Source organism: Amborella trichopoda, chromosome 5 (genome assembly GCF_054954075.1).
Source record: "Amborella trichopoda isolate Santa Cruz 75 chromosome 5, AtrichopodaSantaCruz75HAP2 v2.0, whole genome shotgun sequence".
Taxonomy (NCBI): Eukaryota; Viridiplantae; Streptophyta; class Magnoliopsida; order Amborellales; family Amborellaceae; genus Amborella; species Amborella trichopoda.
In genome coordinates, this window is record NC_142340.1 from 5364400 (window position 1) to 5426749 (window position 62350).

At 34.6% G+C, this 62350-nt stretch overlaps 3 protein-coding genes across 4 annotated transcripts; 2 read left to right on the forward strand and 1 right to left on the reverse strand.

The window, feature by feature from the left end:
* Positions 1-22973: 22973 nt before the first annotated feature.
* Positions 22974-39117, reverse strand: LOC18443487 (phosphatidylglycerophosphate phosphatase PTPMT2). 2 transcript variants are annotated; one of them, XM_006853676.4, is made up of 7 exons: positions 38935-39117; positions 38088-38710; positions 36659-36781; positions 30195-30288; positions 24624-24706; positions 24288-24377; positions 22974-23653 (listed from the first exon to the last, which is right to left on the reverse strand). In XM_006853676.4, exons 2-7 carry the CDS (start codon positions 38223-38225, stop codon positions 23261-23263), a joined length of 921 nt encoding a protein of 306 aa, XP_006853738.2. In that variant the 5' UTR covers positions 38226-38710; positions 38935-39117; the 3' UTR covers positions 22974-23260. The 2 variants fall into 2 exon arrangements, 1 of the variants encoding a protein (XP_006853738.2); XR_016055737.1 differs by lacking the exon at positions 24624-24706.
* Positions 39118-55200: 16083 nt separating this feature from the next.
* LOC18443488 (leucine-rich repeat extensin-like protein 2) lies at positions 55201-56865 on the forward strand. Its single transcript, XM_006853677.4, has one exon. It carries the CDS (start codon positions 55513-55515, stop codon positions 56785-56787), a length of 1275 nt encoding a protein of 424 aa, XP_006853739.2. The 5' UTR covers positions 55201-55512; the 3' UTR covers positions 56788-56865.
* A 3086-nt stretch (positions 56866-59951) lies between these two features.
* On the forward strand, positions 59952-60623 carry LOC105421364 (uncharacterized). The gene is made up of 2 exons (XM_011628510.2): positions 59952-60004; positions 60191-60623. The coding sequence occupies exons 1-2, from the start codon at positions 59952-59954 to the stop codon at positions 60621-60623; spliced, it is 486 nt and encodes a 161-aa protein (XP_011626812.2).
* Positions 60624-62350: the final 1727 nt, after the last annotated feature.

Genomic DNA, 62350 nt, shown 5'->3' on the forward strand with positions numbered 1-62350 from the left:
GTACCCACGTCAATTTCCAAAGAAACATGGATGTTTCCTTTCCACAAGATAAATAGAAAAATGAAACTCCTATTTTTTTCCCAAAAATTAATCCATTCTTACTACTTCCTTATCAAAACTTGCCCTCACATCGATCTTCAAAACTTTCCCCTCACATTGATCTTAAACATATTCTAAAAAAACCCATCTAAAAATTAACGTCCCCTCAAAGATATTTCCTAATAACAAGGGAACCTCCCACACTAACACCATCAGTTCTTTTCTTAAATAGATTCCTACCTAGAAAAATATGAATACTTTCTTCCTAAAATATAATTTTATAAAAAAAAATCTATATTAATCTTATTTCTAAAAGTTGATTCTGATAAATAAAAATAAAAAGTCTATCCAATCCTTAAAAATAAAATTAATAAAAATAAAATTAAATCTTGGGGTCCAAGATAACGAATTAAACAGAATTCCTAGTTTGCAAATTTTATATCTCCCTTTTTCATTATAGATTCCAACTTAGGTAACCAAAAAAAAAGAAAGTAGGGTTTTTTTTTCTTCTTTTTTTCTCTGTAAAAGAACAAGAGATAATAAGAAATTAACATGATTATTTATAGGAAAAATTACGTACATATCCGTTATAGTTTGCGTTATTACGAAACTATTAAATAGTTTTCATTATTACCTATCTATCTGTTTTTTTATGTCATAACAAAAAAAAATTAAAAATACGTTTTTACTCTTTTTCGGTTGTGGAACAACCGAATTCAATAGATTTTCAGTTGTTCAACAACCAAAATCCTCTACAATGGATTTAAACCTAGGGTAGAGAGAGAATAGATAAACATAGTGAATAGTTTAAACTCAATATAAGGTATAGAGAGATAATGGATAAACATAGGAGTGAGAATGAATAAAGATAGGGGGGAGTTTAAAAGGTAAAGAAGAGTTTAAACCCACCCCATGTAAGGTATAGAGAGAGAATGGATAAACATTGAGTGGGTTTAAACTCTTCTTTACCCTTTAAACTCTCCCTTATGCTTATCTATTATGTTTATCCATTCTCTCTGTACCTTAGATTGAGTGGATTTAAACTCTTCTCTATATGTATCCATTCTCTCATTTTAAACTCTTCCTTATATTTATTCATTCTCTCTCTACAATGAGAAATCTATCATAAACATCGAGAAGAGTTTAAAGGGCAAAACGAGTAAAGCACATCGAGCAGAGTTTAAAAGGAAAATACGAGTAAAGAGTTGTGAAGAAGGGTATAGTGGAAAATCCGTTGAATTCGGTTGTTCAACAACCGAAAAAGAGAAAATCCATAGCGAATTCTGTAGAAATGAAAAGCAATCCACGAAAATAAGAAAGAAGAAACAAACACAAAATAAATAGACAACCAACCACAATGCAAAGATATAGGGAGATTAGAGCTTCTTTACTGACAATGGAGAATAGGGTTACAATTCGCTCTCTTCCTCACGCCTCTCTGTTTTTTATTTAATTACAGAGAGATTTGCTTTTTTCCCTTAACCATTAACCATGGATGAACCCCAAATCGCAATAATATATATCGACTCTTAGATAGATGGTACAAATTACTGAAATACCCTTGTATGGATATATATCAAATCCTAGATATAACGAATCCCATGTACGGATATATCTGAATTTTTCCTCCGGGTTTCAAGCTCTATGGGCCTTCGACCCTTCGGGCTTTTAACGGCCCTCCGGAGTCGTCTTTTTTACTCCACCTTGGCAAATCTATTTCCTCAGAATACAAGACAACAATCCTCAACAATCTCCACCTTGGCTTGAATTCTGTTGAGCCACCCTGAAGATGTCTTCATCCCCATACCTCCATAAAGGTACACGACTACACCCCCACTTGCCATGGGGTGCTTCCCTCACTCTCAACAATGAGAGATATTAAGCAAGTCCAAGCAAAGCTTGAACTTCTCTGTGGTGACCAGCTTTGTAAGCATATCTGCAGGGTTGTCATTCATATGAATTTTCTTCAAGTGAATGATTCTTTCTGACACAAACTCCCCGATCTTGTGATATCTCACATCAATGTGTTTTGTCCTTGTATGAAACACTTAATTCTTTGCAAGATTTATGGCACTCTTGACTATCACACATGCAACACAATACCTTCTTGCTCCCACCCCAACTCACGTGCCAAACCAGTCGACCAGATCGCCTCCTTTGTAGCCTCAACTGCTGTCATGTACTCTGCCTCTGTTGTAGACAATGTAATCGTGGGTTGAAGCATTGTTTTTCATGAAATAGGTCCACCTGCTCATCCATAGTAGGAACACTGCCATTCAAATAACTTGAAGCGACTCGCCAATGGAGTGCTAATTGATTTGGCCGTTTCTATGTTGAAACGCTCCAACACCATTTCAACATACCTTTTTTGAGTTACCCAGAGTTTACCTGCACTTCTATCTCCATGAATCTCCATACCAAAGATCTTGTTAGCGGCCCCTAGATCCTTCATATCAAACTCAGAATTTAACATAGACTTAAGAGAAGTTATGTCACATGCATTCTTGGTAGCAGTAAGCATGTCATCAACATAAAGCATTAAGAGAATAAGGGAATTATCATCAAGAACTTTAAAATAAACACAACAATCATACTAACTTCTTTAATAGCTAATCTGCATCATGAAAGAGTCAAAACACTTGTACCACTATCTGGGAGATTGCTTAAGACTATAAAACGATCTCTTAAGCAAGCAAACTTGATCTTCCTTTCCATGCACTTTGAAGCCTTTAGGTTGCTCCATAAATATTATTTCCTCCTAATCACCACGAAGAAACGTTGTCTTCATGTCAAGTTGTTCTAGCTCCAAATCAAACATGACTACTAAAACAAGTAATAGCCTTATTGAAGTGTGTTTGATAACTTAAGAGAATATTTCATTGTAGTCCACTCTCTCCTTCTGAGCGTAACCCTTTGTTACGAGCCTAGCCTTGAATCTCTAACATTCTTTTTCTGTTACTACCTCTTTCTTCCGAAAGATCCACTTGCACCCAATCACTTTCCTTCCCTTGAGCCTCTTAACAAGCTCCCAAGTCTTGTTCTTTTTCAGAGAATTCATCTCCTCCATCATGACTGTCATCTATTTATCACTTTGTATATCACTTAGAGCATATTCAAAGGAGTAGATTTTCCCAAGTCGTATCTCACAGGAGCTTTGTGAACACGCTTCTTTTTGCCTTTTGCCAACCTATATGGTTCACCATGTGATTGTTGTTGTTCTGGTATGCTGCTAGATGATTTTTCCTCTTCTGGTGTTTCAGACTCTTCTAGCTCCACCTAAACTGTCGTTTTTTCTCCATCACTTTCATCTACTTGCACTTTGTCATCTTGCATGTTGATTGACTTCACCATGTGAGATTCATTAAACACAACATCCCTGCTAAGCACAACCTTATGTGAAGCTTGAATCCTTTCACTCCCTTCTCAAAATCGAGAAAGATGCATTGCTTAGACTTAGAGTCTAATTTGGAACGTTTCACACTTTGCACATGGACATAGGCTGGACATCTAAAGATTGTCAATATACAGTAATCTACCGGCTTTCATGTTCACATCTCCTCTGGAATTTTGTAATGAATCGCTGTAAATGGTGACCTATTAACGATGAAACAGGTCATGTCAACTGCATCTACCCAGAAGCTTTTCTTCAAATCTTCATTCAATCTCATACTACGAGCTCTTTTCAAAAGAGTCATGTTCATCCTCTCAACCACACCATTTTGTTGAGGAGTTTCTGGTGTGGTAAAGTGACGTACAATCCCCTCTTCTTTACAGAATTCTTGAAATTCTCTAGGCTTGTACTCTCATCCATTATCTGATCTCAAGCATTTTAGTTTCTTTCATGTCTTCCTTTTTACATCTGTTTTCTATTGTTTAAACTTTATGAATGCTTCACTTTTATGTTTCATGAAGTAGACCCAAACCTTTATTGAATAATCGTCAATGAAGGTAATGAAGTATTCTGCCCCACCCTTGGATTTGATCGGTGAAGGCCCCCATACATATGTGTGTACATAGTCTAGTATATCCTTGTTCGTATGAATTACAGTTTTGAATCTAATCTTGCATTGTTTATCGAAAACACAGTACTTACAGAAATCCAGTTTACACACCCTTCAACAATTTTCTTTTATGAAGTTCCATCATACCTCGTTTACTCATATGCCCTAAACGCATATGCCACAGATTTGTGTCATCTATGTTGGACTCAACATCTGTGGTTACAGAAAGTTCCACCTATAACTGTATTTCCTATCAACCTATATAGGTTCTCAGTCATCTGACCTTTCAGACAACCATAGATCCCTTACTAACTTTGAGAACTCCACTTGTTGCTGTATACTTGCAACCATTCAAATCAAGAGCCCCTAGCGATATTAAGTTTTTCTTTAATTGTGGGATATGCCTCACATATGATGAGGTTCGTACCATCCCATCAAACATCTTGATTTTGATAGTTCCTATTCCAATGGTCTTACATACCGCATCGTTCCCCATTAGAACAGACCCACCACTATATGATTTGTAGGTTTTGAACCAGTTTCTATTTGAACACATATAAAAAGAACAACCAGAATCTAAAATCCAAGAATCAGTAAATTGATTCTTACCTAAAGATATAGAGAGAAGATCTCCATCAGAGCTATCGACCACGCCAGCTTCATCAGATGTTTTTCCTATTTCTATCATCTTTATATCCTCATTTCTTTTCGGGCAGTCTCTCTTCATATGACCTTCCTTTTTGCAGTAATAGCAAATAAACTTGTCATTCCCATTCGATTTTAACCGACTTCTGCTTCCAGACCTCCTTTGATTTAATCTGCTCCTTTCATGACTCTCTTTGTGTTTTCTAAAGAAACCTTCTCCTTGAGATTTAATACTGTTAGTCTTCTTCATTGTCTCGTTTGACATGAGAGTAGCAATGACTTCATCCGTCTCAAGAGTCTCTTTCCCGTACAGTGGAGTCGTAACTAAGTGATCGTATGATCCTAGAAGCGAAGCCAACAGAAGTAGGGCATTGTCTTCATCCTTGATTTCAACCTCAAGCCCTATGGGCCTTTGGCTCTTCGGGCTTTTAACGGTCCTCCAGAGTTGTATTTTTTACTCCACCTTGGCAGATCTATTTCCTCAGAATATAAGACATTAATCCTCAACAAATTCAGTTGTTGAACAACCGAAAAAGAGAAAATCCATAGAGAGAATACAGAGTACCTACGAAAAAATTTCAGTTCTTCAAGAACAACAACCAAAAAATTTAAATTTTTGATTTTTCAAAAACCAAAATTGGCAAGATTTTGGTTGTCAAACAACCAAAAATCTATTGAATTCGGCTATTCAACAAATGAAAGAGGGTAAAATTATCTTTTTTAAAAAAAAAAAATCGTTATGACATGAAAAAAATAGACAAATAGGTAATAACGGAAACTATTCGGTAATTTTGTAATAGCGCAAACTATAACGAAGACGTACGTAATTTTCCCTTATTATCACAAGTTTTTGGAGATAGAAACATACTTTCTTTCAAAATTTATGAATTCTAATGAAATCTAATAACAATGATCAAATCTTAAACTTTTCGAGGGTATTTTGGTCAATTTTTTTATGTAAAATAATTTTTTGATACTTTTCGTAGATTCACCAATTTTTTATGAACACAAGCTCCAAATTTCAGGTCATTTCAACTTGGAAAAAAAAAAAATTGAAACGCTATCGGACAATCGTGACCGTGCGATGAACTTTGAGCGGTGATGAGGGTAAGTGAAATCACTGTTCATTTTCGCTTATAGGCGTTTTGTAGTATCTTCCTTAATAGTATTATCTACTTATGGCAAACATCTCTAATACCATTATATAAAGATAACTACCCAAAGAAACAAAGGTTTTAATAAACCAACAAAAACTAAGATAAAAACCTTGAGAAAATAGATAAAGAAATTATCGATATCTTTTTTGAACATAAGAAATTATCAATAGTTTAGACTATCAAAAGAAAAAGAAAAGCAAATAACCATGGCTTAAAAAGATTTAGAAAGAGAGAGAAGCTGGAAGCTCTCAAAATTTTTAGAGAGCGAAACTATTTCAAAAATTATGTTTTAGTGAAAGAAACTATCTCAACATTTTTTAAAGAGAAACTATATCAAATCTAATTTTTAGGGGGATAAACTATTTCAAAATTTTTAAATAGAGAAACTATCTCCAAATTTCATGATCTCCCCCAGTTTTCAAATGTGTTTACCAAACATAGGAAATTGCCATCGTGACTAATTTTCTTGTAAATTATTTGTATATTTAAATATTTAAATATTTCCTGCCAAACTTTCATACATACTAAACTACCCCAAAGAGTAAGGAAATAATTGTAAAAGACAAAAACAATAAATAAGGTTTCCAAAACACTTGTCGGTATTGAAATATGAGAGAAATAAAGTATTTTATATTTATACTCAACAAATTTTGGACACTAATATACCCTTGTTATTATACATTGAGCATTTTTTATATTTTTGGCTATTAACCGACCTCAATTAATTAGCAGAAGGCTAAAATAATGATGATGATGATGAGAAAAAAAAACCCTCCGTCTAGATGAAACTGTAATTCAAAAAAGCTTAGTACCAGTTTGGATGTGCCCAAAATTGCAATATTTTTGAATTGCAATTCAAATATAATGTGAAACACATTTGAACCATTTTGGATAACCTCAAGATTTTGTTAGATTTTTACATTGAAATAAAAAATACTTCAGTGTCAAGGCAAAAGTTACTGTATAAAAAATTCAAGTCGGACTTGAATTTTATTTTGATGAAAGTGCAACTCTTTCTCCCCCGTACAAACCTCAACCCAATGACCCAACAACTCCGTGAAACCTTAGAAACCCAAAATCTACTCTCTCTAAATAAACATAGTATTTTTATTTTCTCTCTCTAAAAAAACCAGACAAGCTCAAGCTCTATCCATGGGGCCCTAGGGGGCATCTTTGTAAAGCCATGACACTTTCTCTCTACACAAAAGGCGAGACTTTTCTCTCATACCGCACCCATGAGAAGCCCCTTATCTTCATGAATAAGCAGAAGCTTGGGTTGCAAAAAACGAGAGAAGCTCAAGTCCCATATATGGTAGCCTTAGCGGGCGTATTTGTAAAGCCAAGGCCCTTTCTCTCTCTATAAAAAGTGAGCCTTTTCTCTCATGCCACACCCATGGGCTCAAGTTGTAAAAAACCAAAGAATCTCAAGCCCCATCCATGGTAGCGCTAGGCGGCGTCTTTGTAAGGTAAAGTCATTTTTTCTCTCTACAAAGGACGAAACTTTTTTCTCATACCACATCCATGGGAAACCCCTTCTCTTCATGAATAAGGAGAAGCTAAAGAGAAGCTCAAGTTCAGGTTTGCTTATTCTATGGAAGCAAATTGTGTACTGCTATGAGAGATACAAGAACATCTTTTGGATTGACAAGAGAATTTTAGAAGGGTAGAATACGACTTTGCTTTTAGAATGTTAACTCCATCCAAACAGTCTAACTCAATAATAAAAAAGCGATGGCAATGTTTCTTAATTAAGGATGAAGAAGCTTATAATTTTTTTCAATGTGAAGGTTTTATACAAACTGCACCCATATTTAAAATATGCTTCTTAGTTTTTCCTACACCTATGCTCGTTTTTCCTTCTTCTTTTGCTTTTTTTTTTTTTTTCCAAAGTGCCCCAGGTGGGCATGAGCTTCAGCCTACTCCTTGGATATGCCATTCCTGAGCTCTAGGTTGCGTTGGCATTTGGAGTGCCAACCCACTCAGTTGAGCCATGTGACAAATTTAGAGTGCAAGTCCACACTCCAAATGCTGATACGACATAAGTTTTAGGTCAAGTCGTGGCCACATTTTGAAAAAACTATAAAGAAATAGAAAGAAAAAAAACATGAGCGTAAAATGCAAAAGTTAATTGAATATTTTAAATACCTAGAGGTAATATTTGCTAGATTATCCTAAATAAAACATATAGAAGATTATTTAAATAAATAAATAACAAAACTAAAACGACACCAAATTTACCTAAAAAGTAAAAATGATGACTGAAAATATTTTTATTAAGAAAGATTGTACAATAGCACAACTACCTCCAAGCTAGACAGATCTCACCCTAAATTCGAGAAGAGAGAAAGGACACTCTGGCTTACGAGAAAAGGTATTTTACTTTGATTAAGAAATGTCTATACTCCATTAGAGGTGAAGATGGTTCTTTTATTATTGCATTTGTAAAACCCCTTGGAGTTGCATCAAATAATTATGCAGAATTTCATGCTTTGTAAGTTGGAGTGGATCTCGCCATTGAGTTTCTCTATAAATTGAAAGTGAGTATTCTTTACTTGTCAATGTTATTCGAGATAGATGCAAACCCATGTCATCTTTACATTGTTGCTACCAATTGCAGATAGAGAGTTACTGCACGTGAGTGGTACATTTCATATATGTATCGTGAGGTTAATATGGTGGCCGATACAGTTACTAAAAAAGCCACGGTTTATCTTGACGCCACTATCTGACGACTAGACCTCTTGATTGTATTTCTCTTCTTTTACTCTATGATGTTATGCAATTGCCCCATCAAAGAGTTGTGAATTTATGAGTTGTATTTATTATTATTATTATTATTTAATAAAAACGGGTAGGGGGCCTCTTCCCCACTGACTTACCAAAATAAAATAAAATAACTATACTATATTATTAAGCCAGAGTTAAGGGGAGGACAAATGTTGTAAAAATACAAAAAAACCCTAATATTATAGAGACTATAGCATAAATATTTATCCTAATTTCCTTTTTTATTCTAATTATACTGAATTCATAAATCCAATAGATATGAGGGAGGGGAGGGGGGGGGGGGGGGGTTTGGTTTATGGAGAGATAGAGGAAGTGGATATGGAGAGATAGAGGAAGTGGATATGTAGGGAGAGGGAAATAGATGGGGCTATGGAATCCATTTTTTTCTATCTAAATTTTTTGATATATTTTTTTCTTTAATTACCGTTCGTATTCTTGCTTTCATCTTCTCATTATATGTTATTTTATTTAGTATATTACTTTTTGTGTCTCTTTTATCTTTTTTTTATAATATTATTTTATTATTTCATTTATGACTTTTATTTATTTATTTATTAAAGTTTAAAAAATTACATTGCATGTTGACAAGGTTTCATATAGATAATATTAACTATGTTTTTTTTTTACTAAATTTACTAGGAGATAGAAAAAGTGATGGATATTTCAAGTTATAAACATTAACCGACTAGGCCTTAACTAAAGGACCCGGTTTCTATGCAGCCAAGCTCACATATGTAGAAATGCAAGCCTTTTAATAAATCTATTTTTTACATGGAATTTAAGATTTAATTTTTAAGGACATGCAATATCTAACATGGAGATTATGAATATGAATAAATAACTGAAATTTAAAAATTAAAAATAATAATTCTAGTTAAAAAACATTTAGACCATTAGTTTCCATTGTTTTTAGATGGAACATCTACTTGTATCCATCTTTAAAATGAATGTTTACACTTTCTGGACCGCATATGTAGAAATGCAGTTCAGCGTGCATGAAACAATTTTCCTTATCTAAATGACACAAGTTTGTTTTTTGACAAGAAGATGTCACAATTGTTATTATGATACAACTTGTTGCTATCTGATGCAAGTACTAACTACTTTGGGGTAAGTATGGTGATTGGTGAACTCCCATGAGAGCAAATTATACACTTATTCCCTCGGCTAAATGGTCTCTAGAAAACTTGGTTGACATGAAATATTAGGATCTACTTCAAAATTACGAGATAAACATTTCTCAAAAGGAAAATATTAATTAGAGTTCTTAAATACTTAGGTCTGGCCCTCAAAAAAATTGCACAAGCTTTGTTGAGTTTTAGGATATCATATTTTCGTATATAATTTTTTCTCTTAGAAGTTAGAAATTGGTCGATCTTATATTCTCAAAGTTTGGGTTCTTAGGACTACTCTTAGATAGGAGTGAATGCCAAATATGCTCTCTGACGGTCATATAATCTTTTGACTAGTTATTCACTCCCTTAGTAAAAGTAATGTGGGAAAATATCATTTAAAAGTGCATATAACATGTTTCGACAGGAGTATATTGTACAACATACTCCTAAGTCAAAAGAGCTACTTGTAGAATTTTTTTTTTTTTTCCTAAAATTTTACGATCCTTCTAAGTATCACCGGATGATTATTTTCGAGATATTGTACAACATATCCATAAGGAAAAAGAGCTATAAGGAGAATTTTTTCTTGTTTTATCGAAAACTTTAGGATCCATCTATCCCCAGAAAATTGTATTCGAGAAAAATAAATAAATGATTTTGAAATCTTGAACACCTTGATCATGCTCTCCAGAAATTGGAAAGTTCTTGTACAATCTTGGAATGTAATTTCCTTTTAGATACATAGAGAGTGTGCTTCGGAATTTTTTTTACTTTTGAGGTTGGTCGTTAAGTTCTATATGTTACATCCCCAAAATTTGGGGCCTAAAAAATATTTCAAGCTTGAGTTTTGCGCTAAGAACAAAGAGAGGCATCATTGTCATGGCTTATTTTAGTTCCTTGATTAAGGGACTCAAGCAAAATGATAGTTTTACATTGATTGTGTCGGATGGTTATTTCATTTCTTTGAGGAAAAGAGAAGTTTAAATTATTTGTAAACATGTATTTCAAACTTTTTAGTGGCGGGTTGAAGGATTCATGCAGTGATTTAAAAGAGGGATTAGTGACTTAGATTGGGCAACACAAAAAACGGTTTGGATCGGTGAAGCAACGGTTCGGTTCACCGTTTTATACACAGAAAAAAAAGTGATCCGGCAAAAAAACATGTGCAAAAATAGTAAACCTGTCAAAAACTGATCTGGATCGGTGAATTGGTGTTTTTATTGTAGCAAAACGGCATTTTTACTGTAGTGAAATGTCGTTTTAATGTCGCAAATCACCAATTCGCCGGTTTTCTTCTAGATCCGGACGATTTCTTATATTTTTATAGAATCGGCATGAGCTGACCGACTCGCAGGTTGAACTTGGCAATTCTATGCCGACCCGACATTTTTTAGATCAATGCATTAATGCAATATTTAAGCTTATACTTCACTGGAGTCTCCTCCTTTCGTTTATTGTAGTCGAGTTGGAAAAATTTCAGCCTCAATAGCAATATATCTCATAAAACCTTTGAATTCCTCTCAACGACTGGATGACATGTTATCTTTGGCGATAATCAAGATGCATAGGGTTGATTAGTTGAAGGAAATTTGGTTCTAAGGCATATGATGGGATATTGCCATCGTGGATATGTTCTTGTTATCATGTTATTTCAACGTGTTTATATAGGCACACATTTTTAAGGGTAGACCCAAGTTACGAGAATAAATGACCCTATCTGTATGGCATGCGTCTTTCAAATACTAAATTTTAGGGCATGATGTAGGGTATTTTTCTGTTTTTTCAAAAAAGCAAATCCTATCTTTTTTTGGAGATAGATACACATATTTTAAGATAGGATATATATACATATTTTAAGATAGGATATATATATATATATATATATATATATATAAACTCTGCCAGATTTTAGGAGAGAAGCATATCATGCATGAAATACGTATTGTTAAAAATACATAAAAGTCAAAATAGATATTATATATATATATATAAACTCTGCCAGATTTTAGGAGAGAAGCATATCATGCATGAAATACGTATTGTTAAAAATACATAAAAGTCAAAATAGATATATTCCAATGTATATTATGCCATTTTTATAAATGTATTTAAGAACAAACGTATATTATGGCATTTTTATAAATGCATAATTCTTAAATAAAATATGAAATTATAAATAATAATAATATTCTACTCATAATATGAATAATATAATTATTTCATAATCATCATTTTTTTGGGTAATTTGGTGGTAGGAGTCGAACTTGGAATGTAGCATTGCTAGTGTCTTCATAATAAATATTTATTTAAGTAAACATTTAAACGATCACTATTTCAATAACAAAAATTTCATGACAACAACAACAATAAAATTACACATAGTTATTATAATTATATAATTATTATAGTAATTAGAACAATACCAGATGAATGGAAGAAAAATATTATGACATCTATTTACAAGAACAAATGAGACATACACAATTGTGTGAACCATTGAGGGATCAATCTTATGAGCCATACTATGAAGCTCTGGGAGAGAGTGATTGAATAACAACTAAAGTATGAAGCGAGTGTATATGAAAACCAATTTTGTTTTATGCCAGGAAAGTCAACAACTGATGTTATTTTCCTACTTAAGCAACTGATTGAGAAGCTTAGGGCAAAGACAAAAACCATCTGCATGGTCTTCATTGATCTAGAGAAATCTTATGATTGAGTACCTCGAGATTTGATTTGGTTGGTGTTGAAAAAGAAATGAGTCTCCAAATACTACATCGACTTAGTGAGAGATATATATGATAGTGCGTTTACTAGTGTATGAATAACTAGTAAAGAGACGAGTGTATTTTCAGTAACAATAGAGCTACATCAAGAGTCAGCATTGAGCCCATACCTCTTAGTTATAGATGACTTAACTAGGCACCCGTAAAATGGAGTACTATAGTGCATATTGTTCGCAGATAATATAGTTTTGATCGACATGACCCGAAATGACGTTAAAACAAAATTTAGTACTTTGGAAGGCTGCTCTAGATCTAAATGTTTTTAAATTAGCTAGACTAAGAGTATATGAAATGCAAGTTTAGTAATAACAGGAGTAGAGATGAGGAAGTAGTTAAGATTAATGGCCAAGAACTACCAAAAAGATTGTACTTTCGATATCTTGGGTCGATAATTAAGGAAAATAGATAGATTGAGGAAAATGTTGCACATAGAACTAAAGCTGAGTGGGCGAAGTGGAAATGTGCAATCAAAATTTTATGTGATCGCTGCATACCAATGAAGCTGAAAGGCAAGTTCTATAAGACAACTGTGAGACCAATTTTGCTTTATGAGACGGAATGTTGGGTGCACAAAAAAAAATATACCCATAAAACGAGTGTAGTGGAGATGATGATGTTAAAAAAGTTGAGAGGGATGCCTACGCTAGTTGGCAACACAAGAGCCAAGTGTCATAAGCATTGTGTCAGCAACTATGAATAAAATATTGTTGGGCTCATATGGCCTTTAAAGGCCTTATGAGTACTTGTAAAATGAAATGATATAGTGGAATATGAACTCAGTGGGAGTGTGGTCCCTCGTGGGCCATACTAAGCAAATGATGTTTGTAGATACCGGACTGTGCTTGACGATCTAGGCCAGTGGGTTGGGAAAAACTCATGTTACCTGGGCATAAAGAACAAACCGAGAAGGGTTCTAATGGGTTAGCCATTGATGAGGTCAGAGAATATGCCCGGATGAGTGAGTCGAGGGACTGTGTGACCCTTGTGTGTGATGATGACCTATAGAGACCAGGGCCAAAGCCTCATCCATGCGCCATTACATGACATGCATATCGATAGATCGTTCGAAAAAGCCAAAAATCTACCTTTTAGGGTGAAGCGTATGCATGTGCGAGAGTACCCCTATGCACCATAGGAGCTATGGTCGCATCAGATCTAGGTGACGTTGAGTCGTCTCTAAGGGAGGACCTGAAATCCACATACTGCGATTGCAATCCCTTGGCTCATCGGTCGGACTTTGGTGACCCGCTAATGAGCCGCTGCTTGGACTGTGGGTCATGAGAAACACTGGGTCGGTCTGATAAAGCAAGTGTGGTCTGTAGTCCACAGTTGAAGGTGGAGTGCCCCATGATTGTTGATTCTTAATGAATCTTTTTCCCAACAAATTAATTTAATTGTGTTTGTTTTATGATGAAAGTTATTTTAATATTATTATTTGAATTTTTATGAACCCCTGGATATTTTATTTATAATTTTTGGATTTATAAAATTAAATATATTGATTCTACAATTGTTTAAATATTTAAATAATATTCTAAAATCTTTTTATTAATTTTAAATATATAAAAATATCATGGGGGCCCATTGTGCACATAGCCCACCATATTTTTATAAGGTGGGGCCCATGAGTGCCTCCCTTGGGTGGCACGCCCCACACTTATTATCTTTCTTATTTTTTGGTGATATGACATGTGGCTATATGGTTGGAAGAAATTGACTAAATATTGACTTGATATATCTTTGAAAGATTTTGTGTAAAGATTGAGTAGACTTGTATTATTTTATGGTATGCACAATATTTTGATTAGATTTAATTTATTTAATTTCTATTGATGGGAAAATGGTTTAGAAAATGAGGATAATGGTTCATGCACCTTCTATAATGTTGATGGCCCATATATGAAATGGATAGCTCAGATCTCTCACCCCACAACTCACATTTGATCGACGGTCTATATTTAATCTCACAAGAAGAGGCAAGCCAAAAAAAACCCTAATCTTATTCAAAACCTATAAAAATGGATTGTCTCTACCAAAAAATATCTACACCTTATCTTTCTATCCGGCTCTCTTAATAAAGTTTATCTCTCTCATGTATGATCTCTCAAATATGGAATTATGGCTAAGGGTTTTAGGGTTTAGCAAAAAGAGAATTCATCTCTCTCAAACTAGGTTGCTAAAAGAATTCACCTAGGGTTTGAGTTTATGATTAAAGGGGTTCATGTTCCATTGGTGTGGCTTGACTGAAATTTTCTTTTCCGGTTCGATATTGAAGCTAGACCGTTGATCCTGCGCCATCAGATGATGGTGACTCGTTGTGGGGTGTAATAAGCCCGGTTGAGGTAATCTGCTGTACTCTTCTTTTTGTTTCTTGCAATCTTGTCTTGTATTCTCAAGCATAGTGCATAGTTGTTTCAATGGCATCAAGTTGTTAAGATCTTGGTTTTATTGTTATGTTGATTTTATTTTGAAATTTATCTTATTATAATAAAGACCACATGTAAGTGATCTTTTGTCAAAAGAAAGGGGTGAAAAAAAGAAAAAGAAATGTATTCCCCGCTAAATGATCACATAGTCTTTCTTTCAAATGTATGTCAATGTAATCCGTGAATGAGATCTTGGACAAAATGAAGAAGACCTATTATACTCCATCGCAAGCTAAGAGGATCAAAAATATGAAGAAGCTATTGGCATGCAAAATGGATAATACTATGAATGAAACAAAGAGTATGAGTTGTGTAGATCCATGAATGAGATCTTTGACAAAATGAAAAAGGCCTATGATACTTCATCTCAAGCTAAGAGGATCAGGCTATTGGCATGCAAAATGGATGATCGTACCAAAGTGGATAATCGTGTGAGAGAATTCAAGCAATGTGCTCGCGAAGATGAAGTTGTCAATACACCTAAGTGCCAAGCAATCCGTAGTGCCCTCTTCATCATCTCAACAACCCTGATATTATTCAGGGGTTGTTGAGAATGTGATATTATTGAATTTCACATCCGACTAAAAATGATTGTAACATGCTTAAATAGTTTTATAGTTTACAATCCCTTAAAATTCTCCTCTCATCCGACGGTCTACATAGACTGACCGGCATGACACTCGAGTATTGTATGTTCAATCACAAAAGACAATAAGCCCGTAGCATTGACGCCCACATTAGAGTATGTAGGCATGGCTTTTCCACCGTTGGATCTTGCTATTCTCCAGTATCCACCAAAATAAATGGGAAAAATCTCGAAGGTTAACATCCGCATGGTGTCCTGCAGGAGCTATGTTGTACACTAGTAACTCATGTGCACCAAAGAGTAACTTGTAAGACTTCTTTTTTATAGGACACGGCATATTATAAAAATATGGGCTTGGCAATAAATATATTTTTTAAATATAATTTGATCTTAATTTTTAAAAAATATAAAATCTTTAATACGGTGATCATAAATATAGAATTTTTGTTTGAAAATTAGAAATAATAATTATACTAAAAAAAACATTTGGACCGTTAATTACACTTGTTTTTAGATGGACCACCTATATGCATAATCTTTAAGATAGGTGCTTTATACCTTTGGACAACATATTGCAGAAAGGGAAGCGGTTTGATAGGGTTGCAGCCCTATCAAAGTATATAAAGCCTCACCTTATCACTCATCCAAAATTATAATTCCAATATTGGAAAACCTTTACATCAATCATCTCAACTTTAACATTATGGTTGTGAAAAAAAAAGAAAAAAGATTTCAAGCTCTATAAATAGCATATATTGTAACAAATTATCTAGACAGTTCATTTTGTCCTAAAAATAAGTGTTCACAGATCCTTAACATCTGTACAATTTTTTTAGTTTTAAAATGTTATGGTTGTTGAAAATTGATTTTAAAGCCATCATGGAGATTTTCTTTGCCGAAAGTGCTTTCCGGACCTGGATTTGAGATGAGGCTTTATTTTGTTTTCATAAAGGTTAGCCTTATAGAAATCTCCTTCTTGTAGAAATGCAGTCCAACCCACGTGAAAACAGTTTTCCTTTAAGTGAAAATCATTTGGTTATTTTTAAGAAAGTTATAAAAAACCTAGATCTCACCTTTTGGAAATTGGATGGTTCTTGTTTAATATTTGTACATTAAGGGCATATATAGTATTCGTGAAAATTTTGTGAAAATACTTTCACATAGAAACACTTTCTCATGTGATTAGCTATGGGAGTTTTTTACACCAATTGATCCTGGTACATTTTTTTTAGGGCAAGCTTTCTATGTTTCCCTTACAACATAGAAATTCTATCCTCTCCCTTATCCAACCGTCCATTCTGAATGAAGAGCTAAGATTGCCCCAATCACACTATCACGTCTCTCTACTATTTTATTTTTAATTTTTTTTCTATAAACTATTTTGACGTCAAATTTTGGACGTTCATTCCTCTATTAAACTCGTACTAGCGAAAAATAATTTTAACAAAATAAAATGACCAAAATACCCCTGAAAGTTTCAAGGGGTATTTTGGTATCATTATATTTTATCGAAAAATGATTTTTAATATTTTTTATAAGTTCGTCCCAATGAGAAGATGGCACGTACAAAATTTCATATTCATACAATTTGTATAAAAAAAATTAAAAATAAAATACTTTGAAACATCCGATCTAAGATCAAATGGTGAGTGACTCTCTCGATCAAAATTGGATGTCCGGATAGTAGGGGAGGATAAAACTTCTATGCCCAAACCTTTCCCTTTGTTTTATACCGATGAGCAAAAACAAAATCTCACACCTAATCAACCAATTGGCACTTAAATTGATGACCAAAAAGCTTCCACACCTAAGGGATCTAACGTATCAAACGTGCCCTAAAAATTTTCAGACACATAAAGGGTAGTGTTTCAATTTTGTTATTTGAGGTCGGTTGGCAGGTTCCGTAGGGTCTAAAAAATATTTCAATTATTCCAAATTTAGCTAAGGGGTCAAACATACAGTGTGCTCTCAGGGAACTTTTCATCATTTTATTTTAATATCCACGCACACGGTTTCATCCTTATCTCTAGAATCTAGACCAATTGCGGTAAGCCATCTGGTTACAGAAAAGTGACAATTATCCCCAACTTATTCTCATATGACGAGGACGCCCTTGTGGAAAGACGAACTGCTCGCGCGAGTTCTCTTTCTATGTTTTAGTCTTTAAATTGCTAGGATTATTCATGTAAGTTATCATGTATCTGTGACTCAGCTATTCAGAGAGTTGTTTTTGTATATAAAAAGTGATACATCCCTCCTTATTCAAGTCATATGGGCATTGTAAATCTTCATGGGTGTTTTTTGTATTATTGTCTCCAATTATCAATTCAAACTTGCAAATCGTTTAGGGTCAATTTGTGGACTTGCTTTTGCTAAAAATGCTACAATTTTTTCAGATGCAAGTGCTCTAAGCCTTCAAACTTTATTTGTCTTTTTTTATTTTATGATGTTGTACAATTGTTCTATAATAGGGTTGTAAAATAATATATTATAATTTATTTTTATTTTTATTAATAAAAAACAGGTAAGGTGCTTTCTCCTCCTGATTTACAAAAAAAACCACAAATTATTGTGGCTGATTTTTGAAAGACGTGGTTTTAAAAATCCCATTTTTTTAAAGAAATAGATACCAAAAGTTCTATGGTCCCACTATGAAACTTATGATATCTATTTTTTTTTATATTAAATATAAAACAAATGGATACCTTAAGTGTAGCACTTCCCTGTTATCAAACAAAAAAATGCTATAACATTAGAAGAAATTGTATCTTCATGAAATCAAGTACACTCTTAATTTTGTGTCTAATTAGTAGTTACATTCTCTCTCTACAACATGGATACGTGTATGTTTAATATCAATGACCCCAAATATAGAGCAGAAGCAATTATTTGCATCTATACTTTGTCTTTCTTCACACACATGGGCCACAACTAGGTCTTCATTCTCTTACTTGTAGATCATGGCACTCTCAAAGTTTAGCCTAAGATTCTTTCACCTCTATAGTATGATCGAGCTTAATTAGTATTTTGAAACCCATCGATCTTGATTAGAAATCGCCTAATTTGGATTAAAAATAGGTGGAGATGTCTCCTAAAACCTATCCTTTGCATAAATTTATTCTTTTATTCATTTTCTGATGTCCTCCTAGATATCTTATGGACCCATATTTTATATACAGATCTCGGTTTTGAAGACACCAAGCCCAACTTTGTCATTGTCCATAAGACAAGGGCCTCAAGCTTTTCTTCCAAAACCAGCAACATGCATTTCCAGGTTTTCTCCAAAACCAGTGGTTTTTAACAGTGTGCCCTTCTATATAAGCTCATCATCTCTCTCTACCCACTTGCACACTGGAGACCTCTCTACCCCATTAGTTGGAGTACAATGAAATCACCCAACAAAGAGCAGAGGCCCCAATCCAAGCCCTGCAACTCTGGCCGTAGTGATCGGAAATCGGCGACTGGGATGAGTGGAGATCCTAAGAAAGGTGGGCATGGAGGAAAGTTCACCTGGTCTGGACCTCAAATCTTCAAAGAAAATGAAGATTATATCAGAGAATATATGGATGAGAAGGACCCAAATTACCAGGACCCACTTGATGTTTGAATCGTTGGTCCTTTCTTAGATCGATTTTGCATATGGGTTTTTTTTTTTTTTTGTGAGTTTATTCTCTCTATAAATATGTTGTTAATAGTGGAATTAATGAGCTTTTGTTTAGAGACGGGTTTTCGATTCTGAATGTTTATTTGATTTGACGGCCTTCACAGAATAGAATGACGGATCAGGAGTCGTGCCGATCTAAATAGTTAAGAGAGGACTTTGATGATGATGATTTTGCTCGATGAGATAATTGCAGCACTGAGAGAAGGTGGGTTTGAAATTTTCATGTTCGGGTCAGCTAGAGTGTGTGTTTGTGTGTGAAATTTTCATGTTCGGGTCAGCTAGAGAGAGTCCGTGTTTTCTTGTCTACACCATGCTCCACCGGTGTATGATGTTCTTGCGATTCAAGATAATGCGTTAGAAATTCGTGGAATAGATAAATTTAAGCCTCTATATCTTCTCAATAAAACATGGAATCAACTTCCATGTGTTTTAGAACGACAATGAGTAATATATTCAAAAGTAAAAGTTTATATCAAATGGAAAATGGGAAAAATAAAGATAGGTACGGCATGTTCAGATCATTGAATCTCTATTGATATTTTAAAAAGGGGTACAATTTCTGCGAGGCCTAGGCCTTGTGAAAAAAAAGCAAAGATCATTTTCAAATCTTTTTCCATAAAATATTTTGGGCATGGATAATTATTATGATGGTTCTAAAATAAATTTATACAACAAATTATGAAGTTGTAGCTTAAAAAACGGTACAGATATTTGAGCACTTGAAAATGGATAATGGTCAAGGTCAAGATGATCCATGTGAAAGTTTTGTGATATCAAAACTGAACTGCAATTTTTATATGAGATTTTACTTCTAAAAAATAACATGATTATAAATAATTTATTTTTGACAATGATCGTTATTTTACTTTTAAAAAATAACATAATGATAAATAATTTATTTTTGACAATGATCGTAGCAGCTTGGCTTGGCTCAGATGATGGGGCCAAGCCCCATTCCAGGCTAGGATGGGTAGAGATCAAGGCAAACCTCGCTAGGCCAAGTCATCCAATGGTTTAAAATCTAGCAATTTTTTATCTGGATCATCGATCTAGATGAGAATAAGTTAGGACTAAATTGGTTCTAGTATGGTCTTAATCTACCCCCTAACCGGTTCTGGTATAGCGTTAGTCCCTCTCCCCAAATCCACCCTTTTTATATATTTTTTTTTCTTTAATTCTATCTAATGTTTTATTACAAATCTCTAGGTAAATGATCCGCCTCATTGATCCGGGTTTTGAGACACTTCGTAAATTTAAAGAAAGAGGCCCGGCCTGGCCCCTTGCGAGCTCTACTAAAACATTGGTCCATATTTCTAAAAATAATATACAAAAAGATATAAAATTATTCTTATTTCAAAACACAGTATGTCCGGCCCACCATGTTTAATTTTGTATTACTAATTTTATTTTATCACAGATCACCTCTCCGGAGTCCGGACCAGTATCTAGACTGCTACGATCAATAGACGGTTAAGCCAATCTGGTTTTTAGAACACCCCATATCTTTCGCAAGCCAGAAAACCAATTCATCAACAGATATGTATCCAATAGGAAAAGTGTTAAAAATGCTATAGGGCAAAAATGAATAGTATTTCGCCTCGCAACGGCTCCCGTAGAGATGTTGCGGTTTTCAGTGTAAAAAATTGACCGCACCATACATACTATGTCCATTGCAGTACTACAACGGACATAGCATATCCTGTACGGTCGATTTAACCATGCCGTTTGAAAAAATCAGACCGTGCCGAACCTATCGACAAAAACACGCTTCATTTTTGCCAAAGCCGTTATGGAGTAGCTTTCTATCCAATACCATGTAAATTGTTTAGAACCTTTAATCAGGCTTCCTTTATTAGGGCAACACCTGAGCCCCATTTAACACCATCTTACAACGCCCCATTGCAAGAAGTAACGCCTTTCCCATCACTCCTACTACTGCCGTAAAACATGAGGAAGTGAAGTATGCACTTGACACCGAATTAAAGGATAAAAGCGTTATTAAATAGGAAAAAGTTTATTTAAGGGTGAGGACCTACAATTAAATTAAGGATCACCTCAAACATTCACCAAAAGAGATTGTTTTGATGATGAAAAACTTCTCATTTCAATCATCTCGACCTCAATACATATGTATAAGAGAAAAAATAGATTTCAAGTATTGGGAATAATGTATCTTGTAATAAATTATCCAGACCGTCAATTTTCGATATTTTCAAGAGTTCATAGATCTGCTCGATCTACACTATTTTAAAATTTTTAATTTTATAATTAAAGGTGAAAATAAATTTTTAGGCTATCATAAAGAATTATTACGATACTGAAACAACATATTTTGGCAATATTTGAAGGTGTGCCTTACTTTGATTGTCTAAGGCCCCATCCTTATACAAACAACACCCTATTAAATAAGGATACTATTTTTGTGAGTCCTAGGACTCACATATAGCTATTTGTTCCCTTTTATAATCTATTTTTTAGATAGATTTTAGACCTAATTTTACTTGCTATGCATATTTCCTAACATGGGGATCAAGTACGTGTAAAAGTAAACAAATTTTAGAAATTAAAATAATAAAATTTGAAAGAATAATTTTTTTAAAAAAAGTAGGTTATGCATCGGGTACACATTTTTACATTGTGAAGTGCTCAACTACTCAGGCAAGTCTCCTCAAACTCGCCCAAGTAACTCTTGGCTCACCACAGTATCCCCAAATTACGTTTTTAACTTAGGGATCTAAATAAAAAATAATAAAATAAATAAATAAATAAATATTTTATATATATATATATATATATATATATATATATATATATATATATTAAAATGATTACATGTAACATGTTTATGTGCACCATTTTGGCAAAGATTAGAAAGTATTTTGACCATGAATACTTATTTTTATATTTTCTCTCTTTTTTTCTTTTTTTTCAAAATACCCCCAAACAAAAATTGATTTTTCAAATTTATTTTTTACTATTTTTTTACCTCATTTAGATGACCTATTTAATCTTAATTTTAAACATATATTTCTTTTTTTTTGGAAACTTTTTTGTACTTTCTTTTTAAAAAATTTAACATTATTTAGCTTGTACAGTGCTTGGCCTAACTTGGGCCGAGTTACTCGGACTCGTGTTAATGGGCTTGGGCCTGGGCAAAGTACACGACCCGAGTCGTTCAATAAAACCGCATTTACATCCCCCGTGGTATAAACCTTCCAAGATGGATATAAGTAACAGTCCCTCCAAGAAAGAGGTAAAATCAAAATCAATGGCTCTAATATATCCTTTAAAAAAATATCATTTTTAGCTTTAAATTTTTTCTTTCAGAAATTAATGATGTCCATGTTAGGGATTGTATATTCTTTGAAAATTAGGGTTAAAATTTATTTCAAAAAATGAATTATTAAAGGGGGCCACACTTCATATATATGAGTCCCCCTAAAAGGGGGTCGCATTTCTATATGAGACTGGGGACTTATCGAAACCATGTCCATTTTTAGACCGTTTGATTTTGCCCTTTTTTTGGAGGGTCTACAACTCCACATCCAGATTTAAGTATGATGCCTCAGGGGAGGCATTGTAATGGCAGGCCAACATGCCTAAGAGGAAAATGCCTGCCCTAGATGAACGAGAGGACTCTCCAGGACACCTTTTGTGGTTCCATTACTACCCCACTGAACAATTTTGTCCAAGTTACAATTGAATTCGAATTATAATTGATATTATGTATAGCATTCACAGCAAAGCATCGCCAACAAAGAGAAGCATTTAATGGTTGCTTCCAGCACTAAGTCTGAATAATATAATTATGCATAAATTATCTTAGATATGCTAACATTACACTGATGTGTGTGTGTGCATGAGAGAGAGAGAGAGAGAGAGAGAGAGAGAGAGAGAGAGAGAGAAAGAGGTGTGCCTGTGTTATGTACAACCTCCATATATTAGCAGTATGAGCTTCTGGATTTTCTCAGACTGAGAACCATGGACTCTTCCAAGCCAGTGTCTCGACAGAGAGATGTTAACATTACAAGAACATTATATAGAGAGAGAGAGACTAGCACACAGTAACATCCACTGTCACCGCCATTAACCCTTCCCTGATGACTGGCGAGCAACCATCACCAACTTCCAAAGGCATCGTAGCCTCACCTATTTTTCCACCAAAAATTCTGTGCTGAGCATGGCACCCGAGCCATATGCAGGAAAATCTCACAAGGGCCACTGATGCCCTAGCCACCCCCATCACTGTCCTGGTTGTGGCTACTTGAACCCGATATACCATGCTTGTTCCCTTCTTGCCTTCAAGATCAGAGCCAGCACTTCTAATATAGCCCTCGAGATCAGCATTTGTGACAATGACTATCGAGGTCTCGTCAAATGTGCATGGTGGAGACTGTATTGGAAAGGATGGGCATCCAAATCGGTGTCTATCAAATTCTATAACGGCCTGTAAGAGAATATTTGATGTTACATTTGTAAGAGTCTTCATATTCAGGAAAAAATAATGGGCAAATTTTGTTTTCTCACACATTGTCCTCTACATATGTTTTAAGGGAATCCGTTGTTATCTTTTAGTGTGAATTCTGTTCCATATCAATAGCATTTTTGGAAGGGGACAATGCTAGGGATATATTGAAAGGCAAAATACGCATTATGGAAAAGGCATCATTCAGGTCTAGGAAGGAATTTATGGCCTTGTTTACTAGAATTCTAACCTTGGACATTGCCCTTGGCCCTCAATACTCTAACAATGAAAAATTGTATTAAGAGAAAATTTGTTAATTGTGTTACAAAATAAAACACAGATACAGAATGTCCCCACTCCAGAACAAAAAAAAACAAAACAAGACACTAAAGAACAAGGATATCAAACATTTAAAGACTAGGTACACTTTAACAAAATCAACAGGACACATGTAGCAAATTACTTTGCAAGCTTATTTTACTTTTTTATATTAAATTATATGCCCCACTATTTTGTTTAGTAACAGTGGTTTATCAGTAAGAACTACACACTTGAAGCCAAAAGATATCAGCTGAAAAACATTTAAGCGATAGCAAAGACAAAAGAAAGGATGTACCCTCCATTGAGAAGGGGCTAATAGGACCCGAGGTCTACTTGATCTCACATATTCTAGAGCAGCTGTTGGAGTCATCTGCTTACTTTCAACCTGTAAATAATGAAGATTTGTTCAACAATTGATACACACATTAGTAAAGCTGTTTCAAGTTCAGTTGATCGTGCCAGCATAGATAATTAACCCACTCAAGATCCAGGCAAAGAAACTTAATGGGTGATAAATTATGAAGGGTCATGATTCAGTAAATTTCAGTTGTACCTGAATAAAAATTTCACTGGAAAGCAGAGAGAGAGAGAGAGAGAGAGAGAGAGAGAGAGTCCACAAATGAGAAAGTACCAAATAGCAGAGGACAATGGTGGTGCTACGTCCATGTCCGGCTTTACAGTGCACATATGTGGTGCGACCGCAGGATGCATTCCCTTTAGAGGGAGGGGAAAAAAAAGAAGAAAAAACATCATTTCAATTCACAACAGTTTTTTTTTCAAAAAATAAAATTTATGAGTTTATACCATCTATAGAAAATTTAATGAAAACTCATTTGTCACTAAGAAAAAAATAAAATTATGAGCATAGCAAAATTCAACAGCCAAAGCAAAGGCAGTAAACAAAACGACCCTCATTTACTTCCATTACTGAATGTTTCTACCAAAAATGGCACTCTCTCATCACAACAAAAATCATAATCAATACAAAAATCCCAAACAAAACAAATAGGAAAATACCCAAGAAGCAGTTTGTGCCAGCTGAAGTACCAAAATAATGCATACGAGGGGGAAGCACCTGCTTTGCGCAGGGGGTTAAAGCAAGTGAGATATAATACCCACTTAGCATCAGTCTTTCCACTTAATACGTCAAACTTTATTTATAATAAATAAGGACAAAAAAGAGAATCCATAATATGTAAACTAGTTTGCATGTAATATGTTGTTTCTCTTTTCAGGTAATTCAAAGGTGATATATATTCTCTTTTTTCAGAGAATCAAAGACGCAAGCACGCATACACACACACATATATATATATGGAAAATGCTCGTGTAGGCCTGTTCGCGCATAGGAAAATGGTGAGCGGCTCAAATCATGTCATCTTGTTTCAACGCCTAGGATGATGCCTGGTTGGTTGCTGGCGTTTCAAATTTTAAAAACCCCATTTAATGGGTTGTCAGTTGCTTGACACATCATGCAGTGCCCTATTCAGCCATCTCTCTCATCTCACCCTCTCGTTGCTCACCTTCTCTCTCAGAAGATCTCACCCTTTCTCTCTACAACCATCGGCCCAACAGATCTCACCCTCTCTCTCTTTACAACCATCAGCCCAACAGATCTCACTCTCTCTCCCATCTCACCCTCTGTACAGCCATCAGCACAACAGATCTACCCTTGCTCTCTCTCCCATCTCACCCTCTTTCTCTATATACAACCATCGGCCTCTCCCTCTTAGCTCAAAGTTGCTCTCTACAACCAAGAGGCCTAGCAGATCTCACCTGTGCTCTCTCTCCCATCTCACCTTCTCTCTCTCTCTCTACAACCATCGGCCTCTCCCTCTTGGCTCAGAGTCACTCTCTCCACAACCAGGAGGTCGTGCCCCCTCTCTCCACAACCAGAAGGTAAGGAATAATGTCAGATCTCTACCATAGTTTTACGCATTACTAGTTAAAACTCCTCAAATCTCTAAACTATACATTACAAAATAGGGCTTTTTGTTTGATAATGTACGTATTTGACGGCTCTCCTTGATTCCCAAATCTCTAAACTATACATTCCCAACTCGCACCAGGTATTTTTTTCTTCATTGTTCATTGTTTTCTGCAAATTTTTGTTATTCTGTATTTTTTGCAATCAGGTGTCATTGATTCTCTTCCTGGTTTCTTTCTTATATTGTTGGTTTTTATGTTGGAAATGCTCTAAACTGAGCAAAGTTTTATTGAATTTACAGGTATCTATTCATTGAAATATCAAATTATAGTTATAGCTCCGGCATCTTTTTTGTGTCGGAATTGAGGCTATGGTTTGACTGACTAATCCGGGATGGAGCAATCTGGTTTAACGTTAGGGTTATTGTTATGGTATTTCTGTTTTTTAGAATGAAACTCTTGTTCTAAGCACTTTGATGTGTAGTTGTTTTTGGGCTATTCTTTGTTTGGAGGATGTTCCTATTTTTTACTTGATGTATTCTATGTTTTAATTTTTCTTTGATTTGATCTTTATTTTTTTTTAATCTTCTTTTACTACATACATCTTGTTGTTGCATTTGTGTTTAGCAATCATATTTTTCCATGGATATTTCCTATTGTTGCATTGCATTTAGTTGTATTTCTTTTTTCAGTGCATTTTCACATTTTGTGGAATTTTTGTGTCCAATCAGTTTGGGACATTTGTGTTGATGTCATTATAGTGTTTGGTATGATGTATCTCACACATCTTTTTTCTTCCCGTCTTGGAGAATAACTTGCTTTTTGTTTAAAAATCCATTGTTATATAAGTGAATTGCATGTATTTTTTTCATAAATGTGTTGTAATTTTTGTGGTTGTAACTTTACATACTTGTTCGGTCTAATCAGGTTTACGGCAAATTTTACAAAAAGATGTTATACTTATAATTGAACAACAATGGGAGGTGGCTTATTGGCTAATCTATGTTAGCTTGATGTTAATTCAGTTCCTATAGGTACATTCTCTATACATATAGTGAAGTCAATAAATATTTCCATATTTAGCTTTGCATTTTCAATGTACTATGTTCATTGACATATTTGCAATGAATGTTATGATGTGCTTGAAATACGTACTTATTTAGTCCTTCACAATGCCGTTCTGATGCGATTATTGTAGGCCCTAACAATGTCATTTGATTCTAAAAGTAATCGAGGAAATATACCTCGACAATGCCCTAAGTGTAGTATAGATTGTGCTACGAAAGCATCAGCAAGCCCAAATAACCCGAATAGGATGTACTATAAGTGTCTATTATGTGGGTTCTTACAATGGTGTGATGAATATGTAACCGCCGTGAAAAATGTCAATTTTAGGCATTGCAATACACAACAATGAAATCTATTGCATGAATCAGAAGAACGTGTCATGCTCAATCAAGAAACAAGTGTTGGTCATGATACGATACTTGGTGCCATAGGGCATTTGCAACAATTCTTACTCGGTGCCTTAGTGTTTGCAATAATTTTGTATTTCTTGTGTATAATAAATGTGTGCTTGCTTGCCCTATGGCACCGAATAAGGACTACAAAAAAAAAAAAGATGAACTACAAAAATAAAAAAGATGCACTACAAAAATAAAAAAGATGAGTGCAAGCAAGCACACATTTATTATACACAAGAAATACAAAAATTGTTGCAAACACCCAAAGGCACCGAGTATCGTATCATGGCCAACACTTGTTTTTTGATTGAGCATTACTTGTTCTTTTGATTCATGCAATGGATTCCATTGTTTTGTTTTGCGATGCCTTAAATTAACATTTTGCATGGCGGTAACACATTCATCATACCATTGGAAGAACCCACATAATAGACACTTATAGTACATCTTATTCGAGTTATTTGGGCTTGCCAATGCTTTCGTAGCACAATCTATACTGCACTCAGGGCATTGTCGAGATGTATATCCTCGATTACTTGTAGAATCAGATGACATTGTTAGGGCCTACAATAATCGCATCAGAACCACACTGTGAAGGACTAAATAAGTACGTATTTCAAGCACATCATAACATTCATTGCAAATATGTCAATGAACATAGTACATTGAAAATACAAAGCTCATGACAATTTGCAAATGCAAAGCTAAATATGGAAATATTTATTGTGTATAGAGAATGCACCGACGGGAACTGAATTAACATCAAGCTAACATAGATTACCGAATAAGCCACCTCCCATTGTTGCTCAATTATAAGTATAACATCTTTTTGTAAAATTTGTCGTAAACCTGATTAGACTAAGCAAGTATGTAAAGTTACAACCACAAAAAATACAACACATTTATGAAAAAAATACATGCAATTCACTTATATAACTATGGATTTTTAAACAAAAAGCAAGTTATTCCCCAAGAGGGGAAGAAAACAGATGTGTGAGATACATCATACCAAACACTATAATGATATCAACCCAAATGTCCCAAACTGTTTGGACAAAAAAATTTCCACAAAATGTGAAAATGCACGGAAAAAAGAAATACAACTAAATGCAATGCAACAACAGCAAATATCCATCGAAAAATATGATTGCTAAACACAAATGCAACAACAAGATGTCTGTAATAAAAGAAGTATAAAAAGAAATAACATAAATAAAGATCAAATCAGAGAAAAATTAGAACATAGAATACATCAAGTGAAAAATAGGAAGATCCTCCAAACAAAGAATAGCCCAGAAACAACCACACATCAAAGTGCTCAGAACAAGAGTTTCATTTTAAGAAACAGAAATACCATAACAAAAACCCTAATTTTAGACCAAATTACTCCATCCCGGATTAGTCAGTCAAACCATAGCCTCAAGTCTGACACAAAAAAGATGCTGGAGCTATACTATAATTCGATATTTCAATGAATAGAAACCTATAAATTCAATAAAACTTTGCTTAGTTTAAAGTATTTATCAACATAAAAACCAACAATATAAGAAAGAAACTAGAAAGAGAATCAATGACACCTAATTGCAAAAAATACAGAATAACAAAAATTTGCAGAAAACAATGAACAATGAAGAAAAAAATACCTAGTGCGTGTTGGGAATGATTTGGGAATCAAGGAGAGCCCTCACATACATACATTATCAAACAAAAAGCCCTAATTTGTAATGTATAGTTTAGAGATTTGAGGGGTTTTACCCAGTAATGCGTAAAACTATGGTAGAGATCTGACATTGTTCCTTACCTTCTGGTTGTAGATAGAGAGGAGGCACGACCTCCTGGTTGTGGAGAGAGCGACTCTGAGCCAAGAGGGAGAGACCGATGGTTGTAGAGAGAGATAGAGGGTGAGATGGGAGAGAGAGCACGGGTGAGATCTGCTACAGGTTGTAGAGAGCAACTTTGAGCTGAGAGGGAGAGGCCGATGGTTGTATATAGAGAAAGAGGGTGAGATGGGAGAGAGAGCAAGGGTGAGATCTGTTGGGCCGATGGTTGTAGAGAGAGAGAGAGAGCGAGGGTGAGATCTATTGGGGCGATCGTTGTACAGAGAGAGAGTGTGAGATGGGAGAGAAAGCGAGGGTGAGATTTGTTGGGTCGATGGTTGTAGAGAGAGAAAGTGTGAGATGGGAGCGAGGGTGAGATCTTCTGAGAGAGAAGGTGAGCAACGAGAGGGTGAGATGGGCGAGAGAATGGGAGAGATGGAGAGAGCAACTTGGTTGTAGAGAGAGAGGGCGAACGACCTGTAGAGAGAGAGGTTGTGCTGAGACAGAGAGGGTGAAAAGGTAGAGAGGGTGAGATGAGAGAGAACGAGAGAGACGGCCCAACATAGTATTGCATGATGTGTCAGGTAACTGACAACCCATTAAATGGGGTTTTTAAAATTTGAAACGCCAGCAACCAACCAGGTATCATCTGGGTGTTGAAACAAGATGACATGGTCTGAGTCGTTGGGCTCACCATTTTCCTATGCGCGAACGGGCCTACACGAGCATTTTCCTATACATATATTGACAAGGTTACATAGGAATGGAACTTGAGACATAGTGCTATGAAAACCCAGCTACTACTGCCTTGACCCAAGCCAAATTCCTTAGGAAGAGTTTCATTTTCCAAAAAGATTTGCATTATGGAGATAAAGGAAGAACAAAGATAAGATGTTTCGGACTGGGTTAGTTTCATTTCAAGTTGTATTTACAAAAAGAATAAAACAGAAGAGAAATTTGCATTCTTCCATACAAGGTATAGAAGAGCCTACTTACTCTGAATAAAGTCCACAGCACGGCGGATATCACCAAAAGAAGGGGCAAAGAGGTAGTCCCTCGTTGGAATTACCAGGTGATCAATGCCATGAGCCTGGACACCACAAGCAGATTTATCACACAAGTGCACCAACAAATAATATATAGCACACAAGATATTGGACCATGTCCTTAAAAATAGAAACTACATAATTTTTAAATAAGCAATTTTAATTACCAATAAAATGCTACATATTTTACTATTAAGAAAAACCTACGTTGAAGAGGCCTCTTATCATCCAATCACTATGAGCTGTACACAAGCTTGTCCTTTAACGAATGTATTTTAAAATGCAAAGCTAACCATAACTCATGTCAATCATGGACTATGTTTTGACACGGGATTAGAGGTCAAATAGAAGCGGTTGGCCTGATAAAATCCAGTATAACAAAAAGATTACAAAAATAGGACAAAGAATGTTAGATGGCATGTTGACTTATTTAATTGGCAGGTTCTATTCACCCAAAAAACTGGCAGGTTCACTATTTGACAGCCGGTTTCCCAGTTTGTCTAGCATCAGACTTGTTCAAACTGGCTCTAGCTAGCTTTTCGACCAATGTTTTAACCAAAATTCAAAATTTATTTTCTAAAACAAACAAAACACGGGGAAATAGGGCAGATTGAGTTGCTAGATAGATAGATACCCTAAAATTCTGAATTTAGTTTCTAATTTTCTAAATACAAAACAAACAAACTTGGGGCTTGGAATAGGGTTGATTGAGTTGATAGATAGATAGATAGTGGCTTGAAATAGGGCTGATTGAGTTGCTCGATAGATACATACCCTAGAATTCAGAATTTATTTTGTAATTTTCCTAAATACAAAACAAATAAAACTTGGGGCTAAATACAAAACAAACCAGTGTTTTAAAATGCGGGATGCGGCCAAAAGCGTTGGGGGGGCCGATACGGCTCTATGCGGTCCGGATGCGGAGCATCGTGGTGATGCGGTCAATAAAGATAAAAAAATTCTAAAAATTCTAAAAAATCTAAAAAAATAGGTTAATGCATTGAAAAAAAATACGAACGTGATATATGTGAAAGTAAGTATTTAGATTATTTATTAACTCCAAAAGTATTAGCTGTCGGAAATTCTGTATCCACTATCGCCTGATAGAAACTAGAAACTTGAAACTAGCTTCATAAAACATTCAACAATCAACAACCATAAGCACAAATCAGCAACCAAAAACTTTAAAGTTACAAATTTTATGAACTCTTTAATCTTGAAAAGAGTCCATGAAGTTCTTCAACTCAATTTGTATACTTTTTATAAACTTTATAAATTTATAAAAATGTTATAACTTTACTATATCAGAGCATTTATGAAGATCAATAAATTTTCTAAACTCATTAATTTGTAACTTTACTGTATAAGTCCACGAAACTCTTTAAAGTTACAAATTTTATTTGAAAAGTACAAGGAAAAGTTCTTTGATTTGCAACTTTTAATCTTCATGGACTTTTAGTTTGTAGTATCTTGTATTACAAATCAAAGAACTTCAACAAATAAAATTTCCGCCCAAATTTTTTTTTTGATTCAATCGATCCAATAAAAGCCATGGATGTGGCTGAAAAATGTTGTTTGAGTGGTTTAGTACACCCCCCAAACCCTTTCCCCCCATTTTCAAAGGTCAAAATGACCTTATTTCCTTGTTTGAGGGGTACAGTTTTGAAAAAATGGCGGACAGATTATGCGACCTGATGCGGTCAATGTGGGATGCGGCTCTGATGCGGAGGGATGCGGCTCTGATGCAAGCGCATCTCTCCAAACCGCATATGCGAGAAAGTGCGATGCGCTGGGTGGTACATAGCGCTTGATGCGACCACATATGCGGGCGCATTTTAAAACAATGAAACAAACAAAATTTGGGACTTGAAATAGGGCTGATTGAGTTGCTAGATAGATAACTTGGGGCAGTACAAAACAAACAAAATTTGGGGCTTGAAATAGGGTTGATTGGGTTGATTGATTGATATAAACCCTCAAAACCTACGAAATATTGAAAAGGATCAAAACACCTCTAAAGATGTTTAAAATGTCAACAAAAACCACCCAAATTGATGAAAATTGACCAATAAAAAAAAAAAATTCATGTTGGACCAATTTTAGGACCGGATAATTTGATGTTGATCAGACTCCCAATCCGATCGGTAAGACCATCGATTTCCTGTCCTGTCAGGCCGGTCCACTCTGGTCTTAATAACCTTGGCATACGTGGAGGTAAATGGGGGACTCATGCTTTTGGAGAGAACACTTGGATGAATAATCAAAACACATTCCAAAATGGGTGGATAAGCCCTAAAAACCCCTAGAGGCTTTTAGATGCAAGACACTTAAAAATTCATGGGTGGCATAACTTGTGTTGCCAACGCATTCCAAAGTGTGTGGATAAGACCTAGAAACCCGTAGAGGCTTCTAAAAGTGAGCCACGTAAAAATTCATGGGTGGCATTACTTGTATTGCCATAATTGCATCCCATTGCAATAGGATTTGTGTCATTTCCATCTTTGTCTAATAAACCAATCGTATCTTTGCTAAGTTAGCATTGATTAGTTCTTTGACCATTGGAGATCTCATTCCATCCCCTATGGTTTGGTATAGGACATATCTTGATTTACATGAGTTTTGACGGTTTTGAGTTCTACGATAGCCTAAGGTGTCGAATTTTATCTAAGTTGCATTGCTTTTGGGCATATAAGGGTAAATTGGTATTGAGAATTTGGGATACTTATGTTCAATGAGACATAGCATAGATACCAACACAAGCGTTAGTACCTACAAGCGTCTAGGTGTCTAATTATTCGTTCAAAAAATCTGATACGGCAAGACATGTATTTACATACACATACTTAATCATCATTATTGTCATCGTCAAAACCTTTTCCCAACTAATTGGGATCGGCTACATGAATCCTAGACCGCCATTCTGCTCTATTAAGTGAGGCTATAACTCCCCATATTTTTTCTTACTGCTTCCAACTATGTCCTTTTGGACCTACCCCTTGCCCTTGTTGAGCCTTCCACTATTAACTAATTCGCACTTCCTAACAGGTGATGTACTGGGTCTACACCACACATGGCCAGCTCACCTAAGTTTACACTCTCTCATCTTATCGCCTATTGGTACCACACTTAAATTTTTTCGAATGTATTCATTTCAAATTCCATCCATTCTTGTCTTGCCATTCATCTATCTCAACAACCTCATCTCCACTACACTCATTCTATGGGTATATTGGTCTAAGAAGGGTGAGGATCTTAAACATTCCCTTAACCCATCCCATGCTCGGTTAAAGGGGCTAGGTTGTATTAGGTAGGCAGCCAATGTAAAACTTTGCCAAAACTTATCATAAATCTTGAACCTATAATATCTACATACACATACTGAATTAGCTTTACATAATATAATTAAATATTTTTTGTGCCACATTGCTGTGTAGCAGTAAAGCTCATTTTTTACTGTAAAGAAGTACTGAGTTTGAATCCCAAGAGGTACATTTTGTATTATATTATATATTAAATAACGCTTTTTATTATTATATAATAAAAGATACACAAGATTTGCACCTATTAGAGTGACTTCCACAGTGGTAGACCTTACAAACGCTTTATGAGGTCTTGAGTTCAAACCTGGGGGCTGGGTATTTACAATACATAAGCTTTTTAATTTATGGTCGTATGCTAATTTATTAGCATGACCTATTAAAAAACTCCTACTTATTTATCATCAATAATGACCCATAGCCCATGTGACTGCACACCACCCTATTAAAGGGGTCTCGGGTTGTTCTTTTCAATATAAAAAGGGATGTGGCACATCTTAAAAGCCAACACTTCTGTTAGAAATATCGAGACGAACTACTGGGGCCACAATTCACCTAACATGTACAGTCCAAATATTGGAGGCATGTCTACATGTGTCAACAAGTGCCTGTGTCAATATGCAACAATGGGAAATGTGAAGGTGTCTAGGTACCACTGCTAATGGTAAGTATTTCCTGAGTGTGGATGCTACAAATAGGCTTAAAGCCTTTACCGCTGAGCCGTCTGAATCTTGGGTCTCTGCGCATACCCAATAGAAGAAGCTAGTGAGGTGATTCCGAACCAGCAAAACTAGAAATGATAAGATATTTTACATAAATGAATCCATCTCCAATGAATAACTCTCAACCAATATTGTATTATACACAGACATCACAAGTCTCATGACCAATTTGAAGAGAGAGAAGAAAAATGCATACTGATAAAAGCTAGATATAATTGCTAGAGAAGACATCAAAAAAATAAGGGAGTGGGAGTGTGGACTTTGCTCCATAGCGAAATATCCAAAGTCCATCTGCTTCAAATCCTAATGTGGCTGACAATCTCATCAAAACAAATAATCTCCAGTTGGTATCTTGATTAGATGGAGATCCCATTCTCAAGCAGATGACAGCATTTACAGTATCATCCTCAACAAATGACAACCAAAGCAAATGGCTCTGTCAAAACTCGATTCCATATATAATGACTGATGCTCTTTAAAGATACATCCAAGTCCCAGAACGGAAGACCTATTGGAATACCTATAATAAGATATATAGAATGCCTTGAAATGCACTCAAGGCCAGATAAACTTGTCTCAACTATTACTGATGCTATAAACATTTAGCTTCAGGCACATCAGAGAAGGACTCTTAAGATTACTGAGCCTTGTCCGCTGTTGCAGACTCAAGTTAATCTGCCCGAAGGCAGAATATCTGACTGCACAAACTTTGAAATTCATTCAAGACTCAATACTTGTATTTATGCTTCGTCATGTACTTGTAAACATCATTAAATCGAGGTCAGATGGGCCATTTGCCTCACATGTCATCCTTTTACAGAAAGGTCAGTACAACCCTCGGAAAGGATCAATTTAAGACTCACCTTCTCTTTCCATACCAGAAATTTTTTTTGAAATGTGGAATCAGAGAACAAGAGCTGGCAATTCCTTACCATAATGATATTCTGGATCTACAAGATATAAAATCAAGAAATAACAAAACTTTGCTTGATATGACACAGTTCACATCTGACAGAGTGAGATTGCTGGTCACTCGATAGTGGAGAAATTGGAAACAGTCAACAAAAATATACCAATAGAAAATTCATGTGTTTGATTATGAGCAGAAGTTCAAAAGATGGAGCAGAAAATGAGATATGTAACATGTACAGCAATGGACTTTGAATAAATAAAAAACGATTGAGAACTTGCTGCAAATTGGAAGAAAGAAGAACAACACAAGTAGGAGAAGTAGAAAGAGAATAAGAAGAAGGAGAAGGAGAACAAGTATAAGAATAAGAAGCAGGAGAAGGAGAGGAGAAGAAGAAGAAAATGAAGGAGAGAAAGAGGAAGACGAAGAAGAGGAACAGCGAGAAGACGAAGATGGAGAAGGAGAAGAAGCATAAGGAGGAGGAGGAAAAGCGAGATGAGGAAAAGGAGGAAGACGTGGAGGAGGAAGAAGAAGAGGAAGGAGAAAGGGAATAAGAGGAAGAAGAAGAGGATGAAGAAGAGGATGAAGAAGAAGAATAAGAAGAAGAAGAAGAAGAAGAAGAAGAAGAAGAAAAAGAAGAAGAAGAAGAGGAAGACAAAGGAGAGGACGAAGAAGAGGAGAAAGAGCAAGAAGAGGAAGAAGAGGAGATAGAGAAAGAAGAAGAAGAAACAAGAATAAGAAGGAAGATGATGCTAATGAAGAAGAAGGCCATTCAAAAATCTAAATTAAACGTGGAGGTGAGATGTCAAATTCAAAACATAGAATTCAAGCTAAAAAAAAACGTCTTCTTTGTTCCACAAAACTATTGGCTAGTGAGGCAGGTTTAAAATCCCTGTTAGGTGCTACAAATGCAAGCAAAAACAATGCCCATTTGGATTTCAAGCAACACAACATAGCCCCAAATGAGGCCCACCATCATAAAATGAGAAGCTTAAAAAATGCCAACCGAAATCAGTTACATGAAACAACATCAGCATTGGGGTCTTACATGAAAAGGGAAAGATAGCAGGAGCACAAGAATAGAATCTATGGTGGGAAGGATGATAACTCTCCCTGACTATTAAATGGAAAGTGTAAATTATAATTCTAGTAAAGAATAAAAATTCCACCAAACCTTTCACAAAAGTCGCATGATTCATCACAGCAAAGACCGTGAGTATCAAACCATCAGGATGAGGACTAAAATATAGAAACTGCAGGCAATCATTCTGTGTATAAAGTTTCCAAGTGCAGACCATGGATATATATGCAAAGAAGATCCAACAATGAACAAGAAATAGAGGCACACATCATTTAGACCCAAGGAAAGAGAAATGGCAAAATCCTAAATCCAGACAATCACATAGCTTTAAAGTGATCCATGCTATAACAATGAAAAAAAATAAAATTTGTGTATGTCATATACTCGGTACAAGGACGTAGGAACCAATGTTTCGTATGGCTCATTGAGTGTGATGACCCCCTGAACACCAAGCTCCTTCAAATGTGGTACATCTTTAGGAAATGGAACGGCACCTAGCAAAAGATACTGAAGAGGAAGATTATTAATACCACTGTAGAATATCTACATCAGCCAAATGGAATAACATAAGGACATTGAACAACAAGCCAAATCAGAGAATCCAACCAGATTTCAGAAAAATACGCAAAACAGGTGTTTAGCAATCAATCACGATATATGGTCATGTTTAAGATCACAACTAACATATTTTCTAAATAAAATTGTTAACAATTAACTTCTTGGACATTGAATTGTTGAAAGAGCAAGGGATAACCATTTTAAAGTCCCCATACAACAGAAGCATCACAACAGCTCAAAAAACGAGAAACATGGAGCAACTGCAACGTCATGGCACAACCTGTCATTGAATCATGGAGTACTGAGACAAGGCAACCCAAGTAATCCATTTGGGTGTTGAGGGGCTCGTTTTATAAATGCTTGAATGATTGGAAAAAATGAATAGTATCAGATAATAGCACTATGACATGGCTTGCAGGAGCACTCTACAGCTGGATGTTAATTTCCTGACCCTACCCACGAAGGTTTCTATTTCTGTGGACTTTATTAATTGTAAAAGACAGCCTTGTCAATTCAAACAATCTCTACATCAATCAGAACTCTTTTTCTTCTTCTTCTTTTTTTTCCTTTTTGGGAAAGGTGACAATGCACAGAACTTCCCTAATTTTTTTTTTTTTTTTCTTGTCCTCATTATTTGATCGCTTGTCATCATGTAGGTGTTGTTTTAAGGCTAGCCACCAGCATGAATGCAAAGGAAACAAAAATTTAGTACAGCATGAGAAAACCCGTCAAATTCAGAAATTTTTTTTTTGGGCTAGACAATTTCCATCAATGCTGTGCTTCAGAAGCTCCCAATCAGATCATGCAATTTACAAAAGCACAACTACTGGTCTCAGGCTTTACAAAAGCCCAATAGGCCTGCTTCATTTTTTTTGTTTTTTAAAAAAAGGAATTTTTGCTTCTGACTCCCTGATGGCTATGCCTTTCCAGATTAGACTATCTTTGAGTGACTTTTCCAAAAATGCAGATATGTCTTAACAAATCCCCCAACCATGCGCAAAATGATGTTAAATTGAAAAAAAAAGGAAAAAGACATATACACAAAATGATGTTAAATTGAAAAGATAGAAACACTATGTACCAACCATGCCAAAGGCACATAATGCAGTGAAACTGTATGTCACCCATTATGAAAGTATAGCATCATGATAATAGCAAAGTGCTTCTCCGATTTCCAAATAATATCTATAACATTAAATATTAAAAGTAAAAAGATGAACAAAAGAATATAAAAGGAAAAGAAAGGAAATAGTACCTGATCAACTTCATCCCACCAGTGAAATCCAGACTGAAGTTTATTACGAATAACATTATAAAGCAATGTTGGATAGAATAGAACTCGAGCCCCTGCTCCTACCAATGCTCTCTTTGCATCTAGGTCTTCGATGTACATGATGAATTCCACAAAAATCTCGTCCAAATAGAGGCAATGCACTTTTTTCTTGAACCAAATATCAACCAATCAAACCAGAAAGAGAGAAAATACTTTCACCAGAAAAATGAAAAAACCACCAGCAATTTAGCAGAAACCAAAATCTGTAGCCTTCTAATCTCCAACAAATCAAGCAACCGAGCTCATCTCTTCACATCAGTTCCTCTGAATCTAAAATCGGAGTGGAACTCAATGTAGATAACAGATAACTCCAATTAAACAATAAACGACTCAACGTAATTAAACATCTATTCTTTACCCCAGTTCACCAAATTCAGAAACCACCATTAAATTCTCAGAAAATTGTAAGAGAACCTGCCTATGCCTGAACTCCATTCACTACGAATCCCCAAGTTCGAAAAACCCAATTAAGATTCAATCTCATCTAACACAAAATTCATCGCCAAAATTGGCTGAAAACTGTGTCGCATTAAATAAATTCCCACCTGGATCAAAACCAGAACACGAACAATCAAAGACACCATTAGTTACAGTCTAAAACGGAAAATTCCATGCAATAACAACATCTTAACAAATAATCAATATAATAATCAGAATACACAAAAATTACAATCAGTTAAGGCCCAAAGCAATTAAACTCTCTACAAAAAAAAAAAAAAAACCCTCAGAAATAGAACTCAAAATAAGAGCCAGAATATATGAAACTTACGTGTCTTCAAAGGTTAGAGAGAGAAATCTCAAGACAAGAAAGGGATCAATTGCTCTTCATGGAAAATGCATAATTCACTATAATTACGCATCTGGAAACAGTGATTTTCCCAGTATTTTCTCCCCAATAAAAGCAACCAATGTTTAGTTTCTTGAAAAACCCAAATAATTTTAAGAGTGTTTCAACTTTGGCAACCTCTGAAAGTTGAGAATTTGAATGAATTGGGAAAGAAGGAAAGCCAAGGAGGTTTCGATTGAAGACGGGAGAAACGAGGGAAAATCCAATTCTCTGCTAAATGGAATATTTACCGGTTTTGAACATCTGCAGGTAAAGTATGTTCCTTACAGGATCATACTGTATACTTGCACCCTCGGGCAGTCCATAGGGCCTGGCGACAATTCTATTCGAGTCTTTGTCGACCTGATCCGACCGAATAGTAATATTATTTCAATATTATTTAAATAAATATAGCTATATATTTTAGTTATGAGTAATGATCTTATGAGACCCTCCTACACCCATGTGAGTAGGATTTCGAATCACCATCAAATTTGTAACACATCACTAGAAAAGTCAAGTCTCACACCTATGTGATAATTTTTCTAGAGATTTGTATCAAATTTAATGGTGATCCTTTGGGGCCTACTCACATGAGTGTGGAAGGGTCTCATAATGTCATTTCTTTTTAGTTATAATATTTAAATAACAAAAATAGTTTCACAGGGCTGATTGTATACAATAAGAAGATTTACCTTTAATACAAGGTGGTCACAATTTTCGATGACCATCACATATGAAATCTAATAGCTTGGGTGTGTCACAAAGTTCAAAAAAATTTCACTTGAAGTTTGAGCTTAATTAATGGAATAAATTCAGCCATCCAATTTTACATCAAAATGTCAAATTAATTGTGACCACCTTTTACCAAAGATAAATAGTCCCATTGTATACTTTTTCTTTACAAAATAAGTATATCATCACCTTATAACTCATCAAAAATTGTAATTCAAGTGTTAAAAAACCTTTAAATCGATCATCTCAGCTTGAACATTATAGTAGTGAAAAAAAAAGTAGGATTTTAAGTTCTAAAAATAGTGCATTGCAACAAATCATCTAAACCATCCATTTCGTGCTAAAAATAAGTGTTCACATATCCAAGATGTGGACCATTTTTTAAGTTTCAAAATTTATTGTTGGTAGTAGAAATTGATTTTAGAGCCATCGTGAAGATTTCTGATATTGCAAATGCTTTCCCAATGAGGATTTGTGGTGAGGCTTTATTTTATTTTCATAAAGCCTAGGGCTTATCAAAATTTTATCCTTTAGATAGTACATGTATATATATTTAACATAATATTTAGATATATTTAAATAAGAAAAAATTTAGATAAGGATGAAACCTTATAATGTAAAACTACGGATGCACTTCAAAAATCAATCGAAAAAGGTAGTTTTAATGTTTAAAAACCCTTTGATTGATCATCTCGACATCGAGATATATGGCCATGAAAAATAAAAAGATTTTAATTCTTATAAATAGTACATTTTACAACATATTATTTACACCATCTATTTTCATGATTTTCATATGTTTATAGATCTACTTGATTTTAACCATTTTGAAATTTAAAATTTTTATAATTAGATCTAAAATCAGATTTTGAGATAATCCTAAAAACATTTTACATCAAAATTACATACCATGATAAAATTTGAAGGTCCACCTTACCTCTACACCTACGGATGCATCCGTATGCAAACTACACCCATTTAAATATGGGTGTGGTTTCTATAAGGTTGCAACCTTAAACAATCCAATTAAGGTGCTTCTCTAAATTTTATCATAACATGTAGTTTTGGTATAAAAAATTATGAGGATTAGTCCACAATCTATTTTTAGATCTAATTATAAAATTTTAAAATTCTAAAAATAGTTAAAATCAAGTATATCTATAAACATATGAAAAATATTGAAAATGTACAGTCTAGATAATGTGTTGCAAGCTGCACTATTTCGGAGACTCAAAATCCTTTTTTTGCCATATTCATACATCTCGTTGTCGAGATGATCAATTAGAGTGTTTTTCAACATTAAAAAAATCATTCCTGATGGATTTTTGAGCTGTATATGTAATTCTACATTTTAAAGTTGCAACCTTATATAAACTTTTTCCTTTAAATATATATTTAACACAACTTTATCCTTTTTATTTTTCCTCCAATTTTTGGGCCTATGGGAATAACGGCAAGGCCAGGGCACCTGGCCCGATTGCCAGCCTTTGCCTTAGCCAAGCATTTAAGTAAACTTTTGGGTGTTATAAAAATAAACAATTTATAAAATTTATGCAAATTGCAAAAGTTACATATAAATATTTAACATATAATTTTTGTATTTTTTATGATGATTTGTGAGTGTTTCTTACCATATATTTTATTTTTATATTTACTCTTTTATTAAATTTTCTAAAATATCTTCATTTATAAATTATTTTTTTCTAAATTAAGATTTGGTATATAGAAAAAAATACAATAAGACTATTCACGTTTAGTATAAAGAGCCTATAATTAATGACTTTAATATATTTTTATTTTACTTACTTTAATACTTTTTAAAAAAATATTTCTTATTTTTATTTTAAAGGAATTTTTTTTTTTTGGACCGTGTATACTACTTAGGGGAGTCGTAGACTTGACCCGAGATTATTGTAAATTTCAAGCTCGAACCGCGTTCCTGAATATTGTAAATTTTAGTATGAGTTAGAAAACCATTTCATTTTCCTTATGTTCTACATATCAAAACTTTAAAGTTGAGTATGCATATTATATTATGCTTCTATAGGAGCATAATGTGCATCTACTCTCTCAATCAAAATATCTACTCGGGAAGTTTTTTTCGTATGAAATTTTGGGAACTACCTAATATGATTATTTTCAAAAGATTATATTTGAAATTTGAGGTTTTTGATACTTAGTTCTCTCAGTAAAAAAAGTGATGATTTATGTTCAATCTTGAGACATTATTCTTTAATGATAGAGATTTAAATTTAGATTTTTTTTAACAGAGGTTAGTCTATGATTGAAGAGGTTACATCCCTAAAGTTTCATTATTAACCCTTATTTCAATTATTTGGGGTTGGCTACATGAACCATACCCTTTTAATCTTCAACATTGTTTCCATATTCATAAAAAGATATGACAAAGTTTTACGTTGGCTGCCTACCTAACACAACCCATTTCCTTTATCCGAGCTTGGGACAAATCAAAAAAAAGTTTAAAGTTCTCACCCATATTAGACCTTAGGTAGAGACTTGAGTGAAATGACAATTAAAGGTAAACTCCCTAATATCTTAGTTGGGATGTTTCGACTCCTTCAATGATTTTATAAAGGGTTATAACTCTTTAAATGATATTTTCCCTTATTTTCAAGGTGGGATACTCTTTGGAAGTGTTGTGGAGGGATATTACCCATTTGATATAGTGCAATTCATAGAGAATCATTGATGGATTTTTGAAAAACTATGTTTTACATCCAAAAAAGCATAATTGTATTTTATTTTAATTTTTTTGAAAATAGCATCATGGTCTATAAGCGTGTTTCTATGTCTCACTTTTGAATCCCATAAATAGACAATTTAAAGAAATCACAATTGAATGCCTGTGAGTGCTTTTTTATTAAAATCCTTTTTCTCGATATAAAATGTTATCTTGCTCCATATCTTTCCTGCATTCAATTAAGGATGAACACTTCATTTATTGTTTTGAGCAATTTCTCAATAAACTTTGAAGACCGTGGGTCATGCAGCTGAAATTCGCTCCAAATCCACTAAAATTAAGCTTCTTTATGTGGGGGTGGCAATGGACCCGGGACCCAAGGGGTACACCCAATCCGGATCCCGAAATGGGTTTGAAAATTGGATTCGGCAGGTTGGGTCCAAATTTTAGACTTGAGCACGATTCGGGTCCAGTAATATTTTTTGGGTCTCAATTTAAGAAATATATTTAAATATGGGTGCCGTTTCTATAAAGTTGCAACTTTAAACAATGCAATTAAGGTGCACATCCAAATTTTATCATAACATATAATTTTGTTGTAAATTTTTTTTAAGATTATCTTAAAAACTGTTTTCATATCTAATTAGAAATTTTAAACTTCAAAAATGGTTAAAATCAAATAGACCTATAAACATATGAAAATCTTGAAAATGGACTGTCTAGATAATGTGTTGCAAGATGCACTAGTTTTGATACACTAGAAAATTAGAGGGTTTTTCAACATTAAAATATTCTTTCCAATAGATTTTTGAGGTGCATATGTGATTCTACATTTTAAAGTTACAACCTTATATAAACTTTTTCTTTTAAATATAGTTAAATACGTAGATATTTTAATTTTTGGATGGGGCTCGGGTTTGGATCCACGTAATATTTTCATGGCCGGTTCCAAGTCCCATAAACATTTTTCGGTTTTGGATCCAGCCCGGCCCCTACCTGACCCGTTACCATCCCTACTTTTATGAAATGCCAAAGTACTGGTAAAGTGCCAAAGCATCGACATTATGGTAGAATTTCACAATTTTTGTGTGAGGCTTTGTTTGTTACATTGCACGGCTCGATCCATCAGCTGGCATATATAGTAATTAATCTAACTCTTTTTCTTAACTTTCTAAATTTTTCTCTTGTTTTATTTAAGAAAAATTACAGTAAATCCTAATATAATATCTAGTAGTATCATGCACATGCTTCGCGTGTTAATTTTTATTTCAAAAATTTAAAAATCTTATAATTCCACAATTCAATTTATTTATTTTATTTTTATTTTTCATTTTTGTATAAAAGTATATGGAGAATAATTGTTAACTATTGATTTACCCAAAAAAGAATAATTATTAACAGAATATGATAGATTCCACTTAAAGCTTTAAGAACATAAAAATTGTAATTCATTTGAAGAAACTCGATAATTTGTGATAAGAAAATTGACAATCGGTTGTTAACTATATTCAAAGCATAGAAATTTACTAAAAATTTATTATAATTTACTATTAAAAAGGAGAAATATCAATTGAGTGCATGAAACCCCTTAAAATCACTAGGGGGCAAATGATCAGAATTTACATATAAGGGTTAGCTTTTAAATTTTTATTTCATTAGGCAGCTCTTTAGAAAAAGTTTAAAAGATTAATTGTGACCACCTTGTAAAAAAGGTAAATGGTTTCATTATATACTTTTCCAAAAACATTATTACAATAAATGTAACAAATAACAATAATGGCTGTTGTTTGCATATTCATCAAACATTGAAATCAATAATTTTGTAGATTCACTTGAACGTGTTGGCTTAGCTCCTTTGAGCCAATCAAATAATTTTGTAGATTCATTTGAATAAGAGTATTACAAACTAGTAGTAGAACCAAGAGAACATTTAATTTGGAAAGACTCTCACCCAAAGGTTAATAGATCTACTTGATTTGAACTATTTTTGGAGTTTAAGATTTTATAACTAGAAATGAAAACAAAGTCTTAAGCCACACTAAGAATTTTTTACACTAAGATTATATTTAGGATAAAATTTGAAGATGCCCCTAAATTTGATTGTTTAATATTGGAACCTTAATAATCTATGGACTATCTAGTTCTAACTGTAATCTCGATCTCTTCCTAAGGACTTGGATGAAACTTGATGTTGCCTGCCCCCATGATCATAGGACAAAAACATTTGATGAACATTTATATCAACTATATGACCTTCTAAGCACTAGATGCAATGAGAAGGTAGCAATGCTTCACTTGTAGAAAGACCACTTGTAACATGCATCTTGGATTGCTACCACGAAAATTCTGCCAAGAACTGCTCTTCTTGCTTTGAGTTCACCTCCTCAATTGCTTCAATTAGGACCAGTGATTTCAAAAATACTGGGTCAGCATGGGTTCGCCTGGACTGACTTAGGAATCACTCACTCCATTCTAGTTGTGCATATATATAGAAAAATGACTGAGTTTAGAAGGGAATCGGTGGTTCCACACAGTAAAATGAAGACTGTCTATAATAAAATGGCGTTTCGGACCGTCGATTCATCGATATGGACCGGTCTTTTGCCGGTTAATTATTTTTTCATGTGTTTTTTTGCTGGTTTATTGTTTTTCCACATAGTAAAATGGTGATCTGGACTGTCGGTTTTTGACATGCCTGATCCAAACCATCGATCCGATCCGTTTTTTAATCATTGTTTAGACTTGGAAACTTTAAAAGTAGCTGAAAATCTTAATCAATTATCTTTTTGTGCTTACTTGATACAATCATAAGAACAACAATGGCCAAAGATACTTCATCTTTGCTTGTGCACGATTCGCTATTTTTTTTTTCTAGATAATTCAACTAGGAAAAACATGTCCTTACCCATTTTTTTAAATAAATTAAGAGTTAGCTTTTTGAATTCCATTAAGGGATAATATAATGATGGAAATAAAAACTACAACATGGTGACTAGGGTGTAGGGTGCTACCACCACGACCCCTTTCCTGCCATATTCGCTCCGTCCAAGTATCATGTTACAAGTTTCCATTTAAGAATACTTATAAATAATAGTATTCTATCTCCTCTTTCTTATTTCCATTAATGTCTAGAGTAGTTTCCTATTATTTCTCTATTGAACTACCAAAAAGTAAAATCAATAAATATCCAATTAATCATTGTTTCAAAAGCCAATGATTTCTTTTAACTGTATTTCATCTTTTCTTAGTTCCCCTTTATGTCCCCAACCTATGAACCCTATTTTAATTTTATTTTATTTTATTATTTTTGACTTTTTTTTTTCTAGATGATTGATTCTAAAGACTTAATCTAGACCACCAATCCAGCCGTCCGACACAGATATATGGATGAACGATCGACCCCACTGATCGGAGTTTTGAAATATTCAATTAATATTTAATATATTAAAAAATACTCCGTGAAAAATAACCTAATTAATCCTATAAATATAATATGGAAATTGACTCGGTTATATAAATTCTTAACTTTTATATTTAGGGCTTCCTTAGAAAGAATGGAGTGGTCAGGATCCGATGCATTTTATATGAGTGCACGTCACATGGAATGTTGGAAATAGTTAGCATATCAGTCCAATTTTTTACACTCTTCAGATGACCTTGCAAAAAATAGATGCAATTTCTGTAATTTTATCCATTTTTACTTTTAGAAAGGTCCAATGGTCATGTCAAGAAAATATGTAATAGTTGGGCACAGGTGGGAGGCAGACAAGACTGGACCCCACTTAAAAGAGATGCCCTGTTGACCAGAGAAAGTGATCTCTGGCCTTATATTGGTCACCATCTAAGGGCCCAAAATTTCTCCCATATATAGGGATTTTTTTTTTCTTCTAATTTTCTTCTTAACAAAATTCATCTAATTTTTTAACAATTTAACCGTCATCCTTTTTTAACTATTCCAAATCCCGGTCCCATGTCTTTGCATGGGTATTTTGAAATTAAATAAAAAATAGGTGAAATGTTAAACATTCATCTCTTATATCTTAATAATTAATAGAGTTAATTTTCTCTCATATTATCATCGTCAATATTTTTTCTCAACTAATTAGAGTTGGCTATATATATAATAATAATAATAGTAATAATAATAATAATAATAATAATAATAATAATAATAATAATAATGATCCTATGAGACCCTCCCGCACCTATGTGTGTAAGACCTCAAATGAGTACTATTAAATTTAGTACATATCTCTAAAAAATTTATCACATGAGTGTGAGACTTAACTTTTTTAGAGATTTATGTCAAATTTAATGGTGATCCTTTGAGGTTCTATACACATAAGTGTGGGAGGGTCTCATATGATCCTTACTCATATATATAAAGTCTATGAGTAAATTTTGTCCCTCAATGTACCAAAATTACTGCAACGTATGTGAATATCAAGGTTTACTTGGTTTTGATTTTGAACTTTTAATAAAAGCTTGCCTTGCATCCACTTCCATTGGGATGTGACCTAACATGGGATTCTTATTGATTGTTAAAAAATTAAAATTGACAAGTATTGCATATACATGGTGATGTTGGCGTTAAGCCATGTTGAGATATTGGCGTAAAGCCAATGTTAAGATATGGTTCCTTGATTTTAGGAACATGATATATTTGAGAACCACATATCTCTATCATCTTTGTGATTACCTTATTTAAGGGGTATGAATCTTTATGGATTTACATAGTACGCTGCATCTTATGAGAAGATAAATCCTAAGGAAAATTATAGATACCCCCAATTTCAACTTTTCACATATTCGATCTTCATTATTTTTTATATTATACCTTAAACTTCAACACTTATTTATATACTCTACTCAAATAGTCAAACTACTTTGTGACCAAAATGCCATTTTTTCTCCCTTTTCTCTTTTCAACTTATTTTTTATATTCTCTCTAATTAAACTCTATCTTCTGTGTTTCTCTCTCTACGTTTCTCTCTCTCCATTCTCTCTCTATGTTTCTCTCTCTCCATTCTCTCTCTATGTTTCTCCCTCCCTCTCCCATTCTCTCTTTGCCCGCTCTCTCTCTCTACACACCATCTATCATCTCTCCCATTCTCTATACTATCACACATTGTGATGAATAAGCTTGAAAATGGGGGTAGATTGAGAGAATGGGAGAGAGGGCACAGGATAGAGAGAGGGAATGGGAGAGAGAGAAGATTGGGGAAAAAGAAGAGAGAGGGCCGATAGAGATAATGGAGAGAGGGTGCAAGTAGAGAGAAGTTTTGGGGAAAGGAGAGAGACTACGGACGAGGGAGAGAGAGAGAGTTTAGATTGATTTGGTAGATGGAAAGAGAGAAAACAGATGAGAAAAAGCTTGTTTTTTTTGGGTAAGATGAAAATATGGAAGAGAGAGAATATAAAAATAAGTTGAAAAAGAAGAGAGAGAAAAAAATGGTATTTTGGTCACAAAATGGTTTGACTACTTGACTGGGGTATATACAAGAAAAAATAGTGTTGGGGTTTAAGGTATAATACAAAAAAAAAATGGGTGGTAGGATATGTGGAAAATTGAAATGGGGGTGTCTATAACTTTCCCTAAATCCTATCTTGAAGATTCCCTATTTTATGAGAAATAAAATACTATTGTGTAGGAAAGTAAATCCCATTAGATGTAGGGAAGCTAGTCCAATTAGGAAAGGGATGAGAGAGCCTCACGTGTTTGCTATTGGATTTCTCATTTATAAAGAGAGCTTTGAAGAGAGAGAGAAAAATTATGCAAGAAATCCAGAGAGAGAAGAGGGTTAGTTCTTAAGTCATTGGGTGGGTATTCTAGTGAGAGAAAGATCATGTTTTAGGGCTTGAGAGAGCTTGTAATTCCTTGTATTCTCAACTTAAAAATCAAAGCTGCATGCGGTGTTGGTGAAATATAGTTGTGTAATGCTTTAAAAGGCAGAGAAAATAAACCGAAAAAGATGGATGATGAGGAATTTGATGAGAATAATGAATTGGCCTTGGCAAATGTTTTCTTAGCGCTTGATGAGTCTGTTTTATTAAATGTCACATTAGAAATTTTTGCAAAGGATTTATGGGATAGATTGAAAAATACTTATGAAGGTAAGTCTCTTCCTAATAAAAATTTTCTTCGTTAGAAATATTTACAATCTCAAGATGAATGATAGTGCTTCTTTGCAAGGGTACTTAAATGAATTTAATACCTTGATTAACAAGTTAACATCACTGGATGTAAAGATTGATGAATAAGATAAAACAACTATTTTACTTTGTTCTATACCGGAATCTTGAGATGGATTAATCATGAATCTCAATAGTACAAAATCTCTCGAATTTGATTATGTTGTTTCAACACTTATGACAGAGGAGTCTAGGCAAAAGTCTAGTCAGGATTCCTCTATGAATGTATTTGTAGCACGGGGAAGATCAATAGAGAAAACTATGGGTCGATGTCAGTCAAGATCCAAATCAAGAAGGCATAAGAAAGTAAAGTGTTAGAGTTGTGAAAAGTTAAGCCATATGAGGAAAGATGGTAAAGTACAGAAAGGGATTCCTAATAAGAAGCTTAATTCAAGTGGTTCTCAAAGAAATCTAGTAGAAGATGTTGACTTTTTTGAAGATGAGGAAGTTTTCTTTGTGGATAGGGAGGAAATTTTGTAGTATTGGCTACTTGATTCAGGTGCATCTTTTCACATGACTCCACATAGGGATTGGTTCTATAGGTACCAACTATTTGATAGAGGTATTGTGTACATTAGAAATAATTACTCATGTAAAGTAGTGGGAGTTGGAGATATAAGAATCAAGATGTTCAATGGAGGCATATGCACCATCCTGGGTGTCAGATATGTTCCGCGTCTCAGAAAAAGTTTCTTGCCATTAGGAAAATTTGCTGAGCAAGGTTTCAAGTTTACATGTAAAAAATGATGTCTGAAAATTTCTAAAGGTGCACTAATGGTTGCGAAAGAATAGTTAGCAGGAAATTTGTACAAACTTGTTGGTGAAACAATTTTGGGAGACGCCGATATTGTAGAGGTGGACTCTATCATGACATGACTCGCACGTTTGGGTCATATGAGTGGTTTAAAATATTTTAATTTAGATTTTTATGAGTCATGCTTAATTGAAAAACATAACAAATTGCGATTTGCTTTATCCACCGTTAGAAATACGATTTTCTTGAAATTGATTCATTTGGACACATGAGAATCACTTGTTGTTTTTATAGGGGGCGTTGCATATTTTGCCACTTTTATTGATTTGTTAAGAAAAGTGTGGGTTTATATACTGAAAAAGAAATCAAATGCCTTCAGTTGTTTTTAAAAATTTAAAGCTTTGGTAGAAAATTAGAATGGCAAGAGCATCAAGTGTCTAAGAACTGATAATGAGGGAGAAATTTGTTCTGGTAAATTTAATAATTTTTGTAGTGAGCATGGTATTGTTAGGCAGTTGACAGTTCTTGGAACACCTTAGCAAAATGGTACTGCTGAGATGATGAATCGTACAATTATGGAACGTGCCAGGTGTATGCTGAGTGCGGCCGGGTTAGAGTAATGTTTCTAGACATAAACTATTCGTACAACTTGTTTCCTAATAAGTAGGTCTCCCAGTTCTGCTATTGACTACAAGATACCAGAATAGGTTTGGATATGCAAATCTGTTGATTATTCTTTCCTTTGTGTTTTTTGTTGTGATAAATATTCTTTGATTCCAAATGAGAAAAGAACGAAATTGGATGAAAAATCCAAGAAGTGCGTTTTTCTTGGCTATGATGATGGTACAAAGGGGTACAGATTGTAAGATTCTACTGATCACGTGATTATAGTTAGCCGAGATATTATTTTCAATGAAAATTTCATACAGAAGAAGAAAGATGAGCCAGATGAAAAAACTGTTGAAGTGAAATGCACCCACAAGAACCAACGAGATAGTGGTTGGGACTAAGAATATAAAATTGTCCAAAAGCTTAAAAAATATTTAGGTGATCTTGAATAAAGAAAATCTAATAGACCTAAAAAGGCTCATGTGAGGCTTAACGACTATATCTTATCTTATGTTACCTATTTTTTTTCGTGAGGCATATGAGGTCGATGAAGCCGGTTAATGGAGAACATATATGGAAGAAGAGATGGAGACCTTGCGAAAAAATAAAACATGGGACCTCGTCGAGCTAACAGAGAAGCGAAAGACAATTGATTGCAGGTGGGTTTTCAAGAAGAAGAAAGGCCTTGATGATATTGTTGAAAGATATAGAGCTTGACTGGCTGTGAAAGGGTATGCTCAGAATTAGGTATTGATTTTGATGAGATTTTTTCTTCTGTTGTGTGCATGTCCACTATTAGAGTTGTTTTGACTGTGGCTATTGTTCTTGATTTGGAGTTTGAACAATTAGATGTGAAACTACATTTTTACTTGGTGACTTAAAAGAAAAAAATTATATAACCTAACCTGAGGGTTTTATTGAGAAAGGTAAAAAGAATTTGATGTGTAGGCTCAAGAAAACATTGTATGGGTTGCACAGGCGCCGAGGTATTAGTACAAACGATTTGATTCTTTCTTGTTGAGCTTGAATTTTCGTAGATGTGAAGCTGACCATTGTGCCTATTTCCGCAGATACGGTGATACAAGTTTTATTAACTTGTTGTTATATTTCGATGACACGATTGTTGTAGGACTAAACAAAGACAATATTGCAATACTTACAGCTCAATTGGCTAAGGAATTTGAGATGAAAGAATAGGGAGCTGTTAACCGAATTCTTGGGATGAGTGTACTAAGAGACAGAAAGAACAAGAAAATTTGGTTAACTCAGAAGAGTTATGTGAGCAGGGTTCTGTGACTCTTCAATTAGTACCTCATTTCCTATGCATATGAAGTTGTCTTCGAAACAATATCCTAGCATTGAAGTAGGGAAGCTACAGATGTCTTGGGTACCGTATTCATTTGAAGTAGGGAGCCTCATGTTTGCTATGGTTAGCACCAAACCTGACATAGTACAAACAGTGGGAGTTGTGAGTAGATATATGACAAATCCTGATCATGATCACTGGACCGCTGTGAAATGGATCCTTTGATATTTGGAATGAACTTGCGATATTGATATTTGTTACAGTGGAATTCATTTGAAAGTCATTGGTTATGTCAATGCAGTCTTTGCAAGTAACTTGGATAAAAGAAGGTCTACTACCAAGTATGTTTTTTCTTTGGGAGGCGGTGCAGTTAGTTGGTTATCAAGGTTGCAGTCTGAGGTGGTGTTGTCTTCTACAGAGGTTAAGTATACGTCACTTATTCATGCATCTACAGAAGCAATTTGGTTAAACATGTTATTTGGTGAGTTTCGAGTTGTGCAAGAAGGCATTTTGCTTCATTGTGATAACCATAGTGCCTTGTTTCTAGTAATGAATCCAGCCTTCCATGACAGGACTAAACATATTGATGTTCAGTATCACTTTATTTGTGATGTGGTAGAATATGAAAACATTTTACATACTGATGACAATCCATCATATATGTTAACTAAACTCATTAAGAAGGAAAAATTCACTTGATGTAGGATTTCTTTGGGGCTTGTGGTTACTTGATGATTAGTAATAGGTGGGCAGTAATTTCTTGAAGCAGGCTAATCATAATGGAAACATATCTTCAAGTAGGAGAATGTTGCATATACGTGGTGATGTTGGTGTGAAGCCATGTTGAGATATTGGCGTGAAGCCATGTTAAGATATGGTTCCTTGATTTAGGAACTTGATATATTTGATAACCACATATCTATATCATATTTACGATTATAAGGGGTGTGAATCCTTATGGATTTACATGGCATGCTGCATCCTATGGGAAGATAAATCCCATCTTGTAAATTCTCTATTTTATGTGAAATAAAATCATATTGTGTAGAAAAGTAAATCCCATCAGATGTAGGAAATCTAGTCCAATTAGGAAAGGGAAGAGAGAGCCCCATGTGCTTGCTATTGGGTTTCTCCTTTATAAAGAGAGTTTTGTAGAGAGAGAGAGAAGAATTATACAGGAAATCCAGAGAGAAGAGGGTTAGTGCTTTAGTCATTGGGTAGGGATTTTAGTGAGAAAAAGACCATGTTTTAGGACTTGAGAGAGAACTTGTAATCCTTTGTATTCTCAATGCTTGCATGGTGTTTTTTTGATTAGTGGAAAAGAACTTTGCTGCTCCGTGGATGTAAGCAATTTGCCGAACTATGTAAATCTTTGCGTATCTGTTCTTTTATGTTTCTACATTTTTTTCTGTTCTTTATTTTTGTGAAATGTTGGTTTTTATCCTCTACAACAAGAGGCCGTTTTGTGTGGTGCCAATTGGACATGGAGAATATCACTGTGTCATTTTCACTGCTCTTACTCTTTTCTTTTCTTTCATATTCTTTTTTCCTATTTTCTTTAGGGAAATTTGAATATAAATTCCCTTATAAATTGATATTTAAAAATATGATCTATTTTATATTTTATAAGTAAATTTTATATCCATTGTGTTTTTATCCCCAAATTACTTCTAAGATGAGCACCAAATCTGAAGCCAACTCCCACCTTACAAAAAAAATAAATAAATAAATTAAAAGGACAAGTTTTGAACATTAGTTAGAAGCCGCTCTTCTTTTTATAGTAAGTTTCAGATGGGTTTAGATATGGACACGGTTTTTATGAGTCCATGTTGAAATGATTCGACTCTTAAAAATCTATTTTTGAGATGGATTTTCGGATCCAATTTTTTAGGACATGTAAGCTCTAGCATGTAGATCATGAATATAAAAAATTCATAAATTTTAAGAAATAAAAATTATGATTTTATGAAGAAAACATTTGGTCTAGCCCGCATGTAACAATTTTTTTTAACCTTTATTGTAATTAAGGGATGGGTTCGGACATGAAGTGTTCGTATTAGTTCATTTTGCATTTTCTGTAAATAAAAGATGATTTGAGACATTAAGTATCCAAACACCACCCCCGCCCTACCCTTTTTGTGTGTTGGTAAGCGAGAGATGTAATTGGAAATTGGATGTCCAAACATGGATAATTTGGGACTAAAAAGAACACAGAGTTGAAAATTTGTGTACAATGTGAAGAGATAAACTTTTTTGCTTTCAAAAAATAATAATATAAATTTCCCTCGCATTTATCACTATTGATTTGCCATTTAGGTCAATGTGTCCTTCTTGGTAAAATTTAGAGCACTCGGGTAAGTCATCAATCAAAAATGAGGAAGCAGTTTGAGCATGCAGAATTAATAGAGCGGCAAGCTCCTAACCCTGATCTATTTAAGAATTCAAAGCCCAGTAATAAATTCCAAACCCTAAATCAGTGTACGAAAGCAACAACCTAACGAAATAATCAATTCGATGCGAAAGTATTATAAATGTGCTTGATCCGTGAAAATCTCTACGACTTCCGTACCCCTCTCTCTCTCTCTAACACAAAAGTAGTCTCTCTCTAAATTTGTACTCGGGTATCTTTTGGAAAATTGTTTTATGTGGGCTGGACCATTTCTACAAGTCTGAGGTATAAAGTAAAAGATAAATTCAAGTAGGTGTAACTTTTCAAAAGTTTTTTTAATATAATTATTATTTTTAATTTTTAATTTTTTTTTTCATATTCATGATCTCTATATGAAAGATTATATATCATCTAGATATTAGAATCAAATTATATTTCAAAAATAAAAAATAATTTTATAGCACCCTTTTCTATTCATGTGTATAAAACCTCTAAAAGATCGGATATCTAAAAAAATTAAATCCCACACCCATGTGATGATTTTTCTAGATATTTATATCAATTTTAATGATAATCTTTTGAAGTCCTACACATATGGGTGAAAAAAAATCCTATAAGATCATTACTCTTAAAAAATATTTTTATTGTCAAGCCCTCATTTCTACGATACGAAGGCTGACCTCATAGAAACCTATGTCCTTATCTTTTTAACACAGATGTAGTATCTTTCTAGATTAGTAATCCATTATCATTCTTAACACAGGGGTCTGTGGCTAAGTTAGTACTCCATTATCTTTCTAACACAGAAGCAATTTCTCTCTCACAGTTAGTACTCCATGAGGTTAGCGCACTTTAGCTCTAAGGCTCTATTAACAGTAAATCAATGATCCTCCTCTAAACTTAATGATGATTCCCTCCCTTAATGAGTATAACTTCTCTACCCAAAACAAGAAGTAATTTCTATTGGAATCAGCATAATTTCTCTCTCTAGATTAGTACAACTCTCTTTGATCCCAAAGTTGAGAATCCCTCTAAGTGTAGCAATGGGGCCGGCATTGGCCGGGCCAGCTTTGGTCTTGAACCCCTGTCCCTATAGGGCCAGCTTAGGCCAAGCCCTGTTAAGACTGGGCCGGAGATAAAACAAATGAATATATATATATAAAAGGTGTGGTTTGTATAAAGCGGAGGCTCTAAACAATAAAAAAGAAAACCCACTTTCAAATAGTATCGAGAAATATGGTTTAAATATTGAAAATATTTGTGATAGTCTTAAAATATATTTTCATACTTAATTATAAATTTTGAAGCTCCGTGTAGACTGAGTAGATCTATGAAAACATGAAACGATCCAAAAATGTATTACAAGATGCATTATTTCTAAACCTTGAAATCTATTTTTTCGTAACGTCTATGCATCTTGAGGTCAAGATGATCAATTTGAGGATGTTTGAGCATTAAAATAACCTCTTCTAATGAAATTTTTGCGGTTGATTGTTTAGAGCTTCGCACCTGTATAAATTTTTTTCACATATAAAAAGGGGGACAGGCTGGGAAAAACATGGCTATCCCTAGAGCTAGCCCGGCCCAGAACCAAATTTTTAGGGTTGGGCCGACCGGGCCCATTGCCCCTCTCTCTCTCCACTTGGAGATAAATAAAAGTGTTCTCTGGTCTACATTGCCCCTTCTCTCTGACCTGTATCTAATGTACATTGCTCTCTCTCTCTTATTACTCTCTTTCTGCCACCCTGGTTTGTGCAGAGGCACACCCACCCACCGTTTATAAATCGCGGACCCCTCTCATAAACTCCATTAAACCACCCTCCCATTCACTCCCAATGGCCAAACCCTCCATTCTCCTCCATCTCCTTCTCCTCCTCTTCAACCAGCACTCTCTCTCTCTAGCTCTGGAAGCCAGTTTTTCTGGAGGTATTGGAGGTGTTTCAGTTTCAGGTGGTATCCAAGGTGGTTTTGGAGGTACCATTACCAACAGTCCAGCCCCACCTGGTTTTCAGAGCCTCAAGCTTTACAGAGCTTACCGAGCTCTTCAGTCATGGAAAAGTGCAATCACTGATGACCCATATGGCGTTACGAACACATGGGTGGGCACCAATGTTTGCAATTACAGAGGGGTGTTCTGCGCGTCGCCATTAGTGGGTTCTTCGGAGCTTGCAGTTGCAGGGATAGATCTCAACCATGCATTACTGGGAGGGACATTGGTCTCTGATCTCTCCCTACTTTCCGATCTCTCTCTCCTCCATCTCAACACCAACAGGTTCACAGGCACAGTCCCAGACACCTTCAACGACTTCATCTCTCTAACTGAGCTAGATTTGAGCAACAACAGATTTACAGGGCCCTTCCCCTCTGTTGTTCTATCCATGCCGAGTCTCATTTACCTCGACCTCAGATTCAACAAGTTTGGTGGGGTTTTACCCGATGATCTCTTCACCTCTAACTTTGATGCAATTTTCCTTAACAATAACCAGTTTGAGGGGCCAATACCTCTAAGTTTAGGGAATTCCCCTGCTTCAGTCATAACTTTTGCCAACAATAACTTCAGTGGTGACCTCCCAGCTACATTTGGCTACATGGGTTCTAGAGTTAGAGAAGTTTTGTTCATGAATAACCAGTTAACTGGTTGTATACCTGAAGGCATTGGGCTTTTGTCACAAATTCAAGTCTTGGATTTGAGCTTCAATCTCTTCAGTGGGCATCTTCCTGATTCTTTCTCTTGTTTAACAGGGATTCAGGTGTTGAACATTGCTCACAATGAGTTCTCAGGCATTGTTCCTGACATTGTTTGTGAGCTCAGAAGCTTGGCAAACCTCACTGTGGCTTTCAATTTCTTCTCTGGTTTGAGCCAAGAGTGCTCAAGGCTTAGTTTTAGGAATGTGGGTTTTGATTTATCAGGAAATTGCATTCCTGGTAAGGTGATGCAGAGGCCTCCACCAGAGTGCAATGGCTATCAAGGTGGGTTTAACTGTATAAGGATACCTGCAACAAGGCCACTGGAGTGTCAAGCAGTTGGTGAGGTTTCTACAATGGAGAAAGGTGCTGGTGGTGTAGACTCTAGGGCACATGGCGTGCCAGGTTCTAGGCCTTCTCCATAGTGGGAATGAAAGAATATCAATGTTTTTGTGTTTGTAAAGGGAGATCTCCATTTAATAACAAGGCATATGTCCATACTAGTGCCTGTTTGCTTGTGTCATGGAGTTTTGGTTGTGGCCATAAATTGAGAGAGAGAGAGAGAGAGTGTGTGTTAACCCCACAATACCATAAGAGAGAGAGAGAGAGATAGAGAGAGAGAGAGATAGAGGATTTGGGTCCATGGTGTAGGCTTCTACTTTTGCCTAAGCATAATTATTAGAGAGAGACAGAGAGAGTTGAGACCGATAATTGTAACTTAGTTGCCATTGAATTCACAGCCTTTAATTTTTTCTTTTTCATGTTAATGCACAGTTGCTAGAGAGAGAGACTCCGTGCTAATTGAAAGCATGAGAGAGAGACTCCGTGCTAATTGAAAGCATGAGAGAGACACTCCCTGCTAATTGAAAGCTTCATGTTTGATTGCTAACATTTCTTGTCAATTACGTACTTATCCCATGAGAAGATCTCAAATGCCTCATCTCTCACTCATAGTGATTATCCTTTCTCGCCTTGAGGAATCCTATTTGGTTTGTTAGTGATCTCCGGGATTTTAAAACCGGGCAAGCTTTCTATGCTTCCCCTTCAACATAAAATTTATATGTTTCCCTTTATCCGACCGTCCATTTTGAATGGACGGTTGAGATAACCCCAATTACATTGTCACATTTGTATATTATTTTATTTTTAATATTATTTCTAGCAATTATTTTGACACTAAATTTTGAGCGTCCACTTATCTCTTAAACTCGCACTTGAAAAAAATATGAAAAATATTATCAATAAAATAAAATGATTAAAATACCACTGAAAGCTTCAAGGGGTATTTTAGTCATTTTATTTTATCAAAATGTTTTTTAAAATATCGTTCATAAGCACACCCTATTGAGAAGATAGTACGTACCAAAATTTATATTCATACAATTTTTATTAAAAAAATTAAAAATAAAATACTTTGAGACGTCAGATCTAGATGAAACGGTGTGTGACTCAATTTATTTAAATTGGACGGTTGGATGAGAGGGGAAACATGTAACTTTTATGCAGTAGAGGAAGTATAGAAATCTTTCCCTTTAAAACCCAAAATATGGTATTGTATTAACCCAGCAGTGAACCGTTTTGGATTGGTGATTCCGATTTGAATTGGCTAATTCTCTAGAGTCTGGTAACAAAGAAATGTGAAGAATATCAAATAAATAAATTCGGTCACGATCGGGCAAATAATTGGGTTCCATGGATCTTGATCACAAACCCACCCCCAATCTGGATCGTCTATTTTGTTCTGGATTAGCGAAATTTTAAAAGGACCTCGTTTTTATGCGGCCAAGCCCGCATGTCTAGAAATACGGGCCTCTTAATAAATCTATTTTCGAGATGGATTTTTGGAGTTAATTTTTAAGGACATGTAATCTCTAACATGGAGATCATGAATATAAAAAAATAAATAAATTTTAAAAACTAAAAATATAATTTTAATAAGAAAATTTTTGACCATTAGTTTCCATTGGTTTTAGATGAAACACCTATTTGCATCCATCTTTAAGATGTATGCTTTACACTTTTTGGATTGCATATGTAGTCATGTGGTCCAGCCCACATGAAACAATTTTCTTTTTAAAAAATATCAGTTCTCCTTTGTCCTTTTTAGGGAATCATGTTTGTTTGGCTTAATATTTGATCAGAGTAAGTCTATATTCATTTAAGGAATATTCATTTAAGGAAAAATATCTCCATATCTCCTATTTTTAAGTTTCATTTCTTGATAAATCCAATATTTCAAATCTATTTTCTAACCCTTTGGCCACTTTAAACCTATTTTTTAACTTAAATAAATGTAAGAAAAACATGCTATTTCTAAATCAAATCCTTTCTCTCTCTCTTCACTTATATACCCCAAAATTTTCACTCTCTCTTTTCTTACATCTCTCTTTCTCTCTCCTCCCATGTTTCTCAAAACACCTATCTCTCTCCTCCCGATAACCTCTCACGTCCATGAAACCCTTCTTTCTCTCTACAAGTTTGGGAGGATAGCTTTTAGAAAAAATATGTCTTTTTAGATTTGTTTGGCCTAAAAAAAAAGGTTAAATTGATTTAGGGGGTTAGAAGAAATAAAATTTAGAAGTTTTATGCCCCAAGATATCTTTTAAAACCACAGGTTTATTGTAAAATGACATCTAAAAATAGGAGACATGGAGATATTTTCCCTTCATTTAATCCAAATTCCAAATAACCATACGGTGCAAGTCTATGGAACATCCAATTTGAGGAAATTAAAGTGAGGAGCAATGTTGTCAGATTCACTTCAGAGTCTTCTTCGGCTTGGTGAGAAAAATCATATAAAAACATATACAAATAAATCATATAAAAACATATACAAATAATGGAAAAAAATTTTAAAAATAAAAAAAAATTTAAAAATATATATTTATATAGCTATTTCTTTGCTGGCTGAAGTAGATCCAAAGCAAACTCGAAGCATACCTGAAGCAAATCCAAAACGATCACAATTTAACCAAAGCAGCATGAAATGGTCCAAATCTGACTGAAGCGATAGCACCAGGCTTTGTTTCTCTTTGGTTTATACGTAAAATTCGAAGGCTTTAGCCTTTTTGGCCGAAGTGAAGGGAATTTGATAACATTGGTGAGGAGCGTAAGATGAGAGGAAGCACATTCAAAGAGAGTTGAAAAATAATAAAAGCTCCCCGTCTTTTGAAAAAGTGACCATCTAAACCATGGTTTAATCAGAATTCATAACCATTAGGTGCTTATATCACTTAAACGCAATGTTTTAACTTGGTTAGCCTTGCATTCCAGGTTACCAACTTCATCACTATTTCAATCTGGGGGCCAAAGTCCAACTTCATCACTATTTCAATATGGGGGCCTAACTTTGGCCTTCATCTGCTCCATGTGTTCAAAGGAGGAGGAGTTCTCAGACCATATCATCGTGTAATGCTCATATTCAAAACTTACATGGAGCTCTATCCTGAGTAGATTTGGGAAGTGTTTCCCCCTTGAGCAGACCACAATATCCCTGATGGACAAAATGTTAAATTTCGATTTCAACACATGTATGCACTTTGTTTAGAATTGTGAGTTCACCTATACTATTTGGAGCATTTGCAGGGAAATGAATTCTCGGGTACATGGTGGAGGAAATATGCATAGGGAATTTCTCTTAAGGTGCATTCTTTATTGGGTTAGATCGTTGACAAAAATTAAAAATTGGGCCTACCATTAGTCTGAATTCAGTATATCATATTGCCTTAATCTACATTGGAATTTGGTTCCTCCCCAAGTTCATATTCAAGTGGCGTGGTTACCACTTCCTTTAGGCTTTTTCAAGCTTAACATTGATGGGGCATCTAGGCAGAATCCAGGTAGTGCTGGTTGTGGGGGTATTATCAGAAATGATGCAGGTGGATTCATAGTGGCCTTTACATATGCAGTTGAATTCCATGCACTTGAAAGGGGTATTGCACTGGCAATGGAGCTAAATTATAAACCTATTGTCACTGAGAGTGACTCTAAGCTTCTTGTTGATTTTATATGTCAGTGTTGCAGGCCTCATTGGAGATTGCGGCTAACATTGGTGAATAGTATATCTAAGCTTGCAGCTTTTGCCGATCAACATTGGAAGGTTCAACACGTTTATTGGAAGGCTAATATGGCTGCAGACTCTTTGACCAAAGCAGCGGTCTCTTTGAATGAATCAACTGTGTGGCGTGCTCGCCCTCCTGATTTTGTAATGCCTTTTATTTTATCTGATGTTGCTAGTTTTCCCATGACAAAGGTTGCATAAGAACTGTTCATGTAATACATCTTTTGATTCTTCAATAAAACGGGTAGGGGCCCAATATTCCCACTGATTCACCAAAAAAAAAAAAAACAGATAAATTCCAATCTGGATCACCGATCCATATGAAAATTGGTAAGAACCATACCTGTTTCGGATGTTATGGGTCACAACCTGATTTCCCCCTAAAACTCCCCAATATATTTTATTCATTTTTTTAAAGCTAATCTAATATTTTTTTAAGTCTCCTCTAGAACCCCACTTATAAACCCTAATTTATTTTATTTATTTATTTTTAATATTTTATGGATCATTGATTTAGGCCAATCTAGACCTGATCTAGTCTCAGATCCCCAATGATCTGATATGGATCTATGGCGAAATGATCCACCCCACCAATCCAGGTTTTGAAATACTGCTAGTTAAATACCAGGAAAAAAGATCCAAACTTTATTCATCAGCCTTTGGTGAAAATAGCTATATTTGAAAACTGGGTGTTATTGATTATTTTCCAAAAAAAAAAAAAACATAATTGCCATGTTTTATTCTGATTTTCTTGCCTACAAGAAGGGTGGGGTGGGTTACAGGAGGACACGCTTTAGTGGACCACTGGGGCCCCGTCTGAGTGATTATGGGTCATTCCCACTACTCAGTACCCACGTTCTCACGAGAGGAACGCCTTTTTATATTATTATCATAAATTTACAATTGCTCTTCTGGAGGACAACGTTACTATTAGGCCTAGGCATTGTGATAAAAATTGAAGTCGCACCTTAAAATCTCTCTGAAAAATGCAGTTTCAACATTAAACAGCCCTCAAATTCACCATTTTGAACCCGACAATTATAGGCCTAAAAAAATGGGTTTTATATTATGAGAGTAGTGTATCTTGTAACACATTATCTAAAAGGTGAGATTTGTATAAGGTTGCACTCTTATACAATTAAAGTAAGGAAGAGATCCAAACTTTGTCATGAGATGCAATTTTGGTGTCAAAGTTTTTGGGATGGCCTAAGAATCTATTTTTATCTCTAACTATAAAACTTTAAACCCTAAAAACGGTTCAAATCAAGCAGATATGTGAGCACATGAAATCTTGAAAGTGGATGGTCCAGATAATGTGTCACATGATGTACTATTCTTGGGGCTTGAAAATTGATATTTTTCCCATGTCCATACATCTCGATGTTGAGATGATCAATTAGACGGTTTTTCAACATCAAAATAGTCTTTTTCCGATAGATTGTTGATATGCATCTTAATTCTACAATTTAAAATGGCAAGCTTATATAATTTTGGGTATCTAATGCAACGGTTGCATCATAGTATAATGTTCTAATGCAATGGTTGCATCATAGTATAATGCAACCGCACTTCTAAAAAATCATGTTTGTAGGATTTGTATGACCAAAAATTTTGCGCACTTTCTTCATGTCAATAATCAATCTAAAAAATTATAAAATGAAATCAAGACCGTTTGTAAAATGAATTCAAGATCGTCCTCTCCAATAATGAATCTAGACCGTCCGTATGATGAATTTCAAGATCTTGGCCTTTATGAATTCAATTTTTTTTTTTTTATAATATTGTTAATCTAGTGATAATAAAGTTCTAAAAAATTTGGAAAGCCAAAAAACTTTTCTAAGTCTTAGATCTAAGCATCTCACCAAAATGGATGGCCTATGTTAAACTGAGTTAAAAAAATACTTTCTAGGTTTTCAAATTTTTCCTTT

Bases quoted from the DNA above. Each gene is read 5' to 3' on its own strand.
- LOC18443487 (XM_006853676.4), bottom strand. From the start codon at position 38,225: ATGTACATCGAAGACCTAGATGCAAAGAGAGCATTGGTAGGAGCAGGG. The intron at 36,782-38,087 runs GTACTATTTCCT...CTTCCTCTTCAG, and splicing joins GGTGGGATGAAGTTGATCAG to TATCTTTTGCTAGGTGCCGT. The intron at 30,289-36,658 runs GTATATGACATA...TGTGGTGTCCAG, and splicing joins TTCCTACGTCCTTGTACCGA to GCTCATGGCATTGATCACCT.
- LOC18443488 (XM_006853677.4), top strand. From the start codon at position 55,513: ATGGCCAAACCCTCCATTCTCCTCCATCTCCTTCTCCTCCTCTTCAAC.
- LOC105421364 (XM_011628510.2), top strand. From the start codon at position 59,952: ATGAATTCTCGGGTACATGGTGGAGGAAATATGCATAGGGAATTTCTC. The intron at 60,005-60,190 runs GTGCATTCTTTA...TGGGGCATCTAG, and splicing joins CATAGGGAATTTCTCTTAAG to GCAGAATCCAGGTAGTGCTG.